Source organism: Pezoporus wallicus, unplaced genomic scaffold (assembly GCF_028554395.1).
Source record: "Pezoporus wallicus isolate ANWC-B61680 ecotype Strahan unplaced genomic scaffold, APGP_CSIRO_Pwel_v1 contig_5815, whole genome shotgun sequence".
Classification (NCBI taxonomy): domain Eukaryota; kingdom Metazoa; phylum Chordata; class Aves; order Psittaciformes; family Psittacidae; genus Pezoporus; species Pezoporus wallicus.
Window position 1 is genome coordinate 290,778 of NW_026639212.1, and position 72,089 is coordinate 362,866.

The window sequence follows — 72,089 nt, forward strand, 5'->3', positions numbered from 1 at the left end:
AGGTCATTAGAGAAAAAATACATACTTGATCACGTTAGTCTGTTACCACAAAAGTTGGTCGCAGAAACTCCGAAGACCCAATTTGGAGCGTGAGAAAGCAGGTGTTCTTTATTGCGTTGCAGCACTGGGTGCACACGCAAATGGTTTTTCAAAGGTGAGCACACCTGTTGCTTGCCGGCAGTGTTTATGTATTCAGCATACTCATGTATATTTACAGTGTTTCCAAGAAAGTATCTACATATTCATGAGGTTTACATGAACTGATTATAATACCTGCATCCTAATTATGCATGTGATTTCTTGCTGAGTGGGGGTCTCTGGTTGCTTCAGTAGTCTTCTTCACTGTGTTTACTGAATGACCTCAGTGCTTGTGCATGCTCACAAAGTCCTCATGCTGAGTTAGCAGTTGGTGTGTCCTTGCTTCTGTTCTGTTCCAGTCTCTGCTGTATTGTAGGTTAGCATCTTTGGTTTCACTGTCTCCTTAGTTATCAGTCACATGATGTTCCTTCCCATGTCAGCTGGACATTGCTTATTCCCTACATGTTAGCAAGCTAGAACCGTTTGCTGCATTTTACTATGTTCAAAGATACACACACTATTGTTAGTTTAAACCTATAATTTAAGCCTACAACTCAAAAACCATGTTATTGTATGTCTGTTTAATATCATGAAAATAAATTGTGAAGTAGGCTCTTTTCTGAAAGAATCCTCTAAAACTGACATTTTCAAATTAATTTAGGAACACCATTTCTATTGACAAAACAAAAATATCATAGGAAGATCCAGAGCGATTATGTTAGAGCCAGTTCTCCTTATCATTCTACAGACAGGGTGGTTCAGCCCTGCCACAAAGAACATGATGATGATTTGGCAAACTACAAAGAAACTCCTCATACTTTAGTATTTCACTTTTGTAAAGCGTATTTAAAATTAATGAGTTGTATATTACCTACAAACTGTATTCCAAACTAGTCTGAGTAGTATTTACACCAAAAAGTTCCATATGCTTATACTGATTCAGTACAATGTATATAATAATTTCAAAACTCTGGAGAAGTTCCTAAGAAACATTTTGGAGAAGGTAGATACTTCTAGAAGTCTAACAGATATAGCTGCCGTCTCCCAAATAACTAAGCGGTATCTGTGTCAGAAAGTTGTGGAATAAGCTTAAGTAGACTTGATTAAAAGAAAATAGATTTTTTCTCTTGTCCTGATCAACAAATTATTCTAATGCAAATTCAGGCATCAGGATATCTTGGCACTTTCTACTCATCAGGGACAGAAACAAAATACTAATCTCTGTGCATCAAAGACACAAATTATCCAACAAGCCAATTTGTCTAAGGGAAAATAAAATGGGCATAATTGTTTTATTTTTTTTTTATGCTTACCCTCAACTTTGTTGACTTTGAAGATTTTAGCTGCATTGTGTGGGTAAATAGATAAGGATCCTATGAAGTGCTAGAAGGCTCTGCTATTAAAATGATACCAAAAATAGGGAAAATATTATGCCTCATCTGAAAAAAATACTGTGTAAAATAATTGCTGAAAATCAGAGCCTTAATATTTAATGGGTTATTAGAGAATAGAATGAAAATGTTCAGGAATATAAAGCAAATTTCTTACACATAATAACATTTGATGTGATTTTTCTTGCACATGTTTTCTGCAGTAGTCCATAAGTCTTTACAGTTGCAAGGCTACAGAGATTTTATTACATAATTTCTAACTATCTTTTTCAGCTGGGATATAAAAACATTACAAAGGGGAAACCCTCATCCAAACTTACTTTAGAATGTTCTATGCTACTAGGACCTTTCCTCTTCTAGAGAAAGGCAAAAAAAAAAACAAGTTCTAAGCATGACAATTTACTCAAGTATTTACCATTTAAAATCTATTATACCATTTTTTTCAGCTCTTGCATCACAGTCTTTCTCATAGTATTGTGTTTAACTTCCTCAACAGTTTCATAAGGTTGCAAAAAAGTTGTGTTTAACAAGGTGCAAGCTTATATGTAGATAGTATATTTTAAAACCACCTTGCCATCTATACTGCAAGTTTCCATGTGGATGATGACAGCTAGGTGTGAGCCAAAGACTCAGGTCGGGTTTATCTACTAGTCATGCATTTTGAATTGAAATTGCTCCAGAATACTATCACAGTGGGAAAACTCAGTCACTGTTTGTTGCCTGCCAAGTGTCCATCAAGCCACTCTTGTTACTTTCTCTCCTCAGCAGCACAAGTGGGGAGAATATCTTGTCCTTACCTCACTGTATACCTATATAATCACTATCACAGGTAAAGCAGATTTGGTTTGGAAAATGAACTTAACTGCCAAGCAAGTAAGATACTGTTAAATGTATTCATTGTGTAAAACTATTTTAATACCACCATGTTGGTACTTTCCAGGATGATGATACTTATAATTTGACAAAAGATCGTAAGTATGATACCAGATGCCAAAACAAGAGTGAACTGCACTATTTCTCTTTAAATCTGGTAACTTTTTTTTATATTGTGCTGCTTCATACTGTATGTTATGGAATTGTTTTACTTTGTTTGGCTGTTGCACAATTTATGATCCAGGTCTTTCAAGACTGTAAAAAAAGAACCTGCCTTGCAGGTGATTCTAGTTTTAACAAAAACTGAGTGGGAGCAAGGTTTGGGTCAACCACTGCACATACTAGCAGAAGAATCTATAAAAACTGACACAGACAGTTGTATAAGTTGTGATCTTTAAAGAAGTTATAAGCATACTTTGAAGAGCTGACAGAACATAAAGATTCTCTTTGCCATAACTCAATTTTCTTTTCATACTGTATACAGCTATAGTTAGGTTTCTAAAGAGGTATAGAAAAGTGTCCGTCAAAATGCCAACCCAGAAATGTGAAATATACTTGATGTAAATTCCAAAATATTGTTTCAGCCTTCAAAGTATGAAAGTTGGAAACATTATGCCAAACCAATCAAAAATATCTGTAAAATTTGTGTAATCTGAAAATGGAAAGCTAATTTTATCATACAAAAACTATTTCTTCTGCTACTAGTGGCTGTGACACTGAAAGGCTTTTAAAAGCAGAATCTGCTTTTTATTTTTCCTTTAAAGTATTCCATGGAAAGAAGGGAAGATGCTCAGTAATATTAATTCATACAAAACATGGGGAATTTATGCTGGGAGGAAGCCTTATTGAAAGCTGTGAAAGTGTGAGAATACTACATCTTAAAGATCTGGTATAATCATATTTAAAAATTGTCTGGCTATGTCTGACTTCTGAAAGGATTATCTTTCCTAGTATTTTTTTTTCTTTTTGGATGGTTGTCATGGTTTAAACCCAGTCAGGCAACTTGTTCACTCACTCCCAGTGAGTGGTACTGGGCTGACAACAATTGAGGGCTCTCCCCCCCCCCCCCCCCCACTGGGGCTCTCCCCTTCCCTGCTCCCGGAGGAACGGGGAGGAGGATCGAAAGGGTGCAACTGCCGCAGGTTGAGACAAGAACAGTCCAGCAACCAATGTACAACACTAATCACCACCACTACTACCAACTACAACAATGATAAGAGAAAATAACAAGGGAAGAGAAGATGATACCACCGGCCAAGAAACGAGTCCCACCCGGAAGCCCGTGTCCTTCCGGGGAACTCGCAGTTACCCCCCACCCCGGGCATGACGTGCTGTGGTATGGAATACCTCTTTGGCTAGCCTGGGTCAGGCGCCCCATCTCTGCTTCCTCCCGGCTTCCCCTCCTCCCTGGCAGAGCATGAGCCTCACAAAGTCCTTGGTCAGGGTAAACATCACTTAGCAACAACCGAAAACATCGGTTTCACCAACACTGTTCCCAGGCTGGAAGTCAAAACACAGCACTGCAGCAGCTACCACGAAGGAGAAACATGACTGCTACTGGTGAACTCAGGACAATGGTGTTGAAGGGTCTGTTCCTTGTCTTAGCTGGTAGTAGGGAGTTGAACATTAGGCCTTTACTCAGTTGTGATCTAACACAAACCCCAGGATCTTCTTTGGAGAGCTAATGCAGCAGAAATCTGGAAATGCCTTCTCAATTCTCAGAAAATGTGAGCCTCTTCATTTGCCTCCATACTTCTAAAGGAGTTTGGGGTAACTGTGTAGCCCGCTCTGAATTCACAGTTAACAGAGTTACACTTTAAAAAGGTATTTTGGCAATATTGTTCTGCATGTATTTATTTTTTGTGACTTCAAAAAAATCATTACAGTGTCCACCAGAAAGCTCTTCACTTTAAAAACAGTGGCATGACATAACACATGGTGGGGGTAGGGGGAAGGAACTAAACCTACAAAACCCCCCCAAAACCAAAAGAAATCCCACAAAAATACCTTGAAACTAAAATATTGGAGCAGTTAAGTCTTGCTTGTACAAAAGTAATGGCACGCTGGAGTTTGGTATTATGAAAGCTTGAAAGATGTGACAGCAATAGCGTTCCTAATGGGAGAATGGGATTTCCCGTACTTGTGGAGTTTCTTAGTGTTAATCATCAGCAAAATAAGGATGCCAGCTGTTCCATGACATTTTGATACAACTTTGATGAAATTTTACTTGAAGCATCTTTAAAATATAAAGGTCTAAAATCCTGTTGTAAGAACAATTAAAAAAAAATGAAATTGCTAAGGATCTTTAAATTGTATACCTTAATGAAATGAAGGTCTGCTTAACTGCAGAAGACTTCATAAGTAAAATACACTGGGGGCAAAAAATTAAAATATATATTCTGCAAAGAAAGAAACATCTTTGTTTTATAGCTTAGCAACTTTCTTCTCACACAAATAACTGCAATGCAAACACTAGATCAAATTGTGCTGTTTTCTGCAAGCATAGCTTCTTCAGATAGGGTAAGCTGCATTTACCATCTTTTGGGGGAAGTGAGAAACACTATGGAGTGGTCCTTGGATTAAACGTGTCACTGAAACAGGTAACGAAATTCCATTTGACTCCAGTAGGAGAAGGATTTGCACAACACTGGGATTCACTTTCATACAGCCTGGCTCCCAAGCCTACCGTCCTGAGTTTTGGTTTTGGGTTTATGGCTGCTTAAAACAGTTTCTAGGATTCTAGATCTTTGCAAGAGTATGACTAGGGCTTAGAACCTTATGCATAAGGAAAAGAAAGTTGTGTTCATATGTCACCCAGAATGGATCTTTTGCTCCAGCCCACAGCCTCCCAGTGCATGCACAGGTCATAAGGCTGTGTTAAACCTTTGCTTCATTCTGGTTCTATTGTCAAAGATGGCTTTCATAGAATCAATTTCAGCCCTTTTATTTGCACAATATGAATGAATTATGTGATGTTCTCCTTTAATTTTTGTCCTGGTTTTGGCTGGGCCCGAACTGATTACCTTCCTAGTAGATTGTACACTGCTGTGTTTGGAATTTAAGATGGGAATAATGTTGATAATACACTGATGTTTTATTTGTTGCCAAGCAGTGGTCAGGGGCTCTTCTTGTAATGCCCTACCAGTGAGTAGACGAGGGGGCACAAGAAGTTTGGAGGTGACAGAGCTGGGACGGCTGACCCAAAATGGACAAAAGGGTATTTAATACCATATGGTGCTTGGTATATAAACTATGGGGGAAGCTGGCTAGGGGCCCGTGCTTGGAAGCTGGCTGGGCATTGGTTGGTGGATGATGAGCAGTTGCATTTTGTATCACTTGTTCAGTGAATGCATTCAACAGATATTTTGGAGGGATGACCCCTAGACTAAAAGGAATGATAATGTGTGCGTATACTAAAAAGCAGGAAAGGTGGTGATGATTAATTTAGATGTATTGGAAAATAAGGACCTGGGCATGATGCAAATGGTGAAGAATAAGGGGTGGATATAATATACAAAACAAGTACTATAATACTATATTGTCTTGGGTTCAGCAGTAGCAGTCACGTTTCTCCTTCGTGGTAGCTGCTGCAGTGCTGTGTTTTGACTTTTAGCCTGGGAACAGTGCTGGTGATACTGATGTTTTTGGTTGTTGCTAAGTGATGTTTACCCTGACCAAGGACTTTGTGAGGCTCATGCTCTGCCAGGGAGGAGGGGAAGCCGTGAGGAAGCACAGATGGGGCGCCTGACCCAGGCTAGCCAGGGAGGTATTCCATACCACAGCACATCATGCCCGGGGTGGGGGGTAACTGTGAGTTCCCCGGAAGGACACGGGCTTCCGGGTGGGACTCGTTTCTTGGCCGGTGGTATTGTATTCTCTTCCCTTGTTATTTTCTCTTATCATTGTTGTAGTTGGTAGTAGTGGTGGTGATTAGTGTTGTACATTGGTTGCTGGACTGTTCTTGTCTCAACCTGCGGCAGTTGCACCCTTTCGATCTTCCTCCCCGTTCCCCGTTCCTCCGGGAGCGGGGAAGGGGAGAGCCCCGGGGGGGGAGGGGGGGGGGGCAGGCCTCGAGTGCTCTCAGCCTGGCACCACTCACGGGGAGTGAGTGAACAAGCTGTCTGGCTAGGGTTTAAACCACAACAGACTTAATGCTACACAAATATGTGTATCTAAATGCATTAAGAAAGCGTTAATTAGGTAACTCAAGTTGTGACTTTATCAAACACAAAGTCTTTAGGTAAAGTGCAAAAGTAAAATTTTTTAAATACACATTTTTTTCTCTGTTTTTCCTTACTACTTGAGTTAGTGTCATGAGCCTTATACTAAAAGCTTTAAGTTTATGACAGTAAAACAGATGGAATTACTTTGACCCATCTGCTGCTTTTGAGCATCTATGTACAGCAACAAAGGAAGAAAAAACAGTAGCTTTGCCTTCAGGAGAAGCAGGCTGTGTATCTAAAATAGTGACAGAAGTCAGCTAGACTGTAGCTGCTTCTACTGCAACTCTTGCTCTCTTCTAGCATCGAAGTCTCAAAGTGAAATTTGCTCAAAATTTGGGTGATCCTCTGCTATAATCTTGGCTAATAATGAAGTTTAGTGTCCTTAATATCCTTAAAGCACTAAAGCATTGAAAGGCTATAATAAATAGACACCAGGAGTCTTTGATATATGCAGAAATAACCTGTTAGGAGTAATTTTTATATTTCCAAACTGTTCAAGTGAAAGTCAGAAGGGAAACATGAGGGGCTTTATTTGCTCATTTGTTTATTTTGGTGTTGGCTTTTTTCGTTGTGTTTTTTGTGGGTTTGTTCTTTTTGTTGTTGTTGTTTTGTTTTGTTTTTTTTTACATCAGTATACTTTACTCTTTTGTGTCTGGATATGATGCCTCATCCTTGTTAACATGCCACAGCTTCACATGGCTTTCTGTTGCATATCAGTGGTCTTAGTTTGTAGAAAGGCTTATGTTCAGGTGTCTTGCTTTTCAACTGTTCAGTTATCCATTATAGATACAAATAGGGCTACATGGGATAAGTGCATCTGCAGAAGTAAACGTGTTAGAGGAGCAAGACATGCTGAAGAAAATGGAGTATCTCACTGTTGCTTATCCTGTGGCATAAGAGGCGGCAGATAACAGAGTAAAGCTGTATCAGCCAGTAGTCAAATACTGTGAAGAGGCATCAGTACCATAATCTGAGCTTTCTGAAGCTCTGCTTCATCCTTTACCACTTCACATTCAGATGTCAGAACAGAGACAACCATGCACGTTTCACCATATGGCACTGAACTTCCCAGTGTACTTAGAACTTGTTATAGAAAGCCTTCATCTGCTTCCTTTGAACTTTCTTGTTGTTGATGTGGCTTTCTATTTTACTGCTTATATTTTCATTTTTCCCTTGTGTGTCTGCTTTAGTGTGTTTTATTTTCCTTTCGTATCTTTTGGGAAAGTCTTTTGTGTTAAATAAGAGTGAGGCTGAAGAGTGCAGATGTTACTGTTGTTGTGGTTTAAACCCTAGCCAGACAGCTTGTTCACTCACTCCCAGTGAGTGGTGCCGGACTAAGAGCAATCGAGCCCCACAAAGTCCTTGGTCAGGGTAAACATCACTTAGCAACAACCGAAAACATCGGTATCACCAGCACTGTTCCCAGGCTGGAAGTCAAAATACAGCACTGCACCAGCTACCAAGAAGGAGAAAAATGACTGCCACTGCTGAACCCAGGACAATTGTCCATGCTGCTTAAGTGGCTATATTTTGAATTTGTCCAAAAATCCCTTTCTTAGAGAAACTTGATGAAAATTTAACTAGTCCTAAGGAGTGTGTGTATGAGCCAGTTGGCAGCACTTGATCTCAAAACAAGAAGCTGGTGCTTGGTTGTCTGCTTTAGAAATAAGACATCTTATCTCCCACTTATCTCCTTATCTATGATCTCTCCTACACTATAATGTATGCTTTACTTACAAACTATCCCTCCTTATTTTTAGGCTTGATCCTGCATGTTGACAGTGAGGTAAAAATCTCTATCACTTAACTCATTAAATACAAAATCGTAGTCTGTCCTTGAACTGCAGTTCCACTGGAACATTAAAAGATGGTGATTAATAATGTGTTTGCTGGCCTGTCTCCAGTTCAGAAAGATTACTGGGTAGGAACAGAAATGGCTGAATAGAGAGAAGATGACACAGACAAGCCTAAACAAAACATCTAACAAACTGACTCTAATATTCTTCCTGACAGTCCCAGATGAGGGAATAAAGATTTCAGTTTGAATGCCTACAAGAGTTAATGTAATTAATGTTCTAGTCACTGATGCTTGTAAGAGTTCCTTATGTGGCAACAGGAGAATTTATTTATTTATAAGAGACATGACAGAAAATGTCCTTCCTGAGTGCTTGGAAACTTAACCCTGACTATCTCCTCATTATTTAAAGGCCTTATGAGTATTTGACATAAGAAATATAAATTTCCTGTTTCATGTTCACTATGAAAAAATATGCATTTAGTGGAAATGGATTTTACTGATTTTGATGCATTTTAATGTTGACACCAATTAAATCTTGAGGAAGTTTTGATAGAGGGTATGAGTAAGGATTATGAAAAAGACTCCAAACCCACACAAACCCTCCCTCCCCAAACAAAAAAAAACCATATACGAAATACTTGGATATATGTGGGTTTGTGTTTGCGTAAGTAAATACGTACAACCGTGTAACGGTATAAGTAACTACACAAAGTAAAGGTTTAGGGAAATTCTTACCTTAAATGGAAGACAGCATTTAAAACGTCATTGTCTTTAATTATTGTGGGTTTAATGCCAACAGCCATGCCTTCTAGCATTTCATTATTTACACTTAAATAGGTTTATTGTGTCACGGAAGCATGAGCAAACATTTGAATATCTTTGAAAAGAGTGGGTTTTCCCCATGGCATTATTTTCCTAACATGTTAAGCAAAATAACCGCAGGGCAAGTTCAAATTTGTCCAAATAGTACTATACTGATCTCTAAATAGGCAATATATTTAATCTATTTACTGCCTCTTTAGGATGACACACTAAACAAAACCAGAAAGATTTAAATACACGTAATGTGCAAGAAATTTGAACTGTAAAGATTTTTATGTGGTAGTTGGGTATTTAGTATCGATAGAGAAAGAGCAAAATGAATTTACTTTTTTAAGCCTTCTTTCATGCTTCCTAAAGACAAAGGTCAAAAATTGCAGTATGCTTTACTAGATCATTCAAGATTTTTTTCACTAGCTGCATAAGTGAATTGGTTACTCTTGGGCTGTTCTGGTGAGTTCAGGGACTCTTGAATACTGGGCTTGTCTCTGGGGCAAGAAGATACCTCAAAACTTGAAAGCAAATGAACATAATACTGGACATGCATATTTGCTTGTTTTTTTCCTATTCTTCTCTAGCAGCACAGATGTTTTCCACTAGTGGAGCAATCTGTATTGATAAAATGCACTGCAGAAGACCTGCTCATGCACACATACATGTTAAGTTTGATGTGTGTTCATGGATGACTACTTGAGTAGATCCACAAACTCAAAATCAAACCCACCAAATAGTATGTGTGGTGCACTTTTAATTATTTCTTTTGTGATTATGCAGCTGTTCAATATCCCATCTAAGGTACATTGATGTTGATGTCATAGCCCTGCAGTATGCCTGTTTCATTCCCAAAACAGTTTGTTATTTTTGCCACTAAACTAAATTCTGCAGTTTGCCACAGGCAAGGACAACAAAACAGAACTTAACTATGTGGCACTGTTTCAGATAATTATCTGTCTCACAGGCATTGTTTCCTGGCTTAATTTACCTTTCGGATTATTATGAAAAGTATCTGAAAAAATAAAAATTAATTCATTTTGTAACTATTACTATTCAAGTAAGTGATGTTTCTCCATGGATAACTTTGTTTTGTAGTTTTCTGTCAGCAAGAGTAAATGGTAAAATTAGTATTATTCTCAGGAGAACTAATGAGATTGCTCTCTGAATCACTTCCATAGCAGGCACCTGAGGCTGTTAGTGAGTAACATTTCTGGAAGTGGAGCACTTACAAACATGCAATGAACTTTAATAGATTATTGCTGAACCATTTATTTCTTAAATCCTTTTGCTCACCATTGTAAAGTTGTAAGACAAACAGGTGTTCTAAAAATGAATTCACAGCATTTCACCAATTTACTGTGTTTTTTCTTATGAAAATGACATAAAACTTCACACATTACTCCCTAAGGCACTATATCGCTGTTTTTCGGTACTTTTGCATGCTTTCTCTTCTATGCAACTGCACACTGAAGATGCTTCCAGCATATTCACAAGCAAGGTGGCTAGTCAGTACTGTATGTCTAAGCCACTGGGACTATGATTAATATACATCATTCCCTTCAGTTGAGGGCCAGGGCCACTTACCCCACCAAGCTTCTACAACTGGTGGGCAAGGACAGCCAAGTCAAGCACAGTCTAGTCACTGCAGTATGATAGTGTGGCATGAGTTATTGCCTTTTCTCCAAGTCCTCTCCAGAGTCTGGCAGTTCCTACTACATCATCAGGTTTGTTGATTAGGAAAAATGAAAATAATTGTGCTTCACCGATAAATAAACGCCAAAATTTATGGCCTAGTTTAACCACTTAAGAGCTTGGATTTCAGGTCATATGATTTGATATTTTTTTTTTACAATACTTTAGCTCTTTTATATACCATAACTAGTATAATCTATTTCTAGCCATATATTTATGTCATGTGTATTCAGAGTTTTCCTTTGAAGGAGATGTGAACCTGTGTGAGACCTCAAATTTGAGTTTCTAGCCACATTCCTATTTTATGGAAACTGATTACTATGCCAAAGAAGGAAGAGGGGAGAAAGCATCTTTCAGTGCTTCATGAATACAGATTATGAACTTGTATTGTCATTGAAAACCACATTGTTGTAGGCATAAAATACTAAGCTTTCTGATATTGCAACCACCAACCAATTTTAAGTCCTTTTTAAACTTAGTTTTTGTTTTACAAAAATAAGTCAAAGTGTCTGAAAATATTTCCAATACTGTGATACTTGAGCTTTTTACTTATTTATTGAGGTATTTTAGAGTTGTTTATTACTCACATGAGAGTTTAACCTTAAGTATTTTCTGTAAATTAATGAAAGGAATCATACACAAATGTTAAACTATTAATTCTTGAATGTTTGCCAGTGCTTTTCCTATTAATTTTGCAGTATAAACACATGAAAAGATTGATTGACATGTGACAAAATAATTCTTTAACTTTCAAAGAATTCAACATTCATAAGCTGTTTCTGCATTCATGATGTGAATATTTGTATGAATGTATATGTTGTATAAATGCAATTATGCACATCTTTACCCACTCTTATACCAGAAGGATGCAGAGAAACATATTACATATTTCAATCATAGTCCTCAATGTCATTAAGCTAAATAACTTATCTTTTTATTTGTTGATATGTAACTTCTTTTTTTTTTAACATTTTGAAATGAAAACCTAAACAATGCTCTGAATGCTCTGAACATGATGCTTGGAAAGAAGCATAGTAAGTGAAACAAAGAGACCATACACATATTGTACATTGCAAGAGCAGCCTGTTATCATTTGACCATGTTGCCCAAAGCTCTGTCCAACATGTCCTTAACACTGCTAGGGATGGATATTTTCTGCCCATGGCAGGGGGGTTGGAACTAGATGATCTTAAGGTCCTTACCAACTGTAACCATTCTATGATTCTACGATTATCAAGTCTTTAGGTAACCTTTTACAGTGCCTCACCACCTTCTTCTGGCTCCATGTATACATGGTGATCTTTATAAATTTCAGCCCTGTAACCCTGTCCCAGAGCTTTCTTGAGTTTCCAGGGACCGTGGGTACTCACAGGTGGCTTGCTCTTCATCACTGTGTGTGCAGAGGGTATGGGAGGTTTCAAGAGTAAGAGCTCGACAAGGGAAACGACAGCTTGCTGTTTATTATCATAGGAATCATGGGGGCAGGGGAAAGGCTCATGGGGCAGGTATACCTTTGCTTTGACTAACTCAGATTAGACCATCAGGATATTAAGATTCTCAAAAATAACTGAAAATGTCCAGAGGTGTCCAAAAGGATACTGTTTCATTGATAAAGCTATGACAATTCTTATACTGCATATAAAAAAAACTTCCAAAAGTTTCTTGCTTTAATAACACTTTTGACATCCTTAACATGGTAATAATTTTCATCATGTGAAAGGAGGAAAAAAGTCTTAAGATACCTAGAACTGTTCTTTGGCTTAAAAATCCCTCATACTATTTTCCCTTTGGATAGAGGGATGATGCATGTATTAAAATGTAGATCCTTAAACAAGTGGATGTTACTCAGTGTGATCTCACACATGCACAGACCATCCCAGTTTGTCTTGCAACTCTTTTGCTCTGCTAAATGATTCTGTATTTGTCAGATCTCCTTCTGCTGTAAGCTCTTCTACTGCCAGCAAAACAGGTTGTTGCTGTTATTTAGATCGATTGAATAGCATCATTTTTGTCTATGATCTTGGAACAGGGGATAGACATAAGAGTCTGCATACCCCATCCCTGTTGACTTTTACAGTATTGATAGTAAATTAGAAAGTCTGAATAAAACACAGCTCACTTCTGCTTTGTAGGAGAGTACTGACACAGTCTAAAAATTTTGCCATGTTCGTTGTTTTAGTTAATGGTGAAGGAATACAAAGAATCATGCACAATGACAGCTTCAAGATGGAGCTGAGAATAATCAGGAGGTTCAAACAGCTGGTGTAATTGATTACAAAATCACTCTACACCCTAAACAAATGTTTCATAAGCTCCATACTGTGCTACTTGATCTCAGCGAACAGATTTGTACTGTTCTACATACTGTCTAGACCCAAACCTATAGACTGGCCATTGCCACTGCTGAACATGCTCAATGGAAGCTGTGGGGCAGTCCCTTTCACCACCTCTGGTACATTTGAGGGTGGAAGGTAAAACTAACCTTGTAAATCAGTTGTCAGGACTAGGAAGTGCAGCATCCGCTTGCTCTGTAAAGGACTGCAATAACAGCCACCAGAGCAGACTTCACCAGTATGAAAGGTTTTTCTGTTTAAAAGGACATAAACAGTTACACAGAGATGTTTAAACACTGGCTGTAGCACTTAAAATGGGAACACGCCTGAACAGGGAAAGATCTCTAATATCATAGGATCATGGGATAGTTAGGGTTGGAATGTACCTTAAGATCATCTAGTTCCAACCCCCCCTGCAATCCATATAACCAGAATTTTAAATAGGATGTGCATGCACGTGTCTGCTTCTGTCCATGTAGATTACATAAAGTACTGTTTACTAGTGTTCTTTCCTGACTTTGTTATGACAACCAGTGACAAATTAACATTCTAACATCATTTCTTCCAAAAATGGTACTTTCCTTACACATTTTGTAGCAGTACTTACTATCAGTGCATGCATTTGAGAACATGACCAGTTTGCTCTGAAAATAAAAATGCATAATTTAGTGACATATGATTGATAACTGTACAAACAACATAGCAGGAATGGCCCAGGGTTGTGTACAATCTGAAAAATTATTTTCTAAAAGCTGTATACCATCAAGATGTGACAGAGATTTGTGCTATCAGGGAAGACTGCTTTACTCATAATACCAGCTACAGCTCCTGAAGTCACAAACATGCACTTATTTTATTGTACTGTTCATTGGCAGAACTCCTAAGATCCCATAGCAGGTAGGTTGACTAATGTAATCAGATAGTGCATGGTGATGGATATGGTAAAGCTGTCTCTCTTCTGGGTTTTAACCACGTTATTGAGTCTGCCTAATGTCTTTCGCATAGTCAGGGAAATAAAGATGGTAAGAATTAATATGAGGGTGACATAATTTGCAAGCAGCCATTGTAAGATGGAACTCTATCTACTTTCAGGTAACATCACAACATTTCTTGTCTTCTAATGCTTGAAGTAGAGTATTTTTCTTGAGATACCCATTCTATGCCAAAATCCCTAAGACTGATTTAAGAAGCTTTAAGCTTAGCATGGACAATGATAAGCCTAATAAGAAAGTGTATTTTGATCTGTGTTTAATTTGATTCCTGGCTGTACCTGAGAAGACAAGGTATGTCAGCTAAGGTAATTGCCAAATGAAAATAAGTAATGTTCTTAATCTACTTTGCTTCTTGGAGAGCATTTTGACAGCTATTGGTAAAAAAACACTGAAATCAACAGAAATTGCAGTTGAGAAGTGTTTATAACATATAAAGTTTCAGACTACTTTGAGCATTTATTTATAAACCAGCAAAAGGACCTAGAATTTTATCATGAGTACTAAAAACAATTAAACAAAAAAAAATACAACACAAAGAAAACCATATAAATCTATATTAAAAGAACAAAAATCTATACATACTGTGCCCATAAAAAAACAGTTGATTCTGCTAGAACTGTCATTTGTCTATACAGTTTGCATTAAATTTACCTGGTGTAACCTGCTAGGTCCTCAGTAAGTCTGTAGATCAAAGGTAGTAAACCATTTTGTATATTTTAGTTTGTTTACAATAAAAGTAAATGGACGAAAAATTTAAACAACTTTTAAATAAAAGTATTCATATTAATTGTTTTTTTGCAATGTTGTTACAATGCAATACAAGATAATTTAAAAACTTTTATGTTTGTGTGAAAGGTGTAAATGTTGCACTTAGTTGCTTATAATTTAGTGTCTGTTAATACAAGCTATTAACTTTGAAAAGTGAGTTTCTGGAAAGCAGGGAGGATGGGTGTCATATAGGCATCCTTACAGGTAAGCTTTATAGATCTTGACTAAAAGGATAAAATTACTGAAGGATAGACATATTGATTCTTCATTAAGTGCATGCACAGCTTAAAGTAATTTCCAGATGAAATAGGCAGTGGATGAGTGTGGAGACAGTGTTCTCATGGGAGAATGCATAATTAGTACATAAACTCTGAATAATCCTGAAAGATACAGCAAGGCCATGAGAGGCCCGAGGAAGCTTAAGCAAGCAAGATAAGAAGAAGCTGGAATTCACTGAGTTAATGAGAACTGTGGACTGTTGGCAAGCTTTCGAGGTCAAGTTCTCACACCTGTGCTTAACCAATTATATGTTAGTCACTAAGGGTCTTCAAGACATGTATCCAATCATAATATGCCAAATCACTGTAACTGCATGTATGAAATAGTATATAAGGAGTTAAAGCTTTGTAATAAATTTGGCAATCGCTTGATCACATTGATCGTCTCTGCGTTGTCCGTGACTCCCGTGTCAACAGATGAGCAATAAAGCTAGTCAAGGAGCAGCAGTTTGTTCAATTCATCCACTGCAAAAAAAGACAGGTGCAAAGGACTACGGCCTTTAAAGACATCAGAAGGATATTTTTGAGCCTTTTGATTTAATCCAGTTGAAGAATTGTGTTACGGTACCATTGCTACTACTACTGCTACTACTATTACTATCCTTATTATTAATAATGAGGAAGTTTTATTGCTTTAATTTGTAATCAAAGTATCAATGAAACTCTGGAGCCTTTATCAGTTTTATCTTCTTATGTTGTCATGTGTTTAAAAGCCTTAGCTGTTAAATGTGAAATAAAATTAGAAGCTATATATTTTGAAAATTTACAAAGAATTAAGTGGTAAATTACAACTATCTTGGAGTAACAGTCTGTCTCAGCAGAATTCTGCGACTGCCACTAGAGTTAGCTGTAGGTGGAATGCCATTGTATGAATGTAAGCGTTTAGTGTTAGAATTTATACCAGAGGGGTGTATGTTATGGCTTTCAACTCTAGCTCCAGAAGCATGATAGTCTTCTGTTAAAACCTGTGTTATATTCATCAGGTAAGCAGATGTCTAGAATGACACTTAAACAGCTCTAAGTGCAAACACTTAGGGAAGGGAGGAATGATTTAGGTGTATATTTCAAAGTGAACTAAATAATTCATTTGACTGTCTGAACTGTACTTGATTCATTAGATGTTCATCAACTGTATTAGGGGCTTAAACACCTAACAAGCTTATAGACACTTAAACATAATTCTACTCTCAGATGTATTCGATTCTTAGACTTGTATGTTTCCTTCTGTATTATGCACTTTATTTCATAGTAGTCACAATCTCCCTTCAGAGTAAACCAGGATGCAATTTACCAATCAGATGTAGACATCTACACGGCAAACATTTTTAATTGAGCTGATCACCACAGGCTCCCTTTCACTGTCCCTTAGAAGAGCTGCTGTTGAAAGACTATTATTCATCCTCCTATAGATACCTCAAGATAATTCAATTATCTCCTTATAGGTGTCTGTCCTGGGTTCAGCAGTAGCAGTCATTTTTCCCCTTCTTGGTAGCTGGTGCAGTGCAGTGTTTTGACTTTCGGCCTGGGAACAGAACTGATAACAAGGATGTTTTGGTTTGGCCAAGGACTTTGTGAGCCTTATGCTCTGCCAGGGAGGAGGGGAAGCCAGGAGGAAGCAGAGACAGGACACCTGACCCAAACTGACCAAAGAGGTATTCCATACCACAGCACGTCATGCCCGTGATGTAACTGGGAGTTAGCCGGAAGGTCTGGGAGACTGTAGGGTTGGAGGAGGTATCGGTCGGAGCTTGGTCGGGCTTGGGGGGTGAGTTACCGGTCAGCTAGTGCTGAGGGAGACTGCAGGGTTGGAGGAGGTATCGGTTGGTGCTTGGTCGGGCTGGGGGGGGCAAGTTATCGGTCAGCTGATGGTGAGGTGTTGTATTCTCTTCCCTTGTTATTTCCTTTATCATTGTTATTATTGGTGGTAGCAGTAGTGATTTGTGTTATACCTTAGTTACTAAACTGTTCTTATCTCAACCCGTGGGAGTTGCATTCTTTTTGATTCTCCTCTCCGTCCCTCCGGGAGTAGGGGGAGGGAAAGAAGGGGGGGGAGTGAGTGAACGAGTTACCTGACTGGGTTTAAACCACGACAGTGTCTCAGTGTCTACCAACATTAAATGCACTCTTATGATATCCCACCTGAGTTTTAGTTGCCAGTTTAGAAAGTCAGTTTGTCCTGTTTATCTGCAAGCACTGTGTGGATGTCAAAAATATCCTAGGGGATCTCAAATTGTACTTGACATCAATACTGAAATAACAAAATCGAGTTGCTAAAAGAAGTCATGTTTGCTGTGGATACATATGCTGCTTTCCATTGACTCTGATGGGCACATAGGATGATTTTCAACTTGTGAATATCTACATGGCAGGCATTAGAATTTGACACTAAAGTTAATAAGGTCCCATAAGGATGCCTTTTCAAGTTCTGGTGATCTCTATAGCCAGAAAGCTTTCTTAGTTTCAAATAATGGACTGTCAGAAGACTCTGACTTAGGAATATTTTCCAAGCTTTAACTTACTGAGCAAGTTACACTTGTTCTTCCTTCAGTACTACCTATAGGACTTCTGTTGTTCTGGTTTGCATCATAATGAATGTGGCTGTATCAGAAGCAGATGTGCTATTTTGATGAGAAACTCACTCCTAATAAAAAAGAGTTCCTCTCAGTTTGGATTCTTGGCACTTAGTGTTCATACAAACTTTATGTCCTGAGGTTTAGCAGTAGCTCTGCATTCTTGTATGTCAATGAAAATTTGAGGGAGAATAGAGATGATAGAATTTCTTCAATGAGGATCTTACTTATCCATGATCCAGAAAGGCAGTGTTTCCAGAAAATGGAAAGATCTTTCTGCTTTCTTTTATTGTTCAAGTATTACGAGGATAAAATTTCCCAGATATCTTCTACTTAATTTTTCAACCCACAATTCATTTGCTGACTTCATGATACCAGTATGTTAAGCATTATGTATGCTGATAAAAATAGCTGAACTTACTTGAGAAATTGGGAGAAAGACTCTGTAAGTGGATCAAAGGGGATAACACTTTCTCTCATGACTTCTGAGCATGTAAGTTCTCTTGCTATGAAAATGACTCTCCGGTAAGAAACAGTTCAAACTGGAAACATGTGGAAGACTCCTGTTAAACTGGGAAGACTGGAAATGAAGTAGGTAAGTTCAGAATCTTAGTGACCTTACTGAAAATTAAATGAAACTGCTATAATTAGAACTTAATGAGATAGTGAAGCTTTATCACTGGGTTGATTCAGTATTGTGATCTAGAGGAAGACTTAAAAGAGAAAACCAATTCTGTGCTAATCATTAGCACGAGACTGAGGAGGTTTAACAGATACACGTATAAACCATAATGCAATAGAAATGTCTGCTGGAAATTTCCATCAGCATATAAAGAGCTAAATTCAGAGATTACTGTATGTTGACGCGGGAGTCACGGACAACGCAGAGACGATCAATGTGATCAAGCGATTGCCAAATTTATTACAAAGCTTTAACTCCTTATATACTATTTCTTACTTACAGTGATTTGGCATATTATGGTTGGATACATGTCTTGAAGACCCTTAGTGACTAACAGATAATTGGTTAAACACAGGTGTGAGAACTTGACCTCGAAAGCTTGCCAACAGTCCACAGTTCTCATTAACTCAGTGAATTCCAGCTTCTTCTTATCTTGCTTGCTTAAGCTTCCTCGGGCCTCTCATGGCCTTGTATCTTTCAGGATTATTCAGAGTTTATGTACTAATTATGCATTCTCCTGTGAGAACACTGTCTCCACAACTGTAAAACAAACAGAAGTGGGAATTTTATGATTATTTACACATACATGCAAGAACAGATGCATATATGCTCATGTATCTGTTATTCAAAACATTTGTGTAATACTTTCCTGTCTCTGTATTCACACTGCAAATAATTTATCTAATATATTTCCTGTCCTGTACACAGATAGTCTTTTTCAAAACACAAAGTTGCTACTATTCAAGGAGTTCATGAAGCCCAAAATTCTAACCTGTGCTTCCAGATGACAGGCTTCAGTATGTGTGTTGGGGCCCAAAAATGGTTCTTGTTGCCTAGTGCTTCCTGGTAATGTTAGATATGCAGGGTCTAATAACACCATTGAGACAGCAATTAAATTACTCTGTTGAAAGGAATGAGAAAATAAATCCGAAATACCTAGGTTTAAAAAAAAAAGCCCAACAAAGTAACAACAAAACACAATGCTTAGAGTAATTTCTTTTTGCAAGTTTTCTGCTGTTCAACTTCTGTCCAGAACAGTTAGTGCTCTTTCCACTCTATTTAAGGCTGACACTATATTAACAGAAATACAATAGACAGTTATTGCTTTTCCCTTTTTTACATGTCATTTTCTTAAAGGGACTCCTAATACGATGCAAACATTTCACAGGGACTGAAAACAACATGCCTCAAAATGCCTTTCTTCATACTGCTGAAATAGCTCTTTCTGATAAGGAAGGCTAGAAGTAGCTTTAGTATTTGTAATTCGTAACTGTCATAAATAATCACATCTGACTGTGCTGTAAATGTTTTGTAGAATCTTCAGTAGAAAGTGCCACTATTGAACAACTAGGCAACATGTATGGGTAAGATCCAAAAAGACGTAAGGGATTTTGACAGCAGAAGACTTGATTTTTCTATTCTCATTCCAGGTGAATACTGTGTTTTTTATGGGTGACTTCACTGATTTATTAGGACTTCTGTCAGACTTCAACTCTGTAGGAAGACAAGTGGTGGAACCAGGCCCAGAATAAATCACTGTAATTTCTACAAATAATTAACCTTCAGAGATCACTGACACAAAAAACATTGCTGCCAAAAATACATCTTCTAATCTTTGGAGAATCAATGATATATACAAGATTGTAGTGAACCTTCAAACACTGATGCATGATAGATAAGACCTGCATTAATCAGGAGAATAATATTTTGATAGTTCATTTTAGCAGTTCAAGTGTTACAGCTTCTCAGACAATTTGGGAATTGTTAAATATATTCACCTTTTGTCCCACTAAAAACATGGACTGGTACAATCATTTAGGTTGGAAAAGACACTATGATCAAGTCCAACTGTAACCCTGACACTACCAAGTTCACCTATGTCTCTAAGCACCACAGCTACACATCTTTTGAACAGCTCCAGGGATGGCTACTGAACCATGAGCAGCCTGTTCTGATGCTTGACAACATTGAAGAATTTTTTCATATTATATCATCTAGTGAGCATAAGACTCACAAAGTCCTTGGTCAGAGTAAACATTACTTAGCAACAACTAAAACCAACAGTGTTATCAGCTTGTTGTAAAAGGGCAAAGCCTTTATGATAAAACAAATATATAAAATAGTAGAAATGATTATGTTTGAGAAATATATAAATCAATAGTGGGGTTTTGTATATTAGAAAATGTTGTAACTTTGCAATTTTGTATCACGGCTATTCTGTAACCAGTGTTGCAATGACAGGCTTAGTAGCAAAAACGTATGCGTATGGGTGGATTTAGAAAAGTATGTACTGGAGACTATACCCAAGTAGAACCTATGCGTATGGATGGATTAGAAAGGTATGTACTGGAGACTATACCCAAGTAGAACCTGTGCATAAGGTAGCCAGAAGAACATACCAGAAGTTGATGAGAAAATGCTAGCGTCCATACAAGGGTTGGGATAGATCCAAGTAAAGAAAAGGTGAAGAGGACAACCTGAGGAAGACTTCTTACTTCATCTGAGGAAGACTCCTTACTCGGAACGACCACCAGATGACCACCAGAGTGGGCTGCTCAATCGTAGAAGAGGCTGATATCGTAACATTCCTGATGTGGCAATCCTTAATGCATATACATTAGCTAATGTTGTGATCCGTGCTAAATGTGTATAAATTGCGAACACGATGTGACAAGGCTGGAACCAGATTTGGGTGCATACCCCTGGTTTCCCAGCGCTGAAATAAAGCACCTCATATAACCAAGCACCTCATATAACGCTAACATTTTGGCGACCCAGATGGGACCTCGCGGGCATTGCTGAGGCGGATCATGTCTCGATCCTGCTCTAGCCGGCACCGAGAAATTCTTGGGGAGCCATTGACCGCGACCGACCTCCACTGCTCACAACGGACCTCTGACATGGTAAGAAAGGTGTTTTTGATTTGGGTTATGATACCAATTTCTAGTAAATGTATGGTATTGGCCTTTGGTAAACGTCTGGTAAAAGCCTGCCTGTTATACGCAGCGAAAAAGCTGTGTTTGGCTGGGCTAATAGTAAAGCCTGCCTGTTAGACGCTGTGAAAGCTGCGCTTAGCTGGGGCTAGAGAACTCTTGGGGTAAAAGCCTAGGCGCCATCCGTTAGACAGTAGCGAAAGCTCTGCAGGTTTGGCAAACATGGTTTGGTATTGATCAGCATCTGTCTGTATAAATTCTGTAACATATTGGTGTGTGTGTGCGTGTTGTGAGAGAAGCTTGTTTTAGAGATCTCTTTGTATTTACAAAATGCCGCCGATTCCTAAGTCGTCTCCGTTAGGTTGTATCTTAACCCATTGGAAGGAGGGTGGATTCGGGCAAAGTATGCGGAAAAGTAAACTAATTGATTATTGGAATGTCTGGTGGACGCAATATGAACTAGAAGATCAGGAAAAATGGCCTGAGAATGGAACTTTACAGTATAATACTATCTTGCAGTTGATGTTGTATTGCAAAAGGGAAGGAAAATGGGATGAAGTACCATATGTGGATCTTTTCTTTACCTTAAGAAACAATAAGTGGCAGAAATCTTGCGGAATAATGGTTGTTAAGGCAAACAATGCTGAAGAGTGTAAGGGCTGTGCTGGAGAAAAGGAATGTGTGAAATGCCTTGCCTTAGGGAGTAGTCGGGGACATCAAAAGGATGAGAAAGATCTTGGTTTGTTAGTAGCTCTGCTAGTGACAAATGAGGAAAGGGGGGAGCAGGAGGAAAGCGATAGTGATCTTGAGAGTGAGGAAGGGGGTGAAAATAGGGGAGGTCAAGAAATAAATCCCCCTGTCACCCCAGTCTCACACAGAACTCGCCGGAGGGGAGGGCGAGAAGGAAAAGCACAGCCTCAATCAGCCGGTGCGGTGCTTGCTCCTTTAAGGCAAGGAGTCGGAACTGAGGGACCAGTGGATGTTAAAGTACCTTTCTCTCCCGGGGATTTGGTTATATGGAAACAATCAGCAGGAACATATAGAGAAAATCCTGATAAAGTAGCTCGAGTAATGAAAATGATTATGAAAACTCAAAACCTGGACTGGGATGATATACAAGTGCTTTTAGATACCTTTATGGACTCGACAGAAAAAGAGATGGTGTTGCGAAGTGCTCAGGAGAGGGTCCGGGAAGATATAAGACAGGGATTAGTTACGGGAAATATAGATCAAAACTTCCTGATGGAAGACCCGATGTGTAATTATAACACACAAGGAGAAATGAGAAATTTACGGAGATATCAAGACTGGGTAGTTTTTGGAGTACAACATGCTATGCCCAAAACAATAAATTGGTCAAAATTGTATAATGTTAGACAAGAGAAGGCAGAATCACCATCTGCCTTTCTAGAGAAACTTAAAGAGACTGCAAAGAAATATACAGATTTAGATGTGGAAACGGAACAGGCTAAAGCACAATTAGCCTTGATTTTCCTGGGGCAGTCTCAAGATGATATCAGAAAGAAACTGCAAAAACTAGAAGGGGCAGATTTGCGGAACCTGGACAGACTGTTAGAGGTGGCTTGGAAGGTGTATAATAATTGGGAAAAAGAGAGCTCCCGGAGACAACAACAGAATTTACTGGCAGTGATACAGGGAACAGAACAAGGTTTCCCTAACCCTAGGGGAAGAGGACGAGGAAATATGCGAGGACGGGGACGAGGCAGAGGATTTTATAATCCAAGGATGGGAATGAGCACAGAAAGAATAGGATATAATCAATGTGCACTTTGCAAGCAGGAAGGACATAGGAAAAATGAATGTCCACCCGGGGGGGGGCAGTTCATGTCTCCAAGAAATCCTTTTGCAGGATCTGACATAGGTAAAACAATGGTGTTGGGGGAATTTGATAATCAGAGCTGACTAAGCTGAGTAGAAAATAAGGAGCCCCTTGTAAAAATCCCACTAGGAAAGAAAGAAGTAAAATTTTTAATAGATACAGGGGCCACTTATTCAGTTTTAAATGATTTGCACAGAAGAATAGGAAAGAAAACTACGACAATTGTGGGAGCCACGGGGAAAAAAGTGCGGCCATTCTTACAACCCCTAGATTTACGATTTAGAGGAAAAGAATTGACACATGAATTTTTATATGTGCCTGAATGTCCCATTCCTCTACTGGGACGGCACTTATTAAGTAAATTGGATGCTACAATTGCTTTTGAAAACGGCGAATTGATAATTCAAATCCCTGAATCCAAAACAGGACAGATTTTAGTTCCTAAAGACAAACCTATTCCACAAATTCCAAAAGAAGTGGAACAGGCAGTAATACCCACAGTTTGGGAAACCGAAATCCCAGGAAAATCAAAAGCAGCTCAGCCGATAGTAGTAGAATTAAAAGACGGAGCTAAACCAGTAAGGATTAAACAATATCCATTAAAACTAGAAGCAAGATATGGAATTATAAAAACAATTGAGAAATTTTTAAAATACCAAATTTTAGAGGAATGTGAATCAGAATATAACACGCCGATTTTCCCAGTAAAGAAACCAAATGGTGAGTATAGATTAGTACAAGACTTGAGGGCAATAAATGAAATAACAAAAGACATCCACCCAGTGGTGGCAAACCCTTATACATTGCTAACATATGTGAAGGAAAAATATAAATGGTTTACAGTAACTGATTTAAAGGATGCCTTCTTCTGCATTCCCCTTGACAAAAGTAGCAGGAAACTGTTTGCATTTGAATGGGAAAATCCACAGAATGGACAGAAAACACAATTAACATGGACCAGACTTCTACAAGGATTCAAGAACTGTCCGACCCTATTTGTAAACCAACTGGCTGAGGAATTGGAAGCATGGACCACCCAAGGAAAAATACAGGTACCAAGATCACAATACCTTTTGCTACCATGTGTAGATGACATTTTTATTGCAACAGAACAAAGGTCCCTGTGCATAAAGGTGACAATTGAAATTCTGAATCAGCTAGGCTTGAATGGTTATAAAGTCTCAAAAGGCACAAATTACATGCATGACTGTGCTGTATCTGGGATGTGAGATTTCACAAGGGCAGTGAAAACTGGGAATAAATCGCATAGAGGCAATCTGTGCCATCCCAGAACCACGGAACTTGCATGAACTAAGAATATTTTTGGGCATCACAGGGTGGTGCAGATTATGGATAATGGACTATGGACTTATTGCCAAACCCCTGTATGAAGCCCAAAAATCACATGCCTTTGTTTGGGACAAACCACAGAAAGAGGCCTTCAAAAATCTGAAGGAGGCATTAACAAAATCACTGGCACTGGGACTCCCAGATTTGAGAAAAGATTTTCAATTGTTTGTCCACGAAAGACAGAGGTTGGCATTGGGAGTATTAACTCAGAAACTTGGAAGCTGGAAAAGACTGATGGGATATTTTTCAAAACAACTGAATCCGGTGAGTGTAGGATGGCCCTCATGCTTGAGGGCAGTAGCAGCAACTGTCATTTTGATCCAAGAAGCGAGGAAATTAACTTTGGGAAAACACATCAATGTGTTTGTGCCACATATGGTAACCACTGTTCTAGAACAAAAAGGGGGGCATTGGTTGTCCCCTAGCTGGATGATGAAATATCAGGAAATCCTAATGGAACAGGATGGTATAAACTTGAGAACTACTAATCAGCTAAACCCAGCAGCTTTTCTAGGACCTGACCTAGAAGAAGGAACTCTTGAACATGACTGCATAGAAGTCATGGAACATACACATGCAACCAGAACAGACTTAAAGGATGTACCTCTTGAACGACCAGAGTGGGAACTCTTCACAGGTGGAAGCAGTTTTGTGGAGAATGGGACACGATACTCAGGGTATGCTGTGACAACGCAACAAAAGGTAGTCGAAGCCAAAGCACTACCTCCTGGAATGTCAGCCCAACAGGCAGAATTAATAGCTCTCACGAGAGCACTGGAACTGAGCAACGGTAAAAAGGTAAATGTATGGACAGACTCAAAATATGCATTTGGTGTGATACACATTCATGGAGCATTATGGAAAGAACGGGGACTTTTATCCTCACAAGGGACTAACATAAAGTGTCAAAAGGAAATTTTAGAATTAATAATTGCTGTGCAAAGACCTAAACAGGTAGCCATCATGCATTGCAAGGCACATCAAGGAGGAGCTTCAAAGATATCTGAAGGAAATACATTGGCAGATTGGAAGGCCCGACAAATAGCCCGGAGGGTATGGAACATGATGGCTTTGATACCTCTGAAAGTAAGCCCGCTCCACACCTATCTTCCACAAAGTCCAAACTATTCAAAAGAAGATGAAAAGTTAGCAGGACTCTTAAAAGAACTCTGAAGGGTGGTATGTAACAACAACAGGCCAAGTAATAGTGCCACCAACAGTAATGCGGAAAATTCAACAAACTGAACATCAGAAATGTCATTGGGGTGCAGAAGCTTATTTAACTTATTTAAAACGAGGAATAATTTCCACACAGATGTTAACTATGGCAAAATCGGTGGGATCAAAATGTGAAATTTGTTTGAAAAACAATCCAGTCGTAAAAAAACAAGTTGAAATGGGAAGAATTAGAATAGGAATGGAACCAGGAGATTATTAGCAGGTTGATTTTGTGGAACTACCAAAAGTACAAGGATACAAATATCTGTTAGTAGGGGTTGACACTTTTTCCAGATGGCCGGAGGCCTTTCCCTGTTGCACCAATCAGGCAAAAGAAATAGTGAAGTGGTTGCTTAGAGAAATCATTCCACGATTTGGAGTCCCTTTAGGGATATTATTGCAACCACAGTACAAGAAGTTAGTAAACTATTAGGAATATCATGGAACTTACACACTCCTTGGAGGCCCAAATCCAGTGGCCAAGTAGAAAAGATGAATCAGACAATAAAGAGACAGATCAGTAAAATATGTCAGGAGGCTAAAATAAAATGTCCACAAGCATTGCCTATAGCTCTGCTAAGAATCAGAGTAAAACCCAGAAGCAAAATGTCAGTAAGCCCCTATGAGATCCTCTATGGAAAGCCATACGAGACGCTGGAACCCAACCCTAATACCCATATTAAAGGGAATCAGGATGTTTATAATTATGTGCTGTCTCTCGGTAGAACCTTAACTCAACTGCGGAGCACTGTGGTGTGGAATAGGCCACTGTCACTGGAAAATCAAGCACATGACATCCAACCAGGAGACCAAGTATACGTCCGGAACTGGAACAAAGAACCATTAAAAGAATGGTGGGACGGACCGTACCAAGTACTGCTAACTACGTTTAGAGCAGTAAAGGTAGACAGGGTGGATTCTTGGATACATTATACACGAGTAAAGAAAGTTCCAAAGGTTTGGGAAACACAGATACTAGGCCCTACGAGACTAAAGCTGAAATATAAATAAGATGTCTGGGTTCTGTTACAAAACTTTGACTGTCATTTGGTCACTAACACAGCTGACATCTGTTCCTATCCTAGGAATTCCTCAGAAAAATGTTTTGACAAAACTTAAAACAAGATGCCATTCTGACCTGCAAGTTCACAGAAACCATTCCGATAAGACCAACACTAATAAAGGTAGTTTGGGAAAAGGTAAATGGTCCTATAGGACTGAATCTGCAATTGGCCACAGTGAAATTGAAGTTACGGGAAAAAGGACTAAAAGATCAGTAAATTCAACACAGATAATTCAATCACATCGTCAAAATCCTGAGAAAAATTTAATGATAGGTCTGATTGAGGATTTCCAAAAATGAAAAACACGAGCAGAATAACAGCATGTTTACCGATATCCAAAGCGGCAGGAGAATCAATTGAATGGGGAATAATAACGTTTCCACTTCCAGAAATTAACAAAACAATGGCTTGTCAGGAAAAAGAAATAATGAAAAACATAACGGTGACAAAATATCAGGAAGAAGGTGTTTTCGGAGACCCTGCAGTTTTGGTATCAAAGTCATCATGTGAAAAGAAACCAAATTTTCAGTTTACTTCCGTAAGAAGGGAATTGGGAAAGTGTGTTTATAATAAAGAAATTAAGATAAACAGACAAATAAAAGAAAAGGAGTGGGAATGCAACAAGGTGGATGATTTAAAACAAAATTGGGATACAGTTTGGTCAATAAGTGTTCTGCAGAGATTCCAATACATCGGAAACACACCTTGGTGTCTTAAATGGACAGGGAAACAAAATGCAACAGGAGATATAAATAACTTGCTGTCCATGAATAAGGTTAGTCGAGATATTATCAAAAAATGTTCCCTGGTGGAATTGTACAAAAATTTTGGATTATGATACTGACCTTGAAGAGATTACAATAATCCCAGTCAAAATTGCTTTAATGGCCAGGTGTGCATGTCGAGGACTAAAAATTGGAGGAAAAACAGTTAAAGTCCCAGATAATCATACGGGCTGTAGATATTCAACAGTGTATAGTATGGGACATTTTGCCTGGGCAGCTAGTGATGGAACTTGGACTACCCACTTATCCATGGAAGGGCCAGCTAAAGAAATTACTCTGGGATTATCCACCCTCTGTCCAATTTGGAAGAAATCACCATTTAGAGGCAAATTGGAAACCCTACAAATTCGGACAAAAAGAGTTGTAAATGATAATGATAGCAATGATGAAGACACTTGGGAGGAACCCTCCACAGGAATCAAAATAGGATGGGCTTTAGAATCCCTATTTGCCCAGGTGGCAGCATATCGAAATAGAGAAATGATTGACAATCTAATTGGACAAACAAAAAGATTAGTTAAAGTAACAAAGAAAGGATTCAGAGATTTAAATTTACGATTACAAGCAACAACCAAAATGACCTTGCAGAACAGAATAGCATTAGACATGTTGTTACTCAAAGAACATGATGTCTGTGGATATTCGAAAGACAGAGTGGACGATTGCTGCGTTCACATTCCCAATGTGACTGCAGACATAGAACACGGTATTTCCCAATTGACCAAAATTGAACAAGAAGCAGAAAAGGAAAAAGAATATATTGAACAAAATTGGATCGGGGCCCTTTTTGATGATTTGGGCCTTCACCTCACAGGGTGGGTCTGTTCCCTCTTACAGACTGTAATCATGATGCTGATTGTGTTTCTGATGATCTATCTAATGCATCTTTGCATCCGAAAAGAAATAGCCCGAAACAGTGCATGGATTCATCGAATTATAGGAGCAGTGACTAGAGACCACTCAAAATATCTGACACCTCCTCCTAATTATCAGGAAAGAGCTATTTAAGAGGGTGAAAATACTTACTTAAGTGTTTTCAAAGGGGGAAAATGTTGCAAAAGGGCAAAACCTTTATGATAAAACAAATATATAAAATAGTAGAAATGATTATGTTTGAGAAATTTATAAATCAATAGTGGGGTTTTGTATATTAGAAAATGTTGTAACTTTGCAATTTTGTATCACGGCTATTCTGTAACCAGTGTTGAAATGACAGGCTTAGTAGCAAAAACGTATGCGTATGGGTGGATTTAGAAAGGGAGGTACTGGAGATTATACCCAAGTGGAACCTATGCGTATGGATGGATTAGAAAAGTATGTACTGGAGACTATACCCAAGTAGAACCTATGCATAAGGTAGCCAGAAGAGCATACCAGAAGCTGATAAGAAAATGCTAGAGTCCACACAACGGTTGGGATAGATCCAAGTAAAGAAAAGGTGAAGAGGACAACCTGAGGAAGACTTCTTACTTCATCTGAGGAAGACTCCTTACTTCATCGGAACGACCACCAGATGACCACCAGAGGGGGCTGCGCAATCGTAGAAGAGGCTGATATCGTAACATTCCTGATGTGGCAATCCTTAATGCATATACATTAGCTAATGTTGTGATCCGTGCTAAATGTGTATAAATTGCGAACGCGATGTGACAAGGCTGGAACCAGATTTGGGTGCATACCCCTGGTTTCCCAGCGCTGTAATAAAGTACCTCATATAACCATTCCAGTGGTTATGTGTTTGTTCCCACGCTAGCAAGCTCTGTTCCCAGGCAGAAAGTCAAAGCCACAGCACTGCACCAGCTACTGAGAAGGAGAAAAATGACTGCTGCTGCTGAACCCAGGACAACATAGTTGTAGAGAGTGATAAAGGGCCTCCTTGGGCCTCCTTTTTCTCCAGGTTAAGCAACCCCAGTTTCTTCAGCCACTTCTCGTAAGACTTGTGCTCTAGGCCCTTCACTAGCTTTGTTGCTGTTCTTTACAGACACTCAGCACCTCAATGTCTGTGTCGTAGTGATGTTAGAACTGACACATAACCACCGGAATGGTTATATGAGGTGCTTTATTGCAGCGCTGGGAAACCAGGGGCACGCGCCCAAATCTGGCTTCAAACCCGTTACATTGCGCTAGCAATTTATACACTAAAAATGTCATCACCAATACATATTCAACACAGATTACATCATTGACTAATACATATGCATCAAGGATTGCCACATCAGTCTATTACGACATCAGCCTCTTCTGCGCTTGCGCAGCCCCCCTCTGGTGGTCATCCTGATGAAGTAAGGAGTCTTCCTTGGATGAAGTAAGAAGTCTTCCTCAGGTCATCCTGCTCACTTTTCTGTTCCTTGGACATGTCCCAGTCATTATGTGGAAGCCAGCATTCTCTTATTTTCACTTGACTACTCCTGGTACTTTCGTGAGTTCTGCTTCAGTAGAGTTTAACAATACTCCCCTGGATCCACCCATATACCCTTCCCCAGATATGGCTATGTTAATTGCTTATCATTATAGCTACCATTGTAATATTTAGTTATAAAGTAAATAAGATACACAATAGCAGAATTTCAACTTGTTCTTAATACAAAAGGAACCCTCTACTGATTAACAGATTTTCAAATATAATCATCTTTTCTCTTTGTATTATTGTTTCAACACACAATTTCACCTATTACTAACAGTGAGGGACCCAAAACTGGACACAGTGTTTGAAATGCGGCCTCACAAGTGCTAAGTACAAAGGGATAGTCACTCCCCTAGCCCTGCTGGCCACAAAATATCTGATACAAGACAGGATGCTGTTGGCCTTCTTAGCCATCTGATCACACTGCTGTTGCATGTGCAGCTGGTTGTCAACCAAAACTTCCAGGCCCTTTTCCACCAAGCAGCTTTGGTGCCACCAAACCCACTCTTCCTCAAACCTGTAGCTTTGCATGGGGTTGTTGCGACCCAAGTGTGGGACCTGGCACTTCACCTTGTTGAACCTCATGCAATCAGCGTAGGCCCACAGATCCAGCCTCTCCAGATCCTTCTACAGAGACTCCCTAACCTCAAGCAGATCAACTCTCCCACCCAACTTGGTATGATCTGCAAATAAGCTAATTAGCTCATGATTAGAAACAATTGTCATGTAATATCTGGGTGGGGGGTGGGGAAAAACACCCTTAATAGTGTTGACTGTAATGCTACATTACAGGCTAGACATAATTGCTTTTCTTTGAACACATACCATCCTCTAGAGAGCAAAGGCCTGACTCCTTCTACTGACCAGTGATAACCTATTGAATTTCTTGTCATTGTGGTTTTGTCTTTTAAAGAAATGCTAGTGCAGTTACTAGTCACAGGACTCGGCGATAATACATGTGTCAAAAGAGGTCACACCTACACAGTTAAGCACTAACTATTCTCTTCTGCAGTCTTCCCTTTTTAGAAAACATGCAGTGGCTGTGCTTTTTAACTGGCACATTGTCCTGGGTTCAGTAGTAGCAGTCATGGTTTTTTTCCCATTGTGCTAGCTGGTGCAGTGCTGTGTTTTGACTTCCAGCCTGAGAACAGTGTTGGTGAAATCGATGTTTTCAGTTGTTGTTAAGTGATGTTTACCCTGACCAAGGACTTTGTGAGGCTCATGCTCTGCCAGGGAGGAGGGGAAGCCGGGAGGAAGCAGAGATGGGGCGCCTGACTCAGGCTAGCCAGGGAGGTATTCCATACCACAGCACGTCATGGCCGGGGTGGGGGGTGATTCCAGATGCAATGAAAGCAGGCTTCAAAGAAGCAGGCTGATGAACACCATGAATTTTACTTGTAGATCCTGTTTGTACACTATGAAATAGTAGCTTGGAATGGTAGTAGGAAAAAGGATGAACTGCCTGAAATTTCTGATACTGATTTTTAAAAATAAAAGTACAGCAAGAAAAGGAGATAAAATTATGTGGGACAAAATAAGTGGGATAGGCATAGGGTGAGAGTGAGAGGCAGGTAGAGGTGGAACTAGCTAAAAGAACTGCTTATGACTACTGTATATCTGGAGGACTGAATGTTCTTAATACACAAACTCACTCTCATTTCTCCCAGTTCTCTTCATGCGGTGAGTTAGAAGGGCTTCCTCGTAATATTTAACATTTCTCTACATGTTCGGAAACATGAACACTTAACTATAATTTTAAAAGTATGTATATTTTAACTCTTCATTCTGCCATCTAGATAAGATGTCCAGTGGATTGAATTATTCCTATATTTTATTGTCAGATGTGTTCATATTTCAGGTAAATACATTTACTCTGAGTGTTTTTTATAATTCCAAACTTTAAAGGAAAGGTAAAGACAAACAGTAGGGGAAGGTGCAGTTCATTTGTTTAGAAAACAGTTATATGACTACCTTATTAAATTAACAAAGAGCTGGTAAACAAGGCATTTTACGAGGCGTCATCACTGACGGTTTTCCCTATTGTATGTACATGTAAAACTTTGCAAAAAGCTGTTGAGTACACTAATACAAAAATAAATCCCACACATCAAGAACTGTTTATATCCTATGTTTATAATTTCTCTATTCACTCTGAATAAAAGAAAAAGAAAACAAAACAAATCCCACAACATTTCTTCCTTTGGATAGCTAGCCAAAATAATGATTTACTGAGGAGTAAGATAAGGATACCTGGAGGTTATTCACTAAAGATATAGCCAAACTAAATACTTAATCTGAAATCTACAGTCAGAAGCATCCAAAAGGAGGGACATATGCAGGAAAATCCTTAGAATAAATCCAGCTAGACAGCGAGAGTCTCGGATCATGTAGTGTGTATCTTAAGGAAATACTTTACTTCTGGATAAAAGGGAGTAAGAGTAAAAGAGAAGACAACAATATGTTTTCATAAATAGGAATTCTCTGGTGACTGGTGGTGCTCTTTAATTTTTATTCTGGATTAGAACCTGCAAATGAGTTTGGTAGTAAAATGCCAGGTACCAGAGCATTATCCAGTCACAGTTACACTATTATTCTAATATAGATCTACAATGGGCTTTACTGTAAAAATGTAAGGAGCTGGAGAATTTATTCGCTGTCATTTTAAGGATCAAAATTTTAACTAACTGTTCAACTTTACAAATATGTGCCTTAACACTGGACTGTCTCAGCTCACAAACCATACTGCAGCCTCTATAAATACAACCTCTTGGGGGGTGATGGTAAAACTTGACATCTAATGACAGATTCCTCAGAATGTCTGTGACTTGGGTAAAGACACAGACTTTTCTGGAATTTCTGGCTTAGCACATAGAGATGCACATACAGATTTTTTAGCATATAAGAAAATAATGTAATGAGGTGACTGGTTTAATATACCTATTTTTACCACCTTGGGATTAATATTGAAATGTCTGAAACTTGCCTTCCTGGAAGTACGAAAATGGGCAGTTGCTTGCAGCAACCTCTGAAACTTTTTTGTCTGGATCCCTGACAGAGGTTTTAATGAGTTTCTTAAAAAGAGAGTGCAAGAAGAAATAAGCAGAACTTAAAAGCAAAATGATTTGAATGCAGTTTAGATATTTTATTTTACTTTTTTTTAAAAAAGATCAACGGGTAGTTTGTGTCTGAACAGCTGAAAACTACTTAAAAACTTTTTTTTTTTTTAAACTGAAATATCTTTAATTGAATTTTCAGAATGAAGTGATGTAGTCTTCCCACTGAAATTGTCCTGAATAAAAGTCATTATGTTATTCACTGGGGCAGATTATGGATTCTCTGGTAAGAAAAAAACACCCAAACAATAAAACAAATTAAAGGCAAATGTAAAGATGAGAATAAGAAATTCTGATGCTAAGAAATTTTTTAAGAGCTGAGCAGAATGACCTCTGAAAATTTTGCTGCACTTGTTCACATTCTGACTTCTTTCTGAATAGCCAAACAAGGTAGTGCAAATTTTATAGAATGGTCTAAATTCATCCATCATTTTCAAGATGACATATAGTTGCCATAAATAGTTGTGAGTACATAGGATATGTGAAAATTGTCTGTGAGTGATACATAAGTAGGAACTGTAAAGAGAAAACAGTAAGTCATACTTGTTCTCTACCACTGCACTTTTTTCTGTTTGAATGCCTACTTGTGATACAAACCTACCACTTTAAAGCATTCTATCAAAACCAATCTTCATAGTCTTTATACTGTTAAAGATTCTCATTGTTTGGTGGTTGTTTTTTTCTTCTTTTGAACAAAACACTAGGTATGGTGTTTGAGTGAGCAAGTCACATAAAATTGCATGATGCAACCATCAATGATAAAAATTCTGTCCAAAAAATCTTGGAATTGTTTTGGAAACTGAAAGCTTGTGAGTAAAGGAAAAAAATAACCAACAAAATTTTAAATTAATTTGGTTTTATTACTCTGAAATGGTTCCTCAGTAGTCTGAAACTGTCTCAGTCTAACAGAATTTAATAAAATAAACTGTCAGGGACAGATATGGTCCAGTTCATGGTAATATGTGACACAATCATTCTCTATTAGCAATACTTAATAAAGCCTTCTCAGAAAAGGCAAAACCGTTAGTGCAGTGTAATTAATTGCAAAGTATTTGTCAAAATAGAACAGATTGTTTTCTGACCTGTGAATCAGCAGAACCATGTAAGGTACAGGAAACTTCCACTTGTGTCTCTTCCTACAGAGCAATATATTATGACATATTAAATGCTAGGATAAATCTCACTAATTCTGTAACTGGTTCTGTTAACTTTGGAAAACACTCACTGCTCTACAGTTGGCAAAAATGTGAATTCACATTGTATATTTTTATTCCAAAAAGAACTGCATCAGTGTAGGTGGCATTTTATATGCTCTGGGTTTGCTGGAATTTTAACTACTAACACAGCTTGATAACACCTCTGTCTCTGACATTTAGGTAGTCAAACCTTAACTGCTATATTTTGCTGTACTCTAATACAAAATACCTATAAATTCTTGATTACTGCCAGTGTTCACTGTAACAGAAACCAGTACCTGGCTATAAGATTTGCACTAGGGTAGCCTTCCAAACCCTAAACTTTTCTAGTTTGTTTTTGCTTGTTTGTTTGTTTAAAGTGATTTGCAAGCATGTACTGAAAGACAAGCAAATAAAGAAGCCCAATATATGACAAGATAAAAAAGTACATTTTGCTGTTTTGAGCTAGAAGTAAGTATGTGTCTAATGTGCAGATAATCAATCTATCTGGGGATAGGTATCTCATTAAAAGGAAGAAAAGGTAACTTTAGTTTATCAGCAAAGCGTGTCAAATGGACATCTTTTGGAAGGGAAAAATAGGCAACGCAAATGTAAATAAGAGTATTGTGTTGAAATGGAATGCGATTTTTACATATAAATAACTATTTTTTTAGATATTTGATCTAATAACATGATTAAAATACGAGTGTTTAAAATCGATAACATCCCTCCACATTTAAAAAATCTTTAGATGATGAGGACCACTCTGATTGCTGTCCTCAACCACATGAATGACAGAGACCAAAGAGTCGCTTAAAAGAAAATTCCCTGCATTAAGCCTGAAACTTCTATGTGAGCTGCTGTGAATCCAGTCATGGATGTTTGATGAAGGACTTCCATGTAGTGGGAATTCTTCAACATACTGTATCTCTCGATAGACTTGTCCAGTAAATAATCATCTTCACTACAACAAATTATGCAGTATATCTATACTCTCTACTTTATAACCGGTATGTATAAATCTGAGATAACACCTATTTGCAGGATTTCTTTTATGATATGCTCAGCTTTAATCAAAGTTATGTTTTAAGTACTTTCATAAGCTTCTCATGTATAAGCTTCCTGGAACTGTTATTATTATTATAATCATTTTAGGTGCTCCTTCTTAAGTCGAATTTAATATTCCAATAGTAGCCTCTGTATTATTACATACAGACTTCCTAGTACCTTCTAAAACTCTTGTAACTTAGTTTGGAAATCAGTCTGCTTTCATTAACCATTAGGTTTCGTGTGAGGTGTCCCTGCCCATGGCAGGGGGGTTGGAACTTGATGATCTTAAGGTCCTTTCCAAACCTAACTATTTTATGATTATAGTTGGTACAACATGTACTGCTTCATTATCTGATAATCCTAGTAGCTTCTGATAGTCAACTCCCATTTGTGGGAACAGACAGATCAGCAGTGCCAGATTAAATAAGCTGCTAGCAGGTCAGCATATTATTTCAGTGTTCATAAAGAAGTCTCCTGGGTTATCTGTGACTAAACAAAACTGCATGAGTGTAACTCAGACAGAAATGAGACATTCACTGCAGTCCTAGTTTCTTCTTCCATAGTGTCCTGGGTTCAGCAGTAGCAGTCATGTTTTTTTTTTTTTCCTCTGTGCTAGCTGGTGCAGTGCTGTGTTTTGACTTCCAGCCTGAGAACAGTGTTGGTGAAGTCGATGTTTTCAGTTGTTGCTAGGTGATGTTTACCCTGACCAAGGACTTTGTGAGGCTCATGCTCTGCCAGGGAGGAGGGGAAGCCGGGAGGAAGCAGAGATGGGGCGCCTGACTTGGGCTAGCCAGGGAGGTATTCCATACCACAGCACGTCATGGCCGGGGTGGGGGGTGACTGGGAGTTACCCGGAAGGACATGGGCTTCCGGGTGGAGCTCGTCTTCTTGGCCGGTGGTATCGTATTCTCTTCCCTTGTTATTTTCCCTTATCATTGTTGTAGTTGGCGGTAGCGGTGGTGATTTGTGTACATTGGTTGCTGGACTGTTCTTGTCTCAACCCGTGGGAGTTGCATTTTTTTTTTTTTCGATCCTCCTCCCCGTTCCTCTGGGAGTGGGGGAGAACCCCGGTGGGGGGGGGGGACACGGACCTCGATTGTTGTCAGCTCGGCACCACTCACTGGGAGTGAGTGAACAAGTTACCTGACTGGGTTTAAACCACGACAGTTCTTTTTGGCGCCCAACGTGGGGCACGAGGGGTTGAGATAAGAACAGATCTGACTGGATTGGTAGTCACTCGTCACAATGCTGATTTATTGGCTCTCAAGGTTGTTCCTCTTGATCTCACAGTTTCAGTATATCGTATCTTACGTCCATCTGGTATTTGCTGTATTAGTGTTTTTCAAGTGTGGGGCTTGGGCTAAGGTTTTTGTCCCATTGTACTTTATGGTAATGACTTGTAATACAATAGAATCATTGATCATGAAACTGATCTGGCTTATGTTCCCAGTGTGGTCACCACCTTTATACTTTGGGAGGTATATGATGGAGGTGCTTAGCAATTACACATCTTTTTTCTCCTTCTCAGGTGCTCAACCTGTGAAGGAGACATTCTTTTACCCTCCCAGTCGTCCCCCCAGACCATTTACATTTGAGAGTTTTGAATTTTTTGAATGGCATTTTAATGCTGTTGAGACTTGTTTGCTGATGGTGATGGGAATCACCATGCTAACACGCATACAGAGTGTGTTTTGCCCACTACGGATTTCAAGAGTTAAGCAGAGTCAGGTTTGGGTCTTGTCTGGGGTCAAACGACAATGTAGGAGGACCGAGAGATTTTCCCTGAGGCTGGACAGCCATGAGTGGCAGGGTGTGTGGGATAGTATGGGCAAGTATCTAGGTCAGTGGGCTCCTCCAGTACTTTGGAATTTCACTACCGAACAACTGCAAAATCCAGAAGAATTAGTAAAACACTTAAATGAGGTGTGTGGTCATTCTGGCCATACCAGAGATGGACAAATCACGGCAACGTGCTGGGGCTTGGCCTATGCTTACAGGGCCTTGTTCAACACTATCCAGCCCCTTCAAAAGGAAAGGAATGTTGGCGGATCTGAGGGCAAAGCAACAGTCGCTACTCAAACTTTGGCTGCAATGAACTGCGCAGCTACCCCAGCAGCAAGTACAGCAGCTGCTCAAACTTCAACTGCAACAGACAGCGTGGTTACCCCAGCTCCAAGCACAGCAGCTGCACCACCCCCAGCAACAAGTACAGTTGCTACTCAAACCACAGTGATAATCACTGCAGCCAAACCAGAGGACCAATTCGTACCAATATGAGTTGCCCCTGTACGCAAGAGAACAAGCAAAAAGGAGGCAAAAAGGGTGAAGCGAGATGAAGAACCAATGAATTCACCACCCGGTCCAGAATCTGATCAGGAGTCATCATCACATGACGAAGAAGAAGAAGAAGAGGTAACTTCTCGACCTCGGACCTCAACCGAGCTGCGGAATATGCGAAAAGATTTTACCCATCAACCAGGGGAGCACATCATCACCTGGTTACTCCGATGCTGGGACAATGGGGCCGATGGTCACGAACTAGAAGGTACAGAAGCCAAGCAGCTGGGATCACTTGCTAGAGAAGGGGGAATTGACAAAGCAATCGCAAGAGAGAAAACGTCCCTCAGCCTTTGGAGGCGGCTCTTGGCAGCTGTGAAAGAAAGGTTTCCGTACAAGGACGATGTTACGAGTCATTCGGCCAAGTGGACTACTATAGACAAAGGCATCCAGTCTCTGAGGGAATCGGCCATCGTAGAGATGCTCTATCACATCAAGCTGAATAACGGGGATACACCTATAGATCCAGATGAAGTTGAATGTACACGACCCATGTGGCGAAAACTGACATGGAATGCACCGTCATCACATGCCCATTCATTGGCAACAGTGACCTGGAATGACATAGTACCACTAACAGTGGATGAAATGGTTCATAAACTCCGAGAGTTCGAAGACAACCTCACCCCTTCCATCATCTCAGCTGTGAAAAAACTGTCCCAGGACCTCAAACAATTGAGGGACGATCTATCTGATTTATCCAGCTCCTCACGTGTACCAACACACGTCTCAGCTATTAACAAAAGGCGTCCTATTGTTCAAGAGAGGAGATACAGGAGGTATACACCACGGGGTACCCTATGGTTTTACCTGCTGGATCACGGAGAAGACATGACAAAGTGGGATGGAAAACCTACTTCAGCTTTGGAGGAACGGGTGAGTGAACTGAAGAGGGGAGCAAGGGCCAAGACTGATCGTCCCATGAGAGCTACGGCTTCAGTCTCTGGTGAGCAGTTTCCCAGATGGAATGGAAGAGCTGATTTTACTCCAGCTCCTGTGATAACGAAGAATAATGCCTTTCACCACGACTTAAGTGTCCAAAGCTGTGACGACCATTAGAGGGGCCCTGCCTCCAGCCAGGTGGAGGTAGGGGACAATCGGATTTACTGGACTGTGTGGATCAGATGGCCTGGCACATCAGTCCCACAGAAGTATAAGGCTCTAGTAGATACCGGTGCACAGTGTACCCTGATGCCATCAAGCTGTCAAGGGGTGGAACCCATCTATATTTCTGGAGTAACAGGAGGATCCCAAGAGTTGACTGTGCTGGAGGCTGAAATCAGCCTGACTGGGAGGGAGTGGCAAAAGCACCCTATTGTGACTGGTCCAGAGGCTCCATGCATCCTCGGCATAGACTACCTCAAGAGAGGGTACTTCAAAGACCCAAAAGGGTACCGGTGGGCTTTTGGTATTGCTGCTTTGGAGACTGAGGAAATTGAGCAGCTGTCCACCTTGCCTGGTCTCTCAGAAGATCCCTCTGCTGTGGGGTTGCTGAAAGTTGAAGAACAACAAGTGCCAATTGCGACCACAACAGTGCACCGGCGGCAATATCGCACCAACCGAGACTCCCTGATTCCCATCCATCAGCTGATCCGTAGACTGGAGAGTCAGGGGGTGATCAGCAGGACCCGCTCACCCTTTAATAGCCCCATATGGCCAGTGCGAAAGTCGAATGGAGAATGGAGACTAACAGTAGACTATCGTGGCCTGAATGAAGTCACACCACCATTGAGTGCTGCCGTACCGGACATGCTAGAACTTCAGTATGAACTAGAGTCAAAGGCAGCCAAGTGGTATGCCACGATTGATATTGCCAATGCATTTTTCTCCATTCCTTTGGCAGCAGAGTGCAGGCCACAGTTTGCTTTTACTTGGAGAGGTGTCCAGTTCACTTGGAACCGACTGCCCCAGGGGTGGAAACACAGCCCTACCATTTGCCACGGACTGATCCAGACTGCACTGGAACAGGAGCAAGCTCCAGAACACCTGCAATACATTGATGACATTATTGTGTGGGGCGATACAGTGGAAGAAGTCTTTGAGAAAGGGAGGAAAATAATCCAAATCCTGCTGAAAGCCGGTTTTGCCATAAAACAGAGTAAGGTCAAGGGACCTGCACAGGAGATTCAATTTTTGGGAATAAAATGGCAAGATGGACGTAGACAGATCCCCACAGATGTGATCAACAAGAGAACAGCAATGTCTCCACCAACTAATAAGAAAGAAACGCAAACTTTCTTGGGTGCAGTGGGGTTCTGGAGAATGCACATCCCAAATTACAGTTTGATTGTAAGCCCTCTCTATCATGTGACCCGGAAGAAAAATGATTTTAAATGGGGCCCTGAGCAGCAACAAGCCTTTGAGCAAATTAAACGCGAGATAGTTCGCGCAGTAGCCCTTGGACCAGTCCGAACCGGACCAGATGTAAAAAATATACTGTGCACTGCAGCTGGGGAGAACGGTCCTACCTGGAGCCTCTGGCAGAAAGCTCCAGGGGAGACTCGAGGTCGACCCCTCGGCTTTTGGAGTCGGGGATATAAAGGATCTGAGGCCAGCTGTATCCCAACTGAGAAAGAGATACTGGCAGCCTATGAAGGGGTTTGAGCTGCTTCGGAAGTGATTGGCACTGAAGCACAGTGCCAGGAGCACCCCGGTTGCCCATGCTGGGCTGGATGTTCAAAGGCAGGGTCTCCTCTACACATCATGCAACTGATGCTACATGGAGTAAATGGGCTGCACTAATTACACAACGAACTCGAATAGGAAATCCCAGTTGTCCAGGCATTCTAGAAGTCATCATGGACTGGCCAGAGGGCAAAGATTTTGGAATGTCACCAGAGGAGGAGGTGGTGCACGCTGAAGAGGCCCCACCATATAATAAACTGTCAGAAAGTGAAAAGCAGTATGCCTTGTTTACTGATGGCTCTTGCCGTATTTGTGGGAAAGCATCGGAGATGGAAGGCAGCTGTATGGAGTCCTGGACGACAAGTTGCAGAAACTGCTGAAGGAGAGGGTGAATCGAGTCAGTTTGCTGAGGTGAAAGCCATCCAGCTGGCCCTGGACATTGCTGAACGAGAAAAGTGGCCAGTACTTTATCTCTATACTGACTCATGGATGGTGGCAAATGCCCTGTGGGGGTGGTTGAAGCAATGGAAGCAGAGCAACTGGCAACGCAGAGGTAAACCCATCTGGGCTGCTGCACTGTGGAAAGATATTGCTGCCAGGGTGCAGAACCTGGTGGTGAAGGTACGTCATGTAGATGCCCATGTACCCAAGAGTCGGGCCACTGAGGAACACCAGAACAACCAACAAGTGGATAAAGCGGCTAAGATTGAAGTGGCTCAGATGGACTTAGATTGGCAACATAAAGGTGAATTATTTTTGGCCCGGTGGGCCCATGACACTTCAGGCCATCAGGGCAGAGATGCAACATATAGATGGGCCCGTGATCGAGGGGTGGACTTAACAATGGACACTATTGCCCAGGTTATTCATGAATGTGAAACATGTGCTGCAATTAAACAAGCCAAGCAGTTAAAGCCTCTTTGGTATGGAGGACGATGGTTGAAGTATAAATATGGGGAGGCCTGGCAGATTGACTATATCACACTGCCACCAACCCGCCAAGGCAAGCGCCATGTGCTTACCATGGTGGAAGCAACCACCGGGTGGCTGGAAACATACGCTGTGCCCCATGCCACTGCCCGCAACACTATCCTGGGCCTTGAGAAACAGATTTTGTGGCGACACGGCACCCCAGAGAGAATTGAGTCAGACAATGGGACTCATTTCCGGAATAACCTTATAGATATTTGGGCCAAAGAGCATGGCATTGAGTGGGTATATCACATCCCCTACCATGCACCAGCCTCTGGGAAAATGGAACGGTACAATGGGCTGTTAAAAACTACACTGAGAGCAATGGGTGGGGGAACTTTCAAGCATTGGGATACACACTTACCAAAGGCCACCTGGTTGGTCAGCACCAGAGGATCTGCCAACAGGGCTGGCCCAGCCCAGTCAGAACTTTTACATATTGTAGAGGGGGACAAAGTTCCCGTGGTGCATATGAAGAATTTGCTGGGGAAGACAGTCTGGGTAATTCCTGCTTCAGGTAAAGGCAAACCCACTAGTGGGATTGCTTTTGCTCAGGGACCTGGATATACCTGGTGGGTAATGCGGGAAGATGGGGAAGTCCGATGTATACCTCAAGGGGATTTGATTTTAGGGGAAAACAGCCAGTGAACTCAATTGTATGCTGTTGCCTGCTGTGTAATGCTTTTATAGCCCATCAACTAGATGTCTCCAGGACACCAGCGACTGGCCCTGACTCTCCTCCAGCCATCATCCCAACAGAGAATGAACTTTGAACATCATGGGCCGAATGGACTCGGCAGCATTATAGGGATTGGTCCATGCACTAAGAAAATGATCTTTTCCTCTTGGTCTGTATGCATATGGATGTATATATATGGTGTATTGAAAATGTGGGATCTGAGCACGACGTGAATGGTATGGAATAAGGGGTGGATAATGTCCTGGGTTCAGCAGTAGCAGTCATGTTTTTTTTTTTTTTTTCCTTTGTGCTAGCTGGTGCAGTGCTGTGTTTTGACTTCCAGCCTGAGAACAGTGTTGGTGAAGTCGATGTTTTCAGTTGTTGTTAAGTGATGTTTACCCTGACCAAGGACTTTGTGAGGCTCATGCTCTGCCAGGGAGGAGGGGAAGCCGGGAGGAAGCAGAGATGGGGCGCCTGACTCGGGCTAGCCAGGGAGGTATTCCATACCACAGCACGTCATGGCCGGGGTGGGGGGTGACTGGGAGTTACCCGGAAGGACACGGGCTTCCGGGTGGAACTCGTCTTCTTGGCCGGTGGTATCGTATTCTCTTCCCTTGTTATTTTCCCTTATCATTGTTGTAGTTGATAGTAGCGGTGGTGATTTGTGTAAATTGGTTGCTGGACTGTTCTTGTCTCAACCCGTGGGAGTTGCACTCTTTCGATCCTCCTCCCCGTTCCTCCGGGAGTGGGGCAGAACCCCGGGGGGGGGGGGGGGGACACGGACCTCGATTGTTGTCAGCTCGGCACCACTCACTGGGAGTGAGTGAACAAGTTACCTGACTGGGTTTAAACCACGACACATAGGTAATACAGAGAGAACTAATCAACAAAGTCTATTGTTACACTAAAGTCTTGTTAGTGTCAAAAATGGAACACACCTTTTACCTGGAAACCAGAGTATCTTGTTAAACCAGTTAAAATCTTCACAACTCCCCAAAAAATAAAGCAAGATCCTAACCTGTCCTGCTTCTAATAGGCGGTAAGCTTCAGAACTAATTGGTTCACACTTCTGAATTTCTCTAACAGTACAGAAGACATGATCGATTTGAATTATCAGTTTGGCAGCATTTTTTCCCTTGATGCAGAGAGGGATTTCCTAACTTTAAGTAAGTAACCTTGAAATGCCATACAGAAAACAGGATTCCTGGAGAGATTGTGATTTTTCAGAGCATATCTTGATTGCTCAAAATAAAATCACTGTGTCACTGAGGTTATAGGAAAAGTTTGCTATTAAGATCCAAAAGTTTTGTGACAATTGCTTAAAGGAAAGGTATAGCATGGATATTTCTTGTTATAACCTTATTATATATGCATGATATATATAAAAATTATATTGCCTGAAAACAGACTTAAGACTCACACCTTGCCATAGCCTGGCACAACCTTCAAACCTATAGTTCCCTTTGATTTTCCTGTGCAGAAATTTTTAACCAGTATGACTCCTGACATGAGCAGATTTCATTCCCCTTCGGGGGGCTTCTTTAACAGTGAATCCACATCACAATCAGGTGTCCCAAGAGTCTTCCCTTCTCCAGGCTGAACAAGCCCAACTCTGTAAGCCTTCTTTGTAGGAGAGAGATTTCAGATTTCCGATCATTTCTGTAGTCCTCCTTTGGACCCACTCTAAAAAGTCAATGTTCTTGTGCTGGGGGTTCCCGAGCTGAATGCAGTACTACAGGGGGGTTTCGTAAGAGTGAAGCAGAGGTGGAGAACCGCCTCCCTCAACCTCCTGGTCATGCTTCTTTGGAGGCATCTGAGGGTATGACTGGCTTTCTGGTCTGCAAGTGCACACTAATGAGTCACTCACTTTTTCTTTCAGTGGTACTCTCAAGCCCTTCTTGACAGGGCTGCTCTAAGTTACTTCACCTCCCAGTCTGTTGATTCTGAGGATTGCCCCAACCCAGTTTTGAGGCCCTGCACTTGGTCTTACTGAACTTTATGAGGTTCACCTGGGCACACACTTGAAGAGCCTGTTAGGGTCCTTCTAGTGATTCAACTTGTCCTGGGCTCAGAAGTAACAGTAATTTTTCTCCTTCTCAGTAGCTGGTGCAGTGCTGTAGTTTTGACTTTCAGCCTGGGAACAACACTGATAACACTGATGTTTTTCGTTGTTGCTCAGTAACGTTTACTCTGACTAAGGACTTTGAGTCTCATGCTCTGCCAGGGAGGAGGGGAAGTCAAGAGGAACCAGAGACAGGACACCTGACCCAAACTAGCCAAAGGAGTATTCCATACCACAGCATGTCATGCCCACTATATAAACTGGGGGCAGTTACCCAGAAGGGCTAGATCACTGCTCGTATTGGGCTGGGTATCAGTCGGCGGGTTGTGAGCTGTTGTATTCTCTTCCCTTGTTATTTCCCTTATTATTATTATTGGTGGCAGCAGTAGTGGTTTGTGCTATACCTTAGTTACCGTACTGCTCTTATCTCAACCATTGGGAGTTATTCTTTCGATTCTCTTCCCCCTCCCTCTGAGAGTGGGGGGAAGAAGGAGGGGGAGTGAGCGTGCAGCTGTATGGTTCTGGGCTGCCGGTTGGGCTTAAACCATGACACAGCTGCACCCCTAGGTTTTGCCATCCACAAAGTTGCTGAGGTTGCGCTCAATAACACTGTCGTTAAGATACTAAATGTTATTGGTCCCAGTATGGCCCCTTGAGGGATAGATAAAACTTGCTACTGGTTTCCACCTGGATATTAAGCCACTGATAAACATTTTGGATGTGACCATCCATCCAGTTCATTATTTACCTGATGCTCCATTTGTATCAGTCTTATTTAGCAGGCAAGAATGTTGTGGGGACTGATTCAAATGCTTTACAGATGTCTGGGTTGAGCTTTTCTGTTGTTCACTGATATAATCACTCCCGGTGTAGAAGGCTACCTGATTTGTCTTGGTGAAGCCAAGATTTATTTTGCATATTATATTAGACTGATTGCTTTGATTAAAGAAAGCATTTTTTAATCTACATTTCCATTATTAATTACAGCAGAGTAACAACTTACTATACATTATGAATTTCTTTTTTCATGTATGCCATTTAGTGAATAGACACTTCATAAAATCAGGATGAATAAAATTGTCAGTAATAATTTAGACTTGGCTAATGCTAAGGCCATGAAAAATCATGATGTAGGAATACTATGGGAGTAGAAGATCTCTCCAGTGAAACTGTTAGAGCTATAGGCAGAACAACTATAGTATTTGTATTCAAGGGATTTTAGTTTGGACTATGTCTGGTCTTGTCCTGTAGAGTAGGACTGCATTAAGTAGACACTTGGAGCTCAGTTTCCTAAAGGAATTATCACAATCACAATTCTCTAAGACTGTTCAATGGTGTGAAAAAGAGTATGGATTGGGGATAATCATGTTCTTTTAATAGGCAAATTCAGCATCTAAACTACACTTCAAACACAGGTGCACATGGTCAATATGCTTGTTTGAACTTCCCTCACTTTCATCCATAAAGTATATCGAAAAAGGGGCTGATTTTATTTTGCTGTCATAAATGTCCAGAAATGGTGAAGAACAAGAAAGTGTCAACAGTAAATTGTAATCACTCCTGAATACTGTGTAAGCAATGCAGAATCCATACAGTAAAGAGAAGGATGGGAGTACATTAATTCTCCATATTACTCTAAATTTATTTTTAGTAATATACTTTGTACTGCTAAGAACATAATTATGATTCAAAAATAATCCCATATCCTGTGGGTTAAAAGTGCTTTTTGAGGTTTTAAAATCCTATTCACAACATTAACTCCTTCAGTTCTTGAAAGCAATGGATGAGCCTTTTAAGTAGAATCATAGAATCATAGAATAGTTGGAAAGGACCTTAAGATCATCAAGTTCCAACTCCCCTGCCATGGGAAGGGACACCTCACACTAAACCATATCACCCAAGGCCTCTTCCAACCTGGTCTTGAACACTGCCAGGGATGGAGCATTCATGACTTTATTCACATTTTATCCACTCGTTATTGGTCTCCAATTGGATATTGAGCCATTGACCACAACTCTTTGTGTGTGGCCGTCCAGCCAGTTCTTTATCCACCGAGTGGTCCATCCATCAAACGGATGTCTCTCCAATTTAGAGACAAGGATGTCGTGTGGGACAGTGTCAAACGCTTTACACAAGTCCAGGTAGATGACATCAACTGCTCTACCCCTGTCCATCAGTTCTGTAGCCCCATCATACAAGGCCACCAAATTGGTGAGGCAGGATTTCCCCCTAGTGAAGCCATGCTGGCTGTCAGCAAGCATCTTGTTGTTTTTCATGTGCCTTAGCATGCCCTTCAGGAGAATCTGCTCCAAGATTTTGCCAGGCACAGATGTGAGACTGACTGGTCTTTAATTCCCTGGGTCATCCATTTTCCCCTTCTTGAAAATGGGGGTTATATTTCCCTTTTTTCTAGTCATTGGGAACTTCACCTGGATGCCATGCACAATAGAGCTTAAGAAATGTGATATTCCCCAGGTTAAAAAAGAGGTAGAAGCACCTGAATAAAAAACCCACCAAACAAAGAATTTGGTCCACCTAGTTGGCATGGAGCTTTGCATTATTTCCTTTAAAATACATTTTTGTTTTGCAGTTCATGCTTCGTTTCCTGTGATGTTTCCAATTACAATAGTGAGCGGTATGTATAAAATGGAGTGTTATGAACTTAATTAATACAGAAAAAGAACTCACATAACATCACATACAAGCAACACAAAAACAAATGTATGAAGGAGAAATAGTTTATATGAATGTAGGAGACATTTTTTGTAAAAACAACAGATATCTGTTCATCACTGGAGAGTGTACGGTTTTCTTTCCAGATCTCAATTAAAAAGGCATAACAGCATACTAAATTCTTTTAATAGTAAGATAGAAATAGGAAGAGAAACGCAGGTGGTGAGTAAATCTTACATCCCCTCAGATATTGGGAGCCCCACTTTCATGCAGCTTAGGACAGATGCCCGGTGGACAGACAAAGCACAGTTCTCACCACAGAGAGGTTCAGTGTCTCCCCCATACCATGCTGCCTTTTATTTAGTCTAACAAATGAAACTGTATTTGTTAAGATACAGGAATGTTGTCTCTCTGTCCACCAGAGCATATCAACCTGCATGAATTCAGGATCCATACCCAGGAGTAGCACCTGTTTGGGACATGCCAGCATGTTCTCTGGCATTGTTATATAGGCAATGCTAACATAGGGGTTATTAGGGCTGATAGAGGTGACATGGCTTGTCCAAGATCACTAATTCATCAAATACAGTATCTTCCACAGTACTCCAAATAAATTGTCATACATAGAATCAATCAGTATACCACAGAAAGATACAAAACCCTTAAATACTTGTCTGTTTCTTACAAGTGTTTAGCAGCAGTAATTAGCTGCAATAAACATTTGTGTAGCTGTATTTTCTTCTTAAGTATGAAATGTTACCCTACAAAGCTGCAAACCAACAGACTATATACATACACCCATGTACATAAAAATACTTTTATCCGTATTGAACAGCTTCCTTCAAAAGCTTTTTCTTAAGTTTGGAATTCCTGAAGGATATTATTGTCTCATTTATCTACCCAATAGTTCTGTTTTAGAAAATGAGTTTGTCGTCATGTTAACCTACTTGAGCATATTACAGCTAAACAGAATTCCAGTAGTTTATCTGTACCAGTCAATGAAACAGTGTGGGTATGACAGAAGGCTTGGCACTGACGACTTGGCATATTCTTGTCTACTCTAAGCTGCAATGATTACAAAGAAGTCTACTGTGACCTGGTATTCTGCTGGCACAAGTTAAAACCTTGTATTACTGTAATATTTAGCTTGTAGTAAACAAAGACTAGAAAGACCAGGAGTGGCTAGCACCTTAGATGGAGAAATGCTTATAAAGGAATGAAGTACTGATAAAGGATGGCCAAAATTGCTCATCTTGTGAGAAAAAAAATTGATGTGCGCTTTAGGTGATGAAGACACCAAATAGACAAGACACACTCTTCCAATGTCTTATGCTCCCTTGCAACTCCTGTAATCTGTCATAAAATACATGTGAGGGAACCTCCAAGAGAAGTTATGCTGTCACTTCAAAAGGGAAGATGACAAAGAACAGTACTTTCTTTGTCACTTCTTGCAACTTCATGTCCAGAAGAAACAGTGACAAAGAGAATAATGTTCTGCCTACTCTATAAAAGAACTCAAGAATGCAGCTCGGGCAATGATCTCATAATACTTACGCTATCTATGTTCATGACAGGATTATTTAACTACAAATTCAACCCCGATTCTGCACATATAGGAATGTGCTACTGTTAGTTAGGGCAAAAAAATATGAGCCTACTCCTGCTGACTCTGTGGTTGTACCAGATTTGTCCTGTCTCTAAAGGACAGATGATACAGTACTTTTAATAAAACCAGCTGGCAAAAAAGTTCAGATGCTAAAATTAATAAACCCAGTTTGAGCCTTCAGGGTGGGTTTTTATGTGAGACCAGTGTTTTCTCATCTGCTGGGAGGATTTTTATGTAGAAGCAGAATTCTTAAAGCTGGGGCTGCTCTTTTACTAGAACATGGCCACAAGAATCTGTTGTAACTGTAGTTCTGGAGTGATTAGATTTACTTCATGCATATTACCCCCAAAAACAGCTCCACAGACTCATTGAACCATTTCATTTTCATTTCTTGATGACATTTCTGACATAATGTTGCAAAGATCAGAAAATCTGTCTGTGTGCTTGCCTGTCTATGAGACGTGTATGCTTCTAGGGGCTGTTTTCTGTCTTCATCTCTGGGATGGCACAGGAAGCTATATGTGTCCCTCTGTGACTCCAGTTAGCAGAAGTTTGCACATTTGGAGACACATACCAATTGTAGCAGACATGTCTTACAAATCCAAAATATTCTTTGTTAATGCTCTAGGCTTCCTTCATCTCAGAGGACTTGGAGCAATTCACTGCTATTTCATGGCATTCACTGACATGTTAACATGAATGAGAAAATATAAAAGAAGCACAGTTTTAAGGCAATTGAAGTTTAATAACAAGAGCATCAGACTTATCATAACTGACAAAGGTTTGTACTAGATACTAAAATGACAATAACCGAAAAATGCGATATCATTAAAACCTTATACAGCAGTATATGGATTAGCCTCAGATGCTTTAACCATAAGTAGGAGGAATAGGAAGCATCTTTAATTGTCTATTAACACTAAATAAACCAGATTTTAATATTATTCTATTGCATAGATTAAAATTATAATATTGCGCTGTATTATATAATTATGAAAATATTATAATGCAATAATGATATAAGTATAATACTGACACTATACCAATTATTATACTTAATGACACTATACCAATTATAATAATTAATATAGTATGTTATAGTATTTTAAAACTATTACAAATTGTAATTTCTAATTTTACTATTAAAATATAAGAAAACAATAAAAAATTTGGCATAAATTATGATTTATAAATCATGCAGTATAATTTATCATTAAAGTATATAAATATACCAGATTTGTTTGTTGTATTCTTATATTTTTACTTCAATTTTATAATGCAATGCTTTGGCATTTTAAATAATGCATGTTACTTTCCTCTTTATAATAATGCCGTTTGTATTAAAAATATCAGACTCGTAATAGCACATGCAAACTGAAAGCAAACTGAAATAAATCCATGCTTTGTTTCACTTTTCATATGTACTTCCAGAGTTGTAGAATGTAGGAAAAATCATAAGGTTTAAAGCCTATCAGGTAAACAATAACAAATATTTCTGTGCAATATCTCCTATACTGCTTTTTAAAAATAAAAACATTCTTAAAATTCTTACCTGGTAGAATGTTATTTAAATGGATACAGCAGTACAGCATAGGTGTGTTTATTGTGAAATTGTTTCTTGTGAATAAACATTAAAGTAGAAAAAGACAGCAATGTAACTGTAAATAGAAATCAGTAATTTGGTGAGTGTTGTCAAGGGAGGGGAGAAAGTGGACTGTTCTGCTTAATTCTTTTCCTTTAATCGGGAGCATGTGAACATGAGTCACTTCATGAAAGTCACTGAGAATGGTTTCCATGATTTTCAGCTATGTTGGTTGGCTCCTAAAGCACTAGGAAGAATACATCTATTTATTCATTTACATTTATGATAGAAAAATAAAAGGATAATCAGAATATATTTGATTGGATGCATCTAAAGATGTGCTAAGATGATGTTTTGTGCTTGTAGACCTCTGTGCCATGATTCTCCTGGTGATAGCAGGAAATAAACTCCTTCATGGATCAGTAAATCCTAAACCTAAATGTGAGAGGAAAAGCATACATAGCTGTGACCACATTTAATATTCCAGATCTCATGCCTTACTGCTGTATTCATAGTAGTGGTGTACTACAGCCCCGTTATACCCACAGATAACTAGTTTCCTTGTGTTCATGAGAAAAAAACAGGAATTTCAGACACTGTATCGTAACAGTAACTCTTGATTGATGACACAAGTAAAGTCATTCCCCTAGAAACATTTATTTGATATTCCTCCTTTACCTATATTTAGCAAGTTTCTCTGCCACTTCCTTTCCATCTTCTGTATGATAAATGGTTGAAAAGATGGTTAGTTAACTTTTCTCAGCATTTTGTCCATTGTGACATGGAGAAGGCAGAATACAAAACCAACAGTTCTTTTAAAGTGTTCTTCAGATCATTGCTATCTAAGCTACAAAATTGTTCAGGATAAATTTCAAATGCATCGCAAAAAAGCAGGTGCATCACGATTTGAATTCTGCGTTGGTTTCTTCAATAACTGAAATAATGGCACAGTGTCTTCGCATTTTCAAAGCCTATTTTTTAAATGGCTGTAAGCAATATGCTGCTCCTAACATTTTATTTCATTTTAATTTGAGATAATAAGACCTTTTCAGTAGAGAAGTTGTACTCATTAAACTTACAAGTATTCATTCAGCTGTTGCCTTTCTAATAGCAGCCAAAAAACATGGATGGTAATGGGAATAAGTAATGTCCTAGATAAACTCCTTTATTTTAACAGCTGTTATTTAGGGGAGTGTAAAAAAAAAACAAAAACAACAACACAAAACACAAAAAAAAAAGCAAAAGGCATTTAAGACTTAAATCAACAGCATATTTTCCACTTCACTTCCCAGCAATTTTCTTTATGGACCCTGGTTAGATCGTGTTCAAGTGAGCAGTACAGTTTTACTTATCTGAATTGAAAATGGTAACTGCATGAAAAAAAAGAAACGAACTATATGTTGAAGTATTAATGTAGTTCACTAGGTAGAACATGAACACAAGTGAAATGCCATGGGGAATGCTGACAGTGAATATAAATGAAAAATAGCTTCGATAAGTGATAACTTGTTACTGAAATCAGCATAAACCAGACCTGTTTGCTGAACTACGCACAAAATAGTTTATGCATTTCTGATGTGATATCATTAGGGACAAATTCTGTTCTTGTCTGTTTATAAAGTGTTTATTTCAATGTTGATGAGAGTCTTGAATCACATGTTTGTGTGATGAATGATTCAGGACAAAAATAACTTCAAACTTGTAGTTCATGCTTCTGTTTAACTCTTGTGCACAAGTTGGGAATTTTTACGTCTGAACTTAAAGAGACTTTATAATTATATCCTGCCTTCTAATAGGGGTATTATTGAAAAGGAAGCAGGTATGGAGAGACAGAGCAAATGAAAGATATTTTGTGCTGAATGTCATGGTTGTGCTTCAGAAGAGTGTTTCCACTAGTCAGGGTATTCATCTGGGTTTTGAGAGGTGGGTATGAATTTGATTTCTCCCTCATGCTTCCTCTTCACTGTTTATTTCATGTAACTTCCTATACTGTCCCTGATGCTTTAAGTAATCTGACGGCTATTTGAGGGATTTCTTACACTGATACCAGAATAGCTACCCTCAGATCTCTACAAGATTCTTTTTACAAATTGCAGCATCTAAGCAATACTTGATTATCAGAAATACCTGAAATTCAGTGAGCTAATTTGATTAATCAAGTAGTAATGAAGCTCTTATTCTAAACAGATAATGCAAAGTTTTATTCATAGGAGTATTTTGCCTACAGGATAAGTTTTCCTTTTATTACTATTTACAAGAAGTAGTAATTAAATATTGTATGAATTGGTAACTGTAAATATTTCTCTATAGCAAACATACTTGACAGATGTTAGTTTTTTTTGCTGTTCTTAAATTTCCACCAACACTTTCTTTTGAAATGACTGCCAAATCACATTACGCAGGCTAATGAAAGGTAGTTTATAGAATGGCGCTGTAATTTTAAACCTGTAGTAGCCAAGGTTCTGATAGCAGTTATATCAGAAAGCTATTTTTAATTACTTTTACAGCAGGTACGAGAAACCAGTCCAGATTTAAGCTTCTTGGAAACTAGTGAAAGGATGTGAAGTTTTCTTATTTAGGCTTATAGTGTTAATTACATACACAAATAAACCTGCATTACCATTAAAATCTTTAATTTGCAACATTCTGCAGTACTGCAAACCATACCCACCTCCAATTGAAAAAAAGCCACAACATCGAAAAACCACCAAACAAGCACAATTTTAAATATCGCTCTAAACAATTAAGAATTTTTGTTCATAGTTATATATGCATAGCTCAAAGAAACAATGCAATATGATTTGGGACTCGAGAGAGAGCATGGAAGCATACCTAAGGAAATGTTTTACACAGTGGAAGAGACCAAATATACATACTGTGTTTCCTTATCTGGTAGAAACACACTGAAGTTGCTGTTGAAATTTCAATTGGGAAGAGTAAATGCAGTGTGTGGGTATAAAAGTACCTTAAAAATGATCTTCTATTTGATATTTTTATTTTTTATGACTGAATGACACTTCTACAAACTGCAGTCCATTTTCAAATAAGGATTTTGGTTTTGCTTATTTTTCTGAGAAGCTCAGTTTAATCCCCACTCAACTAGGTAAATAGCTACTTCTAAGTAAAATACCTGTCTTTTCAGTACATTTCTATTTAAACTTGAATAAATAAGACCCAAACAGGGTTTCACCACTCATTGTCTCATCCGTGTTTATGTTCTTCTGAGCAGAGCACAGTATGTGCTGCTCTGTAGAGTAAGAGTCAAGCTTGAGTTCCATGATATTTCAGAGCTGCACTGAAACAGAATTACCACTCATTTAGGCCTAGTGGTTTTCCTGCATCCCTGTGACCAGGAATGTATTCTCTGCCTAATTCAAGCACATGGCGTCAACCTGTTAAACACTGTGTATCTGCAGCAACCTTATTGTACTCAAACTGTGATAGCAGTAGTGCAGTGACAGTGCAATGCTTCCCTTACTGAAGCTCTTTAGCTGATCAGTTTTTCCTTTGCCAGTAGTAACTCATAAGGCTGTGAACTGAAAAAGTACAGAATCATTCATAAATAGGATTTTTAAGGGTTCCTGTTTTGTACAACGATAGTCGGAATATTTTCTGACACTATTAATGCTGGGAAATGTTAAAAAAATATTTTCCCTTTGAGAAATTAAAACTTTTACAGAATAAGGCCAGAAAATAAAATGTTATGAAATTTGTAATACCTTGTGGTTGGTTTGATCTTGGTTGGCTGCCAAATTCCTTATCTTGCCACTTGTACTCTCCCTTCTCAACAGGACAGGAAGAGAAAATATGGTGGAAAAGCTTGTGAGTTGGGATAAAGACAGGGAGATCACTCACAAATTACTGTCACAGGAAAAGACAGACTTGGGGGAAAGTTCATTGCCCATTAAAAATGGAGTATGATGGTGAGAAACAACAAAAATTAAACAACTTACCCCCACCCCTTCCTTCTTCCCAGGCTCCATTTTGCTTCCAATTTCACTACCTCCTACCCCCGACAGTGCAGAGCAATGGGGAATGAGAGTTGCAGTCAGTTCATCACATGTTGTTTCTGCTGCTACTTCCTTTTCAGTGGGAGGACACCTCATACTCTTCCCCTGTTGCAGTGTGGGGTCCCATAGGAGACAGCTTTCCATGAACTTCTCCAGCATGACTACTGCCCATGAGCTGCAGTTCTTCATGAACTGCTCCATTGCAGGTCCCTTCCATGGGGTGCAGTCCTTCAGGATCAGACTCCTCTAGTGCAGGTCATCTGTGAGTTCACCAGTCCTGTTTGGACAGGAAAACCTGCTCCTGTTTGGGCTTCTTTCCACGGGCCACAGTTCCTGTCTGCTTCAGTGTGGGCTTTCCATGGGCTGCAGCTTCCTTCAGGACATATCCACCTACTGCACCATAGAGTGCTACATGGGTTGCAGTGTGGTTATCACCTCTTAACTATGATGAAAATTTCCTAATTCATATGTAAAGAAAATAATAGCTCAAACTCCTCCAATAATCCCAAACTCCTCCCATATCCCCATGGCATTCAAATATGTTGGAGTGTTCTGTAGTTACACTATATCATGTGAAACTGAGTGGTATCAACAAGCATCTTTTACTTCAACCTGTAGGTTAAGGTGAAGCGTAAAGGGTGCAAACCATATTGAATGAGCATAAGGAAAAAAAACTTCTTGTGAAGTCTGGTTAAATGGTGTAACTTACTGATGGGAAATTCTAAATGCATGTATTGCTTCCATTTCTTAGTGCACCAAGTACTCAAATGTTCTTCTGAATCTGTGAGTAAGAAGATATGCTAATGATTCTTGTATATAATGCACACTCCCAGGTATCAGCTGTCTGTTGAAATGAATGCACAAAATACATCATAGAGACAATCAAAAGGTGTTCTAGAACATCTGGCACACAGATCCATGTGCAAGAGAGCCTAAGAAATGTGATATGTAAAGGAAAGTTTTGAAGAGATAAGAATGGCTTAAAATAAACATGGCTTTAAAAGTAAAAAGCACATGACCAGAAGAAAGACATGAAGGAAATCAGTGAAGGGTAAAGGTTATAATATTCAAAGCCTCGTATAAATGTATAAATGTTATGCGCTAGTGGCACATCTTCTATAGACTCAAGTGAAAACTCTAGAGTAGTAATTCATCTCTTTATATATTGTCATATATTTATTGTATGTATCCAAGTTATTTATTAGTGAAATATGTTTATTATTTCTTCCCATGGAATTAAATGTTTCTCCACAGTTTACTTCATAAGGAAATACAGTAAAATTCATCTCTGGAAATTTCAAACCTGTCAGCTTTTAAACATATTTTATATTTTTCAATTTTCTTTTTGTTCTCAATTCTCCAATTTCTTTTTTTTTTCTTCTCTGTTGGGTTACCTCTGTCCCTCTTAATCTGATACTTTGTTCAGGTTTCTTTTTTAGATCACTGTAGGCTGAGGTAGGGTGATGCACAAAGAAATGAAGAGTGTAAAGGGACTCCACCTTTCCAGTTCCTTCTCCTTTGCTGCAGCTACCTTATTCTCTTTAACTCCATAACAGTATATTAGAAGGATATTACAGGAAGAACTATGGAAAGCTTAATTGTATTTGAAATGTCTTTGTTAGTTTAACACTGCTGTAGCTCAAAATGTTTGACATACTTTTATACCTAAAAGATGTTGGTGTGGAACATAACCTGATGAACATTTCAATCACTAGCTCATCTTCACTTTCTTCTGAGTATGCAAAATGCTAATTCATGTCAACACTAAGTCTTGCCCATTTAAATTGACATTGACAAAACTGTAGAAGTGGAAACTCTTTTTTCCAGAGTTAGTTTCTTAGATTTCCTTCTGACTTACAAATCACTGTAAATCTGACACACGTTGTCTTGGCTGTCAAAACAGAGTGAAGTAGAATTAGCACATAGCAGAGAAGGAACTACAGGTCTCATGAATAAAATATATGAAACTTACATATAGATAATGACACTGAAGTGTGCACACAGACATTTGATACTGTTTTGGGTTGCCCTACTTTTTCTATAAAATACATTTATTTTTCTCTGTAAAAGAACTCATAAAAATACATTTTCAAAGGAGCTCCAAAGTTGCTTATCTAGTTTAAACAGAGTAAGTCACTGAAAGCAGAAAACAAGAGGCTAATTATGGATTCCAGAGGGAAGTTGAGTTACACAGTTTTAATCTCAACAGTAGTAATTTTAGTCATATAACAAAGTGTAGCTGACAGAAAATGTGAGACTCATTGAATAACACAATCTATAGTAATTCATATTTGTATGAATTTGTTAAGTTTTTACACAGTAAAAATAAGACCTAATTCATTGCTGTATTTGGGCTATATAAACTCTTAAAATTTTAATTATTGTGTGCATGTGAATAAGTGAAAGAGAACCATTTTTCAAGATATCAGGAATACCACCTATTGACTTACTCCTCTTAAACACTGAAAACTTGTCTTTCTGGAACTCTGAAATTGTATCACTGATTTTGAATTCTAAGAAAGTGAAAAAAAGGGGGGGGGGGGAAGAATATTGCTTGTAAATTTACAAGAATTGCTTGTCAGATGAAGTAGTATTACTGTATTGCCCTGTTCCTCTTAAGAACTGAGAAACAGGTCTAACAGCAGCGATGTTCTTTCTTGGATCTCTCCCAAGGTGAGGAAATCAGAATTACAGAGTCTTTGGTTGGGTGACTACACTGAATCTTAAGAGTATCCTTTCACTGAAAATGCTGTACCTTAGATCAACTTCGTGTCATCCTATGTGAGAATATGATTTTGCTGACTGAAGGAGCTCATGAAATATTCTGGATATGTGCCTTTGTTAGTGAGTGCTTGTACTTCCCATTCTTGAATGACAGTTTTCTGTGCTGACAGTTTCTTTTGGACGGAGTGACTGTTCCAAAAACCAGTCTGTAATCTGAGAGAACCCTGGATGTCAAAATCAGGATATAAAAATCTAGTAAACCATTCTACATTCTTATTTTATGCAGTTCTTACTTCAACATTAAAACCTAACAGGGGAAATCTTACTACCTGATTTTAATCTGACGTTTAATAAGCAAATTTTTTTAAGAAAAAAGAAACAGTAACCAAACTTTAAACAAGGTCTTAGGAAACTGCAACTCCTCTCTATGCTGATATAAATAAAATAACTTACTAAGCTGTTTCCAAGCAATATTTAGTGGTTTTCTCTTTCTGAGGCAAATCAGAGGTCTGCCTGTTTATAAATGGCTCTCTATTGCAGCAGTAAGATGTCATAAAAAGATAAAGCGGAATTATGATATTTATAAGCCTACATTTCAATTCACATTACTACTGCTATTAATCTTTTTCATTTTTTTTAATAAAAAGAACATGAAAAATACAGAGATTTGGTAGAATTAATAGATTTTCTAGCAAATACTTCTTTTGATATGTATATAGAATCATAGAATCATTAGGGTTGGAAAGGAACTTAAGATCATCTAGTTCCAGCACCCCTGCCGTGGGCAGGGACACATTACGCTAAATCATATCACCCAAGGCTTCGTCCAACCTGGCCTTGAACACTGCCAGGGATGAAGCATTCACAACCTCCCTGGGCAATCCATTCCAGTGCCTCACCACCCTTACAGGAAAGAATTTCCTTCTTATATCCAATCTAAACTTCCCCTGTTTAAGTTTTAACCCATAACCCCTTGTCCCATCACTACAGTCTTTAATGAAGAGTCCCTCCCCATCATCCCTATAGGCCCCCTTCAGATACTGGAAGGCTGCTATGAGGACTCCATGCTGCCTTCTCTTCTCCAGGCTGAACAGCCCCAACTTTCTCAGCCTGTCTTCATACAGGAGGTGCTCCAGTCCCATGATCATCCTCGTGGCCCTCCTCTGGACTTGTTCCAACAGTTACATGTCCTTTTGATGTTGAGGACACCAGAACTGCACACAATACTCCAGGTGAGGTCTCACAAGAACAGAGTAGAGGGGCAGGATCACCTCCTTCGACCTGCTGGTCACGCTCCTTTTGATGCAGCCCGGGATATGGTTGGCTTTCTGGGCTGCGAGTGCACACTGCCAGCTCACGTTCATTTTCTCATCAACCAACACCCCCAAGTCTTTCTCCACAGGGCTGCTCTGAATCTCTTCTCTGCCCAACCTATAGGTGTGCCTGAGATTGCTCTGACCCAGGTGTAGGACCTTGCACTTGGCATGGTTAAACTTCATGAGGTTGGCATCAGCCCACCTCACAAGCGTGTCAAGGTCCCTCTGGATGGCATTCCTTCACTCCAGCGTATCAACCAAACCACACAGTTTGGTGTCATTGGCAAACTTGCTGAGAGAGCACTCAATCCCACTGTCCATGTCAGCAACGAAGATGTTGAACAAGACCGCTCCCAACACCAGTCCCTGAGGGACGGCACTCGTTACTGGTCTCCAGCTGGACATTGAGCCATTGACCACAACTCTTTGTGTGCGGCCATCCAGCCAGTTCTTTATCCACCGAGTGGTCCATCCATCAAATTGACGTCTCTCCAATTTAAAGACAAGGATGTTGTGTGGGACATTCTCGAATGCTTTACACAAGTCCAGGTAGATGACATCAACTGCTCTACCCCTGTCCATCAGTTCTGTAGCCCCATCATACAAGGCCACCAAATTGGTCAAGTAGGATTTCCCCTTAGTGAAGCCATGCTGGCTGTCACCAAGCACCTTGTTGTTTTTCACGTGCCTTAGCATGCCCTTCAGGAGAATCTGCTCCAAGATTTTGCCAAGCACAGATGTGAGACTGACTGGTCTGTAATTCCCTGGGTCATCCATTTTCCCCTTCTTGAAAATAGGGGTTATATTTCCCTTTTTCCAGTCCTCGGGAATTTCACCTGACTGCCATGATTTCTCAAATATGATGGCCAGTGGCTTAGCAACTTCATTTGCCAGCTCCTTCAGGATCCGCGGATGGATCTCATCAGGATTCATGGACTTGTGCACATTCAAATTTTTAAGATGGTCTCGAACCAGTTCCTCTCCTACAGTGGATGCAAGGTCTTCACTCTCACAGTCCCTGCGGCTGCCTTCCAAGACTTGGGTGGTTTGGTCAGAGCCTTTGCTAGTGAAGACCAAGGCAAAGAAGTCATTCAGAACCTCAGCCTTCTCCAAATCCTGTGTAGCCAGTTCTCCCGAGAGCTTCCTGAGGGGGCCTATGTTCTCTCTAGCCTGTTTTTTATTTGCTATGTACTTGTAGAATCCCTTCCTGTTATTTTTAATACCTCTAGCTAAGTTTAATTGTAACTGGGCCTTAGCTTTCCTAACCTGGTCCCTAGCTTCCCGGACAACATCCCTGTACTCTTCCCATGCCACCTGTCCTTGCTTCTACTTATTATAAGCCTCTTTTTTCATTTGAATTTTCCTCAGGAGCTCCTTATCCATGCAAGGAGGTTTCCTGGCCCTCCTGCTGCACTTCCTTCTGGTTGGGATGCAACACACCTGAGCTTGTAGCAGGTGATCCTTGAACATCTTGCTGTTATAGTTTTGTCACGGATACACATAATGTTTATTACTAAAAAACCTATGAAGAAAGGAGATGCAAGATAAAAAAGTTGAAAAATTAAAAAAAAAAAGAAAAGTCAGTTTCATCAGTCCTGTACTTGGAGCAACATTATATTATTTCATTCCAGATTATCCAGGCAGTTTAAAACAAATGTGACTTGTTTTCTGATTAGTAGCACCTTTGGAATCATAAATTAATTAAAGATAATATTTCAGTGGCAGTGTGTCAACACCTCTACTCCAGCATTACTATAGCAAAATCTTTTCTATAAAGAATTACCTTAGAATGAACATTCTGTTGTATTTTGGCAGCTTTAACTTACCACAATGGCAGAAGAAGAAACAAAATATACATAGAGCTAAGTGTTAGGTAGGTTAGAATAGATAAGGAAGATAAACAGAAACAGAATAAGATTGAAAATACTAGTTTTGCTTTCAGCTTAAAGAGAAAGCATGTTGTTTTGTATGTCATGAGACTTCCAACTTCCTGAATCTAAACCTAACACACTTCAGAGTTTTCTGAATTGATCTATTTTCTTAAGTGTTAAAATTCCAACATGTAACGTGTTCTTTTATTTAATACTCCTCTTTCTGTGCATTGTTTCTTGATTCTTCATTTTGGATTTTTGGTTTGTGGGTTTTTTTGGGGTTTTGGGTGTTTTGGTTTCTTGTTTTCTTTTTTGTTTTTTTTTAGGGATAGGTGAGTTTTTTTGTGGTGGTGTCTGCAATGAAATAATCACCAGCTTTTGGAGTAATGCGTAACAGTAGGAAGCCACTGCTAGGGCACTGTTTTTTTCAAGAGACAAGCACTCCTTTCATAAACTGGTGAGTGTTCACTCCCTGCTTCTTCCAGCTTCGTTGATAACACTCATTCCTCCATTTGAGGTACCATGTTGATATTTTGTACCTCTCATTTCCATTTAATTTTTTTCTTCCAATTTGTGCAAATTTACTTTTATAATAGGAATAATTGTGATGAAACCAATGATTCATGAATTTACTGAGCTTCAAAGTATTCATTATGCATGCACTTTTCTGTATATCATAGACTTCAGCAGTGAAGTCTTGCCTTCTTGCTCAGAATATTAATTTCTTTATTGTGATTATAAATTTAATTAAATAGATCTGTACTCTTTTACTCATCCAGAATTTACCTTATAGAAAACAATTGCCATTGGTTCAGATGTGCCTTTCCATTGTGATGATTCCAATATCACAAAACAGTCTAGAAGTTTTGATTTAGCATACTGTCAAGTAGTGAACAAATGCCACAGTCAAAACCACAGACCAGAATGCTAATAAACTGAAGAAATAGGAGAGGAATTAATTAAAGTTGTCTGAGAGGTAAACTCCTTAGTTGTAGTTTTTCTTCTTCATTATCAAACAGTATCAAATGCAGGCCAATGCTCAAGTTCCTTTACAAGTTAACAAAAAATGAATAGCTTGATACCTTAAATAATTTATCATCCCCTCAAATAAAAAAATATACCAAAAAATTGAAAGTGAATCTTGAAAATTTCTCGTAACTGCAGTTGTATGGTGCATTCACAGTTACTTACTTGTGCTATGTTAATTTTTATAGTATGTGTGAGTTCATGTGTATGTGAATGCAAACGTATATAGCATATTACATATCAAAATAATGTATTTAATAATTTAAATACCTTGTAATGATAAGAGTATGATGTTTGTTTGGCATATGGAGGATGAAAGAGCAAGACGTGGAAGAAATACATTAAGTAAGACTCTACTCTTACCAGCAAATAATAGAAAATAAAATTGAAAGAAATGTAAATCATGAGAAACACAAAGAGGCCTGGTGCATGAAATAAGGACAACTGATACACTGGAAATGGAAGTAACTTTGATAAGATACAGTAGCCCAGGAACTGTGAGTGAAAGATTTTTAAAATCTATTTTATTGGTATGAATGTTGGTTTTAACTGATAATTGGATATAAAGGGTGAGTGGAATGGGTTCAGACAGAAAAAAAGTAGCAAAAAATGGGGTAGATCTGAAGTAAATTTGTCATTTCAGTTAAGGAATATAATATAGCAAAGAATCTGTTCATTTTTTCATTTTTTCATTTCTCATTGTTCAGGAGAAATCTTAATTCATTTTCAGTCTGTCAACTGAATGCCTGAACAGCATTCTGGGCAAGTAATTCAAAATTATGCATCATTTACATATCTATCTTTCATTATATTTAATTTCATACGTCAGTAGATTGTTTTGTCTATTTCAGGCTGACTTGTAATTTCTTCCACTTATATTTAAAAGAGGACTTTGTTTCTTTGTTGAAACTACATGGAAAAAGAAATAATTAAACCAAAAACATCATTGTTAAAGCCTCCCCTCAGCCCCCAACAGAAAGAAACAAACACAAAAACGAACCCAGGGTTTTTTCTTTAATTTGCTGGAATGTCCTTGCATTCTCTTTATCTTCTTTGCAATTAGTAAAGTAAAGCAAGCACTTCTAGCAGCTCCAGATAAACACTTTAGTGACAAGAATTTCATTGGAAGATAGGTAGACTAATTTGAAGATAACCATTTATCAGGTTATAATCTTACAAATATTTTTTTCTAGTACTGCTAATTAATCGATAGGAATGTTGCTGCAGTGCAGAAAGTGTTGCAAATGATAAAGCATGGCTGATTCTGCTTTGGAATATTGGAACATTTCCCCATTTGCTTTCCTCTATCAATAATTCTTTTCACTTTGTAAATTGCACTGTATTGTTACTTAGTTAAACCTTATTAATTTGTTCTTTACTGGTTCACTGCTTTTGATTCAGCTCTTGTGTTTTGCTGTCTGGGCTCTTGCCTCACTGTAGAAAATTGGTTCAGAAACATTCTGTTACAACTGCTGTTGTGGTCTTAAATAATAACTGAGAAATAGTTTTGAAGAGATAATCAAAATGACATATTGCTCAACTCATGCCAATGTTATAAACATCTATTAAGCATACCAGTTCTGTTGTTAAGTTTCAAAAAAATTGTCTCTGCTTTCAAGGAGAGCTCACTGTTTTACTCAGAAGTGAAACAGTAAAAACTAACACTCATAAAAGGTAAATTAAAAAAAAAAAATATATGGCTACAGATAGCCCTATGAAAATGAGAGTCTTCAAACATCTTTTTCAGTTACACTTAATATAGATGCGCCTGTTATTTGGCAAAAAAAAAAAAAAAAAGTTTTGGTCTTTCAGACCATTTAGTCTTTACAAGGAATACTGGAACGATGCGGAAAGAAGTGCATTTCACGGTGCAGTGCTACTTAAACTCCAGGAGGAAACATAGCTCAATTTCATGCTTGCCTGGCTGTATAGGTTAACATTTCAAACATTTTTTCCAATAATACTTTAAAGTACTATCACCTTTGATAGGCAAGATGACTCAGTACACATACTGGGAACTTAACTGTTTTTTTGTAATTTTAGGTACTTTTGTTTTCCTCAGTTTAGTAAAATATGCTGTATATTCTTTAATTAAAGCTAGTGTTTTAATTTGTTCACAAATTATTTGCAGAATTACTTCTGCATTATTTAAAGTGTTTCTTGAAATGTAGTTTTTAAGAAGTTAGTTCTGTGAACTCTTACTGATACTTAAAGTGCACGATAGATATTAAATGATATGTGTGTATCTTTCAAAGTCATAATAAAACCACTTCAAACTCGTTTTCAAACACCTTGCCAAAGTACAGGTCAAGCTGTTCATTACTTGTCCACACTGACAAAGGGTACACTAATTCATTTCAATAAGAGCTCTTTAATTTTGTTCTTAAATCACAGTGCTAGATGGTGGCTCTAATTCTGGACAGATTATTCTCACTTTTAAATTAAATTATCAGGTAGTCACAGAATCATACAATGGTTTGGGTTGAAAGGGACTGTAAAGATTACCTAGTCCCAGACCCCTGCCATGGAGGATACCTGCCACTAGACCAGGTTGCTCATCAGCCTGACCTTGAAACGCTTCCAAGGATGAGGCATCCATAACCTCTCTGGGCAAACTCTTTCAGTGTCTCACCACTCTCATAACAAGGAATTTTTACTAATGCCTAACAAAAATTTCCCCTCTTTCAACCTGAAGCCATTCCCCCTTACCCTGTCACTACATGCCCTTGCAAAAATCCCCTCCCCATATTACTTGTAGACCCCCTTTACATTTTGGAAAGCTGTTCTAAGGTCTCCCTGAAGCCTTCTCTTCTCCAAAGTAAGGGATAGTTCCACAAGTTAGTAAGCTTGGTAACACTCCACTGAACATTCCCCATGTGTATACTACAGGGGATTTACTACAGAGTCAGTTGCCAAAATAAAGATACCGTTCCTTTAGAGGACTTTTTCTGAGCTCAGTTTTTTAGTGTTGCAAAAATGGTGAGCTGCAATGCACCTTAAGGAATTTCTTTGTGCAAAAGAGCTAGCATAGGCAAATGCCAGCCTTTACTTTGTGACATCAAAATTTCAGGGAAACTCTGAATGGGAGCAGAGCACATGCTGTGAAATCAGGGTCAGGAGAATATGATACAGCTTGAAAGAAAAAGGAAATTTACCTTTCACACCACTGAGCAAGAAAGACTCTACAGGACAGTAACCTTTAAGAAAGACTGGAGGTGAAGTAGAAAATTCTACCTGAAACTCCTGTATAGGTCTGTAAATCAAGAGATCAAGGTGAAAACTCAGCTAAGTGACAAGCACAAGCACAGTCTTGACATTATTCAGCTGGGCTTTATTGTCAGGAGGCTCCCAGGCATGGTATTGCCATGTGCCATTTGTTCTTCCACTGTTACAGAACAGTATGGTTCCAAGGACAGATCCAGCTTTTCAAATTTTTTTTTCTTTTTTTTTTCAGCGCTATAGGGTGAGGGAAAATACAAGTTTGGCAATCACAGCACTAATTGTGTTTTGCTATTTGCCTCAGGACTGGTTCATTTTAATTACTAAGACAGACAAATCTTAAGGAACTAAAATTAAAGCAAGGCTGTGGGAAAAAGAAGCTGTTAGAGAATTCATGAGTTTCTGTGAGGTTGGAAAAAGTTTCCTGGATCACGGAGGAACTGGAGAAGTTGTAAACTGAAATCTTGGAACAAAAATGATACAAAAATCCCAGGAGATGAAGATCTGGAGCTGAGAAAGGAAGGAAGATACATTTATGAAGATAGGATTAATTAGATTCCCAAGAATAAAATGCTTCTAGTCTTCTGTACTGTGAATATGCAAGAAAACACTGAAAGTCCTAAAGGACAGACAGAATATTTTTGTGACACAGGAGTTTGGCAGAAATTATTTCATTTCGACAAGTCAGGGTCTGTTACAAAGTGGATGAAGTGAAAATTCCCATATACTCCAGAAGGGCTTAACTTACCCCTTAACAAGGCTTTACACAAGGTGTCATACTGACCAAGAATTTCAATTTGCTGACTGTAACATTTAACTTTATTTTCCGTGGTAGAATATATATATCTGGCTTCAAGGTGACTTGTTATAGAAAGCATCATATTTTGGGAAATAATTCAGTTTTGGGAAAAATCCTGCATTTAATTTGAGAACATACTGTGGAAAAGGCAATAACTATTACGGGAAAAGGAGCTGTCACATTAATGAATTTGCATATGTGAAAGATTTGGAATAACAAATATTATATGTATTTACAAATCTGTAGCTGCCTACAGGCTGCATCAGTGCTACTTACAAACTATGGTTAATTTGTGAAAAATGTGATTTGGTTCATTCTTGAAGCTTCTAGAGTTAGGCCATTTATGTGTCTCTTCCTTCTCAGAACTTGAGAACACATTGCAAGCACATGCTCACAGAAGTTCAATGTTACTATGTACATAGCTGTTACCTTAAGTTACATTCGTATTACATGTCAGTATTATAGGTGGGCAGTTACTGGTATTCTGCTAAGAGTACCCCCATAAACTAAACTCATATTTTTACATTATTCAGAAGCTTGTAATTCAGAGTTTATAAAGCTTATATACAATATTGATGAGTCTTGGTGGTCTATAAAGATGAAAAAATAGATTTGTTTTCCTACTTCAAGTAAAGTTATGCCAGAGAAAATATTTTTTGTTGTTGTTTTTAATTTGCAGTACATCTTACTGGCTCAAGTTCTTTATCAGAACAAAAATAAAATGCTGAAGAGTAAATTACATAAATATAGATTTTTTTCTTATTACAGAAACAGTTTCATTAGGTGTAAATTGGATGAATCTGTTCTCAAAAGCAGTTCCTTCCCAACATGGGAATTCGGAAGTATTTTACTAGGAGGTTTTAATTGATGAGCTTTGTTTCCTGAAGAGGACAGTACTATACTGTTGTTTAATTGATAGGGAATGAACAAGGCTAACAAGGCTATTATTTTCTGCAGTAGATAAGTAATTAGAGTCTCCTTGCCATATTCTTAAGACTAAGAATTCATAGATTATGTCCTTCATCCTTTTATTCCTTCAAACAAATCAGTACAGTCTTTTTTTTTTTTTTAACTGTAAAAAAAAACACAGTTTCATCTGAGGAAAATAGATGCCCATTTAGAAAGTTCAGCTTGCAACAAGAAGGTCAAGATTGTGTATGCTTGATTTGTCCTACTTCAGTTTCATTAGGGGCCCTACTTAAATGCCTCTATGCATACAGACATAGCATGGGAAATAAAAGGAGTTGGAGACATGCACATGCCTGCAGGGCTATGTCTTACTGGCGTTGTGGATGCATGGTGGAATGGCTGCTATGACTGTAGTGTTGTAATGGTACGACACAGGCTCTTCAGAAAAGGCAGGGAGGGGAGACAGGGAGAGGGTGTTACTCTGTGTCAATGACAAGCTCTGGGGTGCATGGAGCTTTGCCTGGGGATGCATGAGGAGGTGACTGAGAGCTCATGGGTCAGGATTGAAGGGGGGCTAGGGACTGTTGATATTATAGTGGGTGCCTGTAGGTTGCCCAGCCAGAAAGACTGAGTGCATGAGGCCCTGTCTAGACAGGTAGGAGCAGTTTCATGTTCACAAGCCTTGGTCCTTACTAGGGATTTCAACCATCCTAATATCTGGAGAGACAGCACAGCAGGGCATAAGCAATCTAGGAATATGTTGATGATAACTTCCTTTTCCAGGTGTTAGAAGAGCAAATGAGGAGAGGAGCTATGCTGGACCTTGTTCTCACTAGCAAGTGAAGAAAAGGGTTGGGGGAGAATTTGAGGCTAGTGGAAGGTGCCTATGGCAGGGGGTTGGATCTAGAGTATTTTTAAGGTCCCTTCCAACCAAAGCCATTCTATGATTCTATGATACTCTTGTCTTTGTATTCAAGAACCCACTGAATCATATTGTTGTTTCCCTTTGAAGTTCTCTGAAGATCACTCTCATCTACTCCTATTTCATATATAGCATAGGTTGTGTTGTTTGTAGTCTGCTGCAGGGTAGTCCTTTTTTTATCTATAGTGAAACCTGCTTTTATCTATGGTGAAATCTGTTTTCACCGCATACTTACTCAGTGCAATAGATGGTATGACTTAGATCTATTTTGGCACTTCACCTGCGTGTCCTACCTTGTAATTGAGTTATGAATAAGGTGACATAAAAGGTTGTTTCTCCTTTCCTTTTTGAAGTAACTAAGAATAACTTTGTTGGTAGCATACCCTGCAGTGCAAAGTGGGGCAGGTACACAATGAGGCATAAAAAGCAGGGAGCCTGCAACATAGGTAAAGACAGGAAGAGTCCTTAGTAATGACAAATACTGAACAAACCTTGGAGACCAGAAGTAGTTTCCAAAGGGACACAATACTGTGTTACAACTGTGAAATCCATTGATTTCATTGTTGAATCTCCCCTACTTGTGCAACAAAAGATTTGCTTTCAAATCTTTGACTCAGCTATTTGAATGTTTCCCACTTTTACTACTGTACTTCGACTTATAAAACATTGAAACAATTATGCAGTAATTCAAGTATGTCTGGTGCAAGTATAAACAGTTTAAAAGCAGCTAAAACTAAAAGTTCTCACTGTTAATATGATTTATTATCCCACCATTATAAACTAAATCCAGATGACTCTTGCCTCTGTTACTACAAACAATTTTTTTTTCTGTAAGAACACATAGCACAGAATTGTCTGGGAATATTTTAATTAGCATGACTATTAAAGCTATTTATATAGATGAGATAATTTAAAGTGAATGTATATTTGGATAGAAGACAAGAATCATCAAAGGAACTGCATTTTTTTAGAGCTAATGCTGATACTGTTCTCCCTTACTCTCAATAACAGTCTTTAGCCAAGACAAGCTTACAAGCTGTGCAATAAGACGGAGACAAAGCCACAAAATCTCTTTTAACATGATCTGTAGATACAAATTAAAACTTCCAGTCCTTTTAAAGTATTTGTGATAATTTCTTTAAAATTTACATTAAATTAACATTGCAAAAATTGCTCAAGATATGTCAAAGCCTGTAGTATGATGATCACATAAAACAGAAGTCTTTTGGACAGAAAAAAAAAAATTGTTTCTATTGTATCTATTTCATCTATTTCTAGATGCAATTTCTGAGTTGAATTAGCGTTAATACAAATCTCAGACTTTTACACAACGGGCTGTAGAGTAGCTTTCCTAAAACCTTGGATGCGAGTCTGACAACGTTTAAGCAATATATAATTTCATTCATTTGTTTCCAAACATAGTACAGTTACTAAGAACCATATTTTGAAGTTCACTGAAATCAGTGAAAAGCAATTCCAAATTTCAGTTAACTTTTATCAGCCGTACATGAAAATACAGATGAAATTATTCTATAGGTTTGTATATACATTTCAGTTTGGGGTTTCTCTTGGCATTCTGGACATAGTACATGGTTGTTTTGTCATCAGTCTCATAAAGTAGTACATTATTAAACCTCATAAAAAATTTCCACTGAGCATTTAAGAAGCTATTTACATTTAATAGATAACATTAAAAGGACTCATAAATAAAGATTTTTTTTCCTGTTTTATAAGTAATTTTTTCCATGCTTTAATTCTGTATCTTCTGCTATTTCCTAATACAACTCTTATGTTTTAGTCAAATTACAACAGGGGTGACCACTCACATTTTTATGCCAACAAACATAATGTGAGAAAGATTATAAGAAACAAGAATCTGAATTTAAATTTGTCATTCTCTTGTGGATTCTTATAGACGCCACCTTAAGTAGTGCCACCCACTAGTTACATTGTGGATAAACACAATTATAGTTCTATTAACTATGGTAAACCGACTAATAATGAACACAAATTAAATGAAAGAAAAGTTAGATAGTCCTATGACAGACTGTAGGTCTTGCAGACTAAAAGATTAAGGCCATCTCAGGAGTGGTAAAATAGAGCTAAATAACTGTTTTCTTCTCTCTAAACTTCAGAGTGAAAGTATTAAGACACTCTTTTACCTGCCTTCATTTTCCATGAACTGTGAGGAATTTGGAAAAAGAGCCAAGCAGGATGTAGGTGACATAATGGTAAGTGCTGCCGTGACTAACATTTAGAAACCTTCGTTCCAAACCCCTGGGCCATGCACCTGCTCTTCTTGCACACAGAGATTCTAACCAATTCATATGCACAGTGTGAGAAGTTACTTGGTGTTAACTACACAGGAAGTATTTGGGGAGAACAATGGAAGAACAGCATAATACAGTCTTCTAGCAGACACTTAGAAACACCACTGTGCATTTTAGACTTACCCCGAAGTTACTCCCTGATTTCCTTTCACAAACAAAAAAACAAAAAAAAATCTGTGTGATTCTGCTTCCTTATTAAACAGAAATTAGGAGATAAAGCACTTGCCTAAATTAATTTTCCTCTCAGCAGCAAGATACACCTGCCCAGAATAAAATAAAAAGCAAGCAGCTATAGGCAGTCGTAACAGTTTCTATTCTTACTTTGCAGTTTTCTTACTTCATCTATTACTCTTTTTTATTACATGTGCAGAAAATACAAGGTTTGACTGGATCACAGACAAAACATTTTTGTATTTGCTAGGAGCTGCGGTTTGCATTCACTGAAAAATGGGATATGGTTTGCTGGGATGACCCAGGGAATTACAGACAAATCAGTCTCACCTCTGTCTGGCAAAATCTTGGAGAAGATTCTCCTGGAAGGCATGCTAAGGCACATGAAAAAATCAACAAGGTGCTTGGTGACAACCAGCATGGCTTCACTAAGGGGAAATCCTGCTTGACCTATTTGGTGGCCTTCTATGATGGGGCTACAGAACTGATGGACAGGGGTAGAGCAGTTGGTATCTACCTGGACATGTGCAAAGCGTTCAACATTGTCCCACACAACATCCTTGTCTCTGAATTGGAGAGACAACAATTTCATAGCTGGACCACTCGGTGGATAAAGAGCTGGCTGGATGGCCTCACACAAAGAGTTGCAGTCAACGGCTTAATGTCCAGCTGGAGACCAGTAATGATTGGTGTCCCTCGGGGATTGGTACTGGGACTGGTCTTATTCAACATCTTTGTTGGTGGCGTGAGCAGTGGGATTGAGTGCGCCCTCAGCGAGTCTGCTGATGACACCAAGCTGTGTAGTTCAGTTGATACGCTGGAGGGAAGGAATGCCATTCAGAGAGACCTTGACACACTTGTGATGTGGGCTGATGTCAACAAGTTTAACCATGCCAAGTGCAAGGTCCTACACCTGGGTCGGAGCAATCCCAGGCACAGCTACAGGTTGGGCAGAGAAAGCATTCAGAGCAGCTCTGTGGAGAAGGACTTGGGGGTGTTGGTTAATGACAAAATGAACATGAGCTGGATTCAGTGTGCACTCACAGCCGAGAAAGCCAGCCGTATCCTGGGCTGCATCAAAAGGAGCGTGACCAGGAGGTCGAAGGAGGTGATCCTGCCACTCTACTCTGCTCTTGTGAGACCTCACCTGGAGTATTGTGTGCAGTTCTGGTGTCCTCAACATCAAAAGGACATGGAACTGTTGGAACAAGTCCAGAGGAGGGCCATGAGGATGACCAGGGGACTGGAGCACCTCCCGTATGAGGATAGGCTGGGAAAGTTGGGGCTGAGCCTTGAGAAGAGAAGGCTGCTTGGAGACCTCATAGCAGCCTTCCAGCGGCAAAAAAGGGCCTATAGGGATGATGGGGAGGGACTCTTCATTAGAGACTGTAGTGACAGAACAAGGGGTTATGGGTTAAAACTTAAACAGGGGAAATTTAGATTGGATATGAGGAAGAAATTCTTTCCTGTAAGGATGGTGAGGCACTGGAATGTGTTGCCCAGGGAAGCTGTTAATGCTCCATCCCTGGCAGTGTTCAAGGCCAGGTTGGACAGAGCCTTGGGTGACATGGTTTAATGTGAGGTGTCCCTGCCCATGGCCGGGGTGTTGGAACTAGATGATCTTAAGGTCCTTTCCAACCCTAACTATTCTATGATTCTATGATTCTAATAATAATTCTGTATATTATCATTAAATATATATTTGTTAAAACATACAAATAAACCCTGTCACATTCTACTTTATTCTCAGTGCCCTTTGTATGAAATATGAAGTTCAGACATTAAGAGACTTAAGTCTTCTCTTTGTGTAGCCCTGTAACTATGCATATCCGGTATTGCCATTGCTATTGAAAAGCCAAAGGCTTCGTCCAAAATCCCCAAGACCTCAAACTGTGAGTCTGAAGGGCTGCTGTATCTACACTTGTCTTGGACTGTCTAGAGCTTTATTTATCTATCTTAGCTGTAAAATTTTCAAACATCCAAGTAATTATTACTTAATTTTCTTTAGCTTACTTTTGTGCAACAGCTATTCTGGTAATAGTTTTGATAAATGTCTCTAACTAGTAATGCTAAACCCAATGATTCTCTGTAGAATAACTTGTGACCCTAGAATAAAACTCAGTGTAGAGAACTGAGGGCTTGGTAACCAAGGCTTGAAAGCGTCTAATTGGGGTTGATAACCGAGTATCAGTCTGTGAACTATTCACCAATAATCAATTATTAGCAATTAAAGGGATCTAAAACTGGGAGCAGGGCAAAACTTTTTTGAGAGGTTATAAATTTGAATGTTCTTTGGGAATGAAGACAAGAAGAAGAAAGTTCAGAAAAGTTTAGAAAACACAAAAATTAGACCCCACCATAAGGAGGAATAAACACCTTTGTGAAAATTATAATTTCCCCTGTGGAGGAGTGGGGTGCTGATGACCCTCTGAAACTCACATTCCCTACTTCCTTCTTAGTGAAGATTGATGTCTTTGACCATGAGACCCAGTGGGATACAGATCAGGAAACTTAATACTGGAGAAAAGGTGATAATGTTAAGAGACAGTGTGTGTGAAGTTTCATTACCTTGTATAGAATTGTGTTACCTAGGACACAAACTGAGTTCTTAAATTAAAAACACAAAAAAAATATGTTTCTTCTTAGTTCATTCCAAAACAAGCTAACAAAATAATTTACTTAAATGGGCACCCACGTCTTTCAGATCGGTTATCACTCATATTAGCTGTGATGTTCCACCATCTGAGCCTACTGACATACTCTTTGATTCTTTCATTGTTTCATTTCAATTGACTGGATACAGCTTTTAGCAAATTTTCTCTGAATTACAGCT

The 72,089-nt window shown here is 39.1% G+C and overlaps 1 long non-coding RNA gene across 1 annotated transcript; it reads left to right on the top strand.

The window, feature by feature from the left end:
* Window positions 1-18,161: 18,161 nt before the first annotated feature.
* LOC130601680 (uncharacterized) lies at window positions 18,162-35,327 on the top strand. The gene is made up of 3 exons (XR_008972731.1): window positions 18,162-18,302; window positions 19,807-19,921; window positions 35,125-35,327. It is a non-coding gene; the product is annotated as an uncharacterized LOC130601680 (long non-coding RNA).
* Window positions 35,328-72,089: the final 36,762 nt, after the last annotated feature.